Source organism: Corythoichthys intestinalis, chromosome 18 (assembly GCF_030265065.1).
Source record: "Corythoichthys intestinalis isolate RoL2023-P3 chromosome 18, ASM3026506v1, whole genome shotgun sequence".
NCBI classification, from domain to species: domain Eukaryota; kingdom Metazoa; phylum Chordata; class Actinopteri; order Syngnathiformes; family Syngnathidae; genus Corythoichthys; species Corythoichthys intestinalis.
In genome coordinates, this window is record NC_080412.1 from 27,684,067 (window position 1) to 27,745,014 (window position 60,948).

A 60,948-nucleotide genomic window follows, 5' to 3' on the forward strand; every position below is an offset into this window, starting at 1 on the left:
ACATTGGTAGTTGATTGTGTAAAAGTTTGATTTTTACCTCACTCATCAGCTTGGAAATGCTTACTGTTGACACACACATACTGTGAAAAACTATGTGTACGTTTCTTGAACTCAAAGTGTCCGACTGGAAGCAAAACCAATGCACCGTCTGGGAAAGAACAACACCAGACGTCATCACGGCAGCATTCTACTGCAAGTGTGCGAAAGGTGAGTCGGGTGAGTTTAACCTCTGACATGCATGAGGGTCACATGACCCCCCCCAGAGGCGGTGCACTGTGCTAGCTGAACATTATGAATTCAGTACACCTGACAAAATGCGGGATTCTCGCTAAGTAATTCCATCAAACCAAGCAAAATAAAAAAGAATTGTTCCCATTTAAATTAGTTTTTGGATTTAAAGAATAAACATGGAAATAATGTTTTCGTGACTATTTTTAAAAAACAAAATTATATTTGATGCTGATTTTTTTCTGGATTTTGAGCTAAACTCACTGTTTTGAAGCATATTGTGATCATTTTAAACACAAATGTACATTGGTGTTTCTCAAGGTTCAATATCAATCCCCTTTCAATTTTAAATCTACAGACACATGACTCAGCTTTCCTTTGAATATTTTGTATGCTTGACTTACATAGCACTGCCAAGTCAGTCTTTTGTCTTCCGTGTCACATAACCAACATTTCATGCAACTACAATACATATTTTGGGGGGAATTTTAATGCATGTGCTTTGTTCATGATTGCTAAACAATCCCCTTGTAGCCAAAAATGGGTTTTTGTGCTCAACTGATGAGGCTAAGATTCCACAACAGTTTAGGAGATGCAAAACCATTAAAAACAAAATATGGTAAATCTACAGTTCAATAAATATTGACTCAAAAGCAACATGTGTTTTTGGGCTAAATTGCATTTCGCCGAATCGGTTAGATGTAATTTAAATTACCTTCTTAAACTCTATCACTATCAAATGTGTCCCGTGTTTTGTGAGACAGATTAAAGTCTGGACTGCATGGACGGTGACCGGATTAGGCAACGGAATCCAAACTTTAACCTTCAACCCCAAGGCTCACTGATTAAAAGTCACATGCCTCCTTAAGCCAAAATCTGCTTCAAGAAAAAAAGTTGCTGAGAAGTATTCAGAACCAGTGGGCGAAGCAAGGAAAGGTAAATAGATTTACTTATTTGCACTTCATCTTTCGCAGGCTTTTTACTTTCCGATAAAACATTTACGAGTTTTTTCCGGGTTCAGGCTGTTTCTTGGTGTTGGTTTATGAGCTCAAGACTTTTTAATGTTAAAAATAACTCCTCTAGATTGAGTGTATAGCAGCTGCGTCTCCAGTAAAGTTAGTCTGCCGCCATTAAATCAAACTTAATTCGTGTCGTCAGCTCCACTTTGTTCCACGTCTGTGGAGACCAGACGCGACATGCGGCGCGGGTTACTCGGCAGAACTAATCGACGGTGTGGGTGGTCGCGACGTCACCGGCAGGAAGTAGCAGGACGCTAAATGAACAGCTAGGAAAGCTGCGGGACGCAACGTGCACCACTGAAGAGAATCATCGCAAGTCTTTGCTGTGCCTTTTTGTGATGTAACCTCGACCCCCCCCCGCCACAACGGTGGCCTTTACTGGCCGGACGAGGCCCAGTCAAGCGGTAAAGTCACAACGCTGTGCCCACTGAGTTCAGGATAAGTTCCATTCCTGCAGTGGCAGTCAGGAGTGAGTGGTTTCAGCCAATCAAATCTCCATCCCCGTGTGTTTTCCTGGTGTTCCATCAGACCCATCTAGTATGTGCTGGTCCCTAAGAGTCTCAGTCAATCGCTGGATCTACTTGTGTTCTTTAACTTGGATACTGTCAAACAAGGTGTATCTTCTGGTTTCTTAGGTTCTCAGCCAATTCGATCTCTGACTTGTGTTCTCCCAAGTCTTAACATCTTGGTTAGTGTTGGCGAAACTTAGGCGAAACCAGAAATTACAGACACCAAGCAAAGATCAATATTTTTGGGAGTGTAATGGACGAGTCCAAAACGACGCATTCAAAATGTTGTCTTGAACTTAGACAGGTCCCCAGTGTGCAACACTTCCCTATCTCTGTTAATCAAACTTAAGCATTGTCTTGCGTTGTCTGACTTGTGCCCAGTCAGTCCTGATCTGTCTTGTCCTGCTCCCTTAGGGTCTTGGCCAATGTTATCCAGACTCCTGGTCCATCAGTCCTGTCTTTTTGTTCCAGCACTCTAGTGTTCAATGTCCTGTATAATCGTCTTTCCATTTACAACGAGAGACCAAACAGGACGTTCTCGGAAGGCAAACTTAAGGCCCCGTTTTTCTCCCATCAAGTTCCTCATATGTGCCTTACATCGGTCACGTTGCATTTTCTCATTTTAAGGCAACAGAAAACACACTCAGACCGCCTCCGCTTGCCGAGAATGAGTTGAGACGACGAGGCTTTACGCTGAAACACGAGGCGGACATCCTGCCGCGAATAACGTGCTAATTAGATTTGGCCCACGGCGGTTGCCATAATCAAATCTATCCGGTGCGTCGCGGCTGAGGGGCGAAACACGATCTCCAGTCCAAAATATGCGCTCGGACGTTTTCTCCGATCTGTTTCCTCTCTTGGATTGTCACACTCAACCTTCTGCCTATTATGTGTGTGTGTGGATTTATCATAGCTTTAGGGCTAGTAGGAAGTAAGGAAAAGAAAAGCACATTCTTTATCTAGCGATAACACCTTTGCAACTATAGTGCAAGTCATCCTTCAAATTTTAGTTTGTAATTTTAATTTTGAGGAGTTGAAACTTATGCTTTTACCAGAGTTATGATTTTAGCCACCTCTGGTAAAGGAACCAGGAGCACAACTGAGCGAAATATTCCAGCAGTCCTAACCTCCAGCTGACAGGCTTTCGATCCACCTGTTCTCCGTCCTCAGAGTTGCTTCCCGATCCAGATGTGGGAACTTGGGAATCGGGATGACTTCGTAAGAGGAAACAAGAGCTTTTTGTCTTTGAACAATCCTATGAGCCAGTCTTAATAACAGTCCGGATGGAATTTTGTTGCGGCGGAACGTGGCAGCCGTACAAACCTCGCCGTGCCTCAAATATGCCGGAAACAAAACAGATTGCATTTTGGTTGGCTCGTCCAGATTTTAGCATTAAACGCCTGGTTTTGGAATTCGTGCCTGGTGGGCCTTGAGAAAAAAAAAGTGCTTCCTTTGTGGTTTCACAATTGTAAACATTGTGGTCAAACTTACTGGTTCCTCTTTTTGCTTGAAGAGCAAAATACACAAACAGCATCCGGCCTTGTTCGATTTTATTATCTTTTATGCTTGTTTGTCACCATTTAGAGTTTTGCGATTTTTTTCTAAACTGGAACCAATATCTGCTCTCGTTATTTTATTTTATTAAACTACCAGTAAAATGTGCAAGCAAAATTTTTGAGTTTTGAATGAAAAACTTTAAGGAAATAACATTCATTATATATAGGTTTCACTTGGCCAAGTGTCCACAAAAGATACAAATTGTACTGTATATTATTTATACCGTATTTTCCAGACTATGCTACAAATCGCTCAGGAATACAGATCACATTTTTTGTTGAAAATTTATGTTGTCCGCCATTTGTCCTCCCTAATTTAGTATTTTAACATGATATAGACGTGAGGTGTAGGTTGATACGTCCGTCACTTGAGTGACCAAAATGAGGTGAAATTACAAATAATATTACTGTACATTTGACACTGATTTTGTTGTTAAAAGGAAATACTACAAGGTACAGTATGTACAGTGCCTTACAAAAGTATTCGGCCCCCTTGAACCTTGCAACCTTTCGCCACATTTCAGGCTTCAAACATAAAGATATAAAATTTTAATTTTTTGTCAAGAATCAACAACAAGTGGGAGACAATCGTGAAGTGGAACAAAATTGATTGGATAATTTAAACTTTTTTAACAAATAAAAAACTGAAAAGTGAGGCGTGCAATATTATTCGGCCCCCTTGTGTTAATACTTTGTAGCGCCACCTTTTGTTCCAATTACAGCTACAAGTCGCTTGGGGTATGTTTCTATCAGTTTTGCACATCGAGAGACTGACATTCTTGCCCATTCTTCCTTGCAAAACAGCTCGAGCTCAGTGAGGTTGGATGGAGAGTGTTTGTGAACAGCAGTCTTCAGCTCTTTCCACAGATTCTCGATTGGATTCAGGTCTGGACTTTGACTTGGCCATTCTAACACCTGGATACGTTTATTTTTTAACCATTCCATTGTAGATTTGGCTTTATGTTTTGGATCATTGTCCTGTTGGAAGATAAATCTCCGTCCCAGTCTCAGGTCTTGTGCAGATACCAACAGGTTTTCTTCCAGAATGTTCCTGTATTTGGCTGCATCCATCTTCCCGTCAATTTTAACCATCTTCCCTGTCCCTGCTGAAGAAAAGCAGGCCCAAACCATGATGCTGCCACCACCATGTTTGACAGTGTGGATGGTGTGTTCAGGGTGATGAGCTGTGTTGCTTTTACGCCAAACATATCGTTTTGCATTGTGGCCAAAAAGTTCAATTTTGGTTTCATCTGACCAGAGCACCTTCTTCCAAATGTTTGGTGTGTCTCCCAGGTGGCTTGTGGCAAACTTTAAACGAGACTTTTTATGGATATCTTTGAGAAATGGCTTTCTTCTTGCCACTCTTCCATAAAGGCCAGATTTGTGCAGTGTACGACTGATTGTTGTCCTATGGACAGACTCTCCCACCTCAGCTGTAGATCTCTGCAGTTCATCCAGAGTGATCATGGGCCTCTTGGCTGCATCTCTGATCAGTTTTCTCCTTGTTTGAGAAGAAAGTTTGGAAGGACGGCCGGGTCTTGGTAGATTTGCAGTGGTCTGATGCTCCTTCCATTTCAATATGATGGCTTGCACAGTGCTCCTTGAGATGTTTAAAGCTTGGGAAATCTTTTTGTATCCAAATCCGGCTTTAAACTTCTCCACAACAGTATCTCGGACCTGCCTGGTGTGTTCCTTGGTTTTCATAATGCTCTCTGCACTTTAAACAGAACCCTGAGACTATCACAGAGCAGGTGCATTTATACGGAGACTTGATTACACACAGATGGATTCTATTTATCATCATCGGTCATTTAGGACAACATTGGATCATTCAGAGATCCTCACTGAACTTCTGGAGTGAGTTTGCTGCACTGAAAGTAAAGGGGCCGAATAATATTGCACGCCCCACTTTTCAGTTTTTTATTTGTTAAAAAAGTTTAAATTATCCAATAAATGTTGTTCCACTTCACGATTGTGTCCCACTTGTTGTTGATTCTCGACAAAAAAATTAAATTTCATATCTTTATGTTTAAAGCCTGAAATGTGGCGAAAGGTTGCAAGATTCAAGGGGGCCAAATACTTTTGCAAGGCACTGTACATATAAACAAAAATAGTATGTCATTCTTTTTTATTGCAGATATTGATCACAATAAAACATCTGGACAACATGATTCAATTTCTTGTTTTATTTAAAACGATTGGTGCATGTGCAAAACAGGTCAATAAATCACATTTTTTTAAATTATGAGAAAAATAGCATATGAGAATGTAATATCAGACAGCAGAGTTCCGGAGTGTCTTCAGAGAGCCTTGCCGAACTTTCATCTGACATTACGGAGACCCTTGGCGGCATCCAGACGGACTTTCTCCTGCTGTTCTCAGTAATTCCAGTTCCAATAGGGTATCTTAAAGTTGCTGCAGTTAAAAAGCTCGGAGCTGGATCTCGGGATCTAGCTGACTGTCCGCCGGCCGCAAGGCAAGCCACCATCTGTCCCAGCCTCTTGGCCGCCCCCGGGTAGAATGCACAGTCTCAATTTATGTCCATCAACGTACCGTAAGTGTTGTGAGGCTCACGTCTTCCCCTGCCTAACAGCGTTTTCCACCTGTAAACGAACGGACAAAAAACTTTTAACATTTGCATTTATGCGTTGACATAATCGTGCCATCTACACGTACTGATTAGCAACAGGCTACCAGCCACAGCACTAATGTTAAAGATCATCATAATTACAATCATCATTGTAATGACAATATCACAGGCAAAAAGTCGTTTCATGTGCAAGATTTTCGTTTCAGTATTTTTTGAGCACCGGACACATGAAAATGCAGGGATAGGAAGAACATACCTTCCATTACACAGCGGCAACATGGCAACAAAAACACATGGTCTTTGAGGTGGCACCAGCTTGGATCCACATCTGCCTTCATGAACATGTTGTCCTCTCCTGTCGTGATGATGGCAGATGGATGCAGTATTTGCGCATTGTCTTTTTTAAGATATTTGATGAGTAATTTTACTCCAGCTCCAGTGTTGTTTTGGATGGAAAAATTGTAAAACGGAAGTTGCGAGCAGAAATGCGGAAGTAAAACGAAAGTACCTCGGAAAATTTTCAATAAGTCGCACTTGCGTATAGGTCGCAGGTCCAGGAAAAGTATGAAAAAGGCCCAACTTCGATTCCGGAAAATACAGTCTTCATTAATTTCTAGGCCGGCCAGTAACAGAGAGCAGTCGGTGGCACAACGGCCGTCATTGGCGATACCGTCGGCACCGGCGAATCGCGAAGGGAGTAAGGGAGGGTTAGGGTAGGGTGGGTTCAGGGGTCAGCGGGAGGAACAGATTATGCAGTTAAAGCACTGGCGGAGGAAGTGGATTTTTAATGCTGACAAGGTTCCTGTGGAGACTGTTATGCTAATCTGCTCGTGCTAAGCGCTGCAGAACGTCCGCCGTGGAAGGGAGGAAATGCACCATGAAAACATGCAGCTCCGGCCAAGAGAAGGAGGCAGGAAGGGGAGGAAAGGGGGTGGGCAGGAAGCAAACACGGCGTGGTGTTTTGAGGGTCTTTTTTTTTGCCCTGCGCTGACAATGTTATCTCATTATTCTGGTTCACTATTACCAGAGTACAACAATTGTAAACACGACAATCACAACACATATGTACAGGTACCAAGAAATGACAACAGAGTAAGAGAGGATGAGTGACCAATATGCGTTTGCCACATATTAGTTTTAATATTTAAGATGTCCCCTAATAGATGAATCAGCTTGTCTCAAACGTAATATAAGAACTCTGATCTGACACTTATTTGGTAGACAGATCATCCACTAACATCTGCCAGTAACATTTCTTTAATGCTAAATTTAAACAACCCTATTAGTGGCCCGACGCGATCTCCACCAGCCACTTTTTTTTTTTTTTTTTTTTTTTTTACAGCTGGATGAAGCGCATCAATGGGGAAGCAGACAATACGCGCAGCATCCAGGCCCCAATCGCCAACACAGGATTTCCTGGCTTACGCCACCCCAAAAAAAAAAAAAAAGGGAAAAAAAGGAAAAAAAGAAGAGGGAAAGTTACGAGCCTTCCGGCTACGCGCTGAATGCGTGAATGGGTGACTCACGGGGGGGAAAAAGGGATGTTGGATAATCTGGCGCTTCATATCAGTTTGTAAGGACAGCTGGTGGAAAGGGGGGTGTTGGATTTATCAGTTTTTTTTTACTACATGACTCAAACATGAATAAGGCTGCATATGTATTTGTAAAAATATTTTATAGGGTAATAATATTTCTAAAAACATTTTTCCACTGGAAAACAATTTAAGACGGCCATGTGTATGCCGAGGCAACAGGTGGCGCTGCAGTGTAAAAGTGCAAAAGCACTCAAAAATGTAAATATCTGGAAAAGTAAAAAGAGCCAAAAAATAGTGAAATCTGTTATTTTCATTTTTTGTGTTCGAGCCCAAGCTCCCATGTAATACAAAACATTGATGCCACCTTGCTACAGAACTTTGTTGAAGTGATGCAAAGGAGCTTCATTTGGTTAGGCCATAGCCTTGTCCTTAAAGTGGGGAGCACACATAAACTCTGATGATTTACAACAAAAAAATACCCCATGTTTACAACAAAAAACACCCCAGAAACTAAGTGGAAAAAAGTTTTTGGGGAAAAAGGTATATTTTGTACCTTTTGTCAGGATATGTCATATTTTGTCAGGAAATCTGGGTATCCTGTCTCAACGTGTAGCTAAACGATCCTCCATGTGGCTCCAGTTGGTAAAACTAGACCTAAAAAAGGAACAAAGTCAAGAGTAGATTGGGACGTCTGGCGTCTCTCTGCGAAAGTGCAAAAGGTTAGAATATCAATGAGGCGCGCCTGAGAGCAGAACGACTCACCTGTCGTTCCGACTGCAGCTTTGGTGGGGCTTTGTCGGAGAAAGTATCTCTCCTTCCTGGAGAATTCATCACAATCATGACAATTTAGCCTCACTAAATCGCAAAACAGACTTGATAAATCTCAACAGACTTGATAAATCTCAAGTGTTGACAGAGAGACGCATGTCTACGGGGTATGACTGTCACAAAGTTGTTGCTCTTTCACCTTGAAGGTCAACATAATAACTATACATTAAAACACCCCTCAAAAAAGAAGCCAGCCCAAAGTTGTACATTAAGAAATGAACCTACAGCCTGCTGAAACACTTCGTTTTCATTCTTCCTCTTTAGTCAAATTTACAGTGCCAAATAAATGTTGACACCAATTGAACCCCCAGTTCAAATGGCCATCAATGGCAGCTAATGAGTTAAGCTACAGTCATGTGAACAAATTAGGACACCTCATTAAATATTCTGTTCTTTATTCAGAAGTGTTGGAAAAGAAAGTGATTTAATTGTAGGTAAACAACAAAAATTAACATTGTTTTACTCATTAAACCAAATATATCAACAAAAAGGGCGTTCTATATTTTTTTTTTTTTTTTTTTTTTTTTTTAAAACCTGTCCCGTTCAGCTGTTTGACACAGAGAATGGAAGTCTAAGTGCCCGGATTCTGAACAGTTTTAATGTTTCACATTGAGAGTCTGACATACTCCCATTGTGATCATTCAAAATACCTTTTTATTATGACAAAGCAGCGAACAGGAAGGGATTATGGGGGGACAGAAGAAAAGAAATACAAGAGAAGAAGGAAAAGAAACACATACACAAACAACAACTAGAAATACATTGAACATCTAAACTAGTTACTAACATGCTGGTGCTATCGTCAGCGAGATGTATTTCCGGTTTACACCATGTAGGGGCCTATTGGCCAGTGAAAGAGGAGAATGGGGGTGGGGGTGTCTATAAGCTAGGTGATTGAAAGGGGTAGAGTGTACACAAATCAGTTCTGTGATCTAGAACCCAGTAATCGTGTGAATCTCTTATGAGTGTAAGCCCGTTGGCGACCAACCCTACGCCGCCGCATCGCCAATCCCGGCACCGGGACCCCCAACCAGAGCATGCCCTACCACATCCAGCAGCACGCAGGCCCCACCGGGTGCGCGACAGCCACGCAGACGGGCGGAAAAGCCGCGCGGGCGCCAACCCAGGGCCACGGCCCCCACCCAGCCAGCCCGGGGAGGGAGGGCGGGCGGGGGGGGGTGGTGGGTGATGTGTCATGCGCAGCCCATCCCTCCTCCCGCAGCCCAGCAAAGGAGCCATCGTCCCCCCCCCCGGGACCCAGGGTGGTCCCCCGGGCCACCCGCGCACCCATCAACCGGCCTTCAGGGATGGCGGGAGGGGACGCATCACCAACCCCACGCCTACACCCACCCCCACCCGCCCACCCGGGCCACGAGCCACAGCCGCAGCCCCCCAACCGGCACGACACGCCACGGGACCCCCAGCGGCCCACCAAGCCCCAGGCAAGGCAGGGTCCCCCGCTGGTGCAGGCGACACCCCGCCGATACACCGGCGCCCAGCCAGCGACCCGTGACGGAGCGCAGGGCGGATGCCCAGCCAGAGAAGAGAGGGGAAGGCAGAGGCAGGAGAACGCCTAGGAACTGCCACGGGGCGATGCAAGATCGGAGACCCGACCCCCCAACCTACTCCCGCGGCCGGCAGCCGAGGCAGAGGGGAGGCCACACCCCAGGAGCCACGCCATATAGAAAAAGTGTGGGACCCACCTACCACCCTATTACTGTGGCTGCCAGGTTCCCGACTGGCAGCCATCACCCAGCACCGTGATGGGGGTGTGAGGGGAGGGTAGTGCAATGTATGCATTAAAATAGGAGAGCTTGGCTTGGGGCAGTGGGACTGCAGCATGGAGCTTCTGCCCAGCCACCCGTCCCACCGCCCTTTGCCAGAGCCCTCCTGTGGAGTATGATGTGTGGTGCATTTAAAAAAGGTGCAGAGATGGCGGGGCCTGTGGTGAGGAAGCAGCCGTGAGGTGCCCCCACCCCCAACAGGTCCCAACCATCCCACAACCTTGGTGTGTGGTGCATTAAAAACAGGGGGGAGCCGGGCCGGGACTGTAAAGCCCCGTCCCAACTCTCCCCGGAGAAATGTATGAGCATGTAAGTGCCAGGGTGAAAAATATTTACAGTGCCGAAGTGAGAAGTGCGTGAGTCCACCAGAACCACCGGCCGCAGGGCGGAAGAGGCGTCAGGGCCCCGATCAATCTCCGCCCCAGACCACCCACGGCGCCTCCGCGACCGCCCCCCCCCCCCCACCCACCCACCGAGCACCCACCCCGCACCCCGAGCAGGCGCCACACCAAGCGCCGGCGACCAGGGGAGGTCCACCCCACCGGCAAGGGACAGCAAGCCTCACCCAAGGCCCCACGGGCCCCAAGAGGCCCCGCCAACGACCCTGCCGGCCGGGGGGCAGCAGCGGCTGCCGCGGCCCAGGGAGGCGGACAGGGCCGGAAGCAGACCAAGGGGACGGAAGCGCGCCCCCCACAACCCACCCCCGGGCCATGAGGGGCGCGCGGCATGACACCAGAGGGCACCTCCCCGGCACCCGGTACAGGGAGACGCGGCTCCGGCCGGGCGGACCTGGGAGGGAACCATGGCTGCCGCATGCACCCCCCGGCCCCCACCCCAACTCCACCCCACCCCACCCCACCCCGGCCGGCCGGGGAAGGGCCGCGGCCCCGGACCGGCACCCGCGCGGCCCCCCCACCCGCCCACGACACCAGCGCGCGCCCGACGGGACCCCCGCACAGCCAGACAAGCCCCGGCCGAAAATCCCGGGGGCCAAGACCGGCAACGGGACGGCCCAGGGCAGGACGCCAACAAACTCCACCTGTAAAGCTGACAGAAGAAGAGGTTTATCAAACACCATTAGATGTATGCCAAGGACCGGTGAAGTGTATTATTTACGCATAGTTCCTTAATTGTTCCAAGTCTGATAATATATAGGGTGTTCCAAAAAAAAAGTTGCATATGTTCCCCAGCAGCTGGAAACCAAATTGTCTATGAGTATCCTTGTAAAATAAGCCCATTGACCGACTAAACTGTGAAGGAAGAAAATGTATTTATTACATGCTGTTGGGAGTGTATAAAACAGTTCGGATTTAAACATGTCCTGTTTCCAGCTGCAGAAGGATGCATACAACTTCCCTGGACACCCCGCATACATCAATTTATGTGTACATTTTTATTATTTTTGTGGCATTCCTTCGCAGGTGAGAGAGAATCCTTATTCTATGTTCATCATTCTTGCGACCGTTTCCCACTGTTGTTCGTATTTGTCCATTTTATTTGTCTGTTTGGCAGATATTTTCTCTAATGTTATATATTCAATGATTAGATTTAGCCATTGGTTAATGCTAATGTTTTGTTTGTTTTTCCAATTCAACAATATTGTTTTTTTGGCTATCGTTAGACTTGCTAGTAGTGGACGGGTTTGATGGATAGAGATATTCACTGTATTCAGATCGCCAAGCAGACAAAGAGTTGGAGACAATGGAATCCTGCAGTTCAATAGGAAAGAGAGTTTCTTCGTTACCTGTGCCCAGAAATCTTGTATTGGTTTACATTGCCAAAGAGCATGAAAGTATGTATCTGAAGTATCTTCGTTGCAGTTTTTACATTTTGAACTGTATAAGCTGAAGGTTCTTATTCTTTGTCATTATAAATGTATTTTTACAGATGTTGGACCAATAGTTATTACCTAATGTTACCGAAAGTTCGTTATTCCATTTTTCGATTGGTAGGCAAGTAGAGTTGTTACATGAGAGGGCTTTATATACTTTTGAAAGTATTTTTTTTTGTTGAGGATGTATATTTATTATTTTATTTACGAAAGGTGGTGGGTCTAACGTATCCGTTAGTGATGGAAATTTGCTTCTGATGGCTGCCCTGATTTTATTGTATTGCTGGAAATTGACCCCTTTGATCTGGAAATCTTGCATTATTTTTTCATATGACATGAATGTATTATCTTTAAACAAATGCTGTAACTGGTTTATTCCCGTATCATCCCATGCGCTGAAATAAATAGGAATTTTATTAACTCCAAAGTCTGGGTTGTGCCAGATTGGTGAGAATTTACACGGGGCTTGTTGTGATTGCGTAATTTCCATACCTCTCCACCAGGCTTTCAAGGTACATGCTATCATTGGGTTTTTGAAGCAGCTATGGTGCTTAATACTAGAGCTAATAAAGGGGAGGTTTGCCAATTGTATTTGGTTGCAGTCTGTTTGCTCTAATTCTAGCCATGACTGTTGTTCAGTGTTAAGATATAACCACCTAATAAGATATTGTATTTGATTTGCTATATAATAGTGTTGGAAATTAGGGGCCTCTAGACCCCCCTCTGGTTTATTTCTTTGCAATTTGGCAAGGCTAATTCTGTTTTTCTTGTTTTTACACAAACAAACAAAACAAACAAACAAAAAGGCATTCTAACTGAGGAAAAGTTAGGACACCCTACCACCTAATAGCTAGTGTTACCCCCTTGGCAGAAATAACTTCAGTGAGACACTTTTCGCAGCCATCAACTATTCTTTGACATTGGTCTGAAGAAAGTTTGCCCCACTCCTCAACGCAGACTACTTTCAGCTGTGAGATGTTTGAGGGGTTTGTTGCATGTACTGCCCTTTTCAAGTCACCCCACAGCATCTCAATGTGATTAAGATCTTGGCTTTGACTCGGCCATTCCAGGACTCTCCATTTCCTCCTTTTCAGCCAGTCCTTGGTGGATTTACTGGTATGTTTTGGGTCATTGTCATGTTGCAGGATCCAGTTTTGCATCAGCTTAAATTTTTTTCACAGATGATCTCAAATGTTCCTCAAGAACCCTCTAATAAACGATAGAATTGATGGTGGATTCTATCATGGGGAGCTGGCCAGGTCCTACTTCAGCAAAGCATCCCCAAACCATTACACTTCCACCTACATGCGTCACAGTTGGTATGAGGCTCTTTTCCTGGAATGCTGTATTGGGTTTACGCCAAACATGCTCTCTGTTCTCGTGTCCAAATAATTCCATTTTAGATTAATCTGTCCAAAGAACAGTATTCCAGAAGGCCTGGTCTTTGTTTACATTCACTTTGGCAACCTTCAGTCTGGCCTTCATGTTCTTCTTGGAGAGCAAATGTTTCCTCCTTGCACACCTCCCATGAAGGTTTAACTTGTGAAGTCTCTTTTTGATTGTAGAGGTATGCACAGTAGCAAGAGCCTGCTGTAGGTCCAGTGATGACATTTTAAGGTTTTTGGAGACTTCTTTTAGCATCTCGCGGTCTGCTCTCGGGGTGAACTTGCTTGGACGGCCAGACCTGGACATGTTGGCAGTTGTTCTGAATGTCTTCCACTTGTAGACTATTTTCTGGACAGTGGAATGGCTTATTTTATATTCTTTTGAGATCTTTTGAAATCCCTTAGCAGACTCATGAGCATCTACAATCTTCTTTCTGAAGGCCTCAGACAGCTCTGATCTCACCATGGTGTTCTCTCTCACTTCAACAGTCAGGGGTACACAAAACTAAACGTGAGATTTAAATAAGGCAAGCTTTCTTCGAAACACTGGGTAATGATGTTCCAATCATGTGCACCTGATGTGAGACCCCTGTGTGTGATTCTAGCCATTTTAGGTGGGATTGAATGTGGTGTCATAATTGATTCCTCAAAAGAAATTGCATTTATTTAAAATTACATTTTACAGTTATAAGTTATTTTTTTAAAAATCTGAGTTTTGATTGTTTAATTGTTCTATTACTTGAATCTCTCAAGATTGTTAAAATTGATATTAAATATCCATATGACCAAATATAAAACACACAGGCTTCCATAGGGTGTCCTAAATGACTGTAGTTGCCCAGGTAACCCCATAAAATAATACTTGAAAATACTTTTGAAAAATGTATTAGAAAAGTTGAAAAACAAAAAGTCAGTGGTTCACGTACTCCAAAACTGGGGGGTCAAATGTCATGATCGTACTCTTGGTTATTGCATTTCCCCTGCACCAACAATAGGTGTCACTATTTTAAGTCATCTCAAATCAGAGGCATAGAAACTGGATGGATGATTTGTGTTTTTGGTCCAGGACAGAACATACCTCTGTCAAGGAGAAAAAAGTAACAGTTTATGCAAAGCACTCACTTGCGCAACATTCCAAATTCCGTTTCATCATCACCTCCAGCCAACGCGACGGATGCACCGAGACCGGCGGGGAGGGTCCGGGCCTGCTGGCGAGTCCGGCCGGGACCGGAAACCCCAAGAGGAAGCCTTTAGTTGATCCAGCTGTTTTCTCCCCCTTGCGCTTTCCTCTTTTTCACCCACGTATCGAGTGTCCGAAGGGGGGCAACTGGGGGCCAACAGGTGTCTGACAAGTTCGGCTGACTGCTGCTCGGTCATGTACGCGCACACATGCACTACAAAAACTCAAAGCACAAATGACACACAGCAACCGTACAGTCATATACACACAAGCACACACACACACAGTCAGCAGTTATCCATCTGTGACAAGAATTCCTGGTAATCCATGAGAATTTTCACATGTCATGGATGGACCAATGTGTATGCAATGCATGTGTGTACACTTCTACTGGTCTTGTAATCTGATCAGTCAGCCACCTGCAACGCGAATGGCGGCCATCTTGACCATCCCATGCTTGTGTCTCGGCCAGTTAAACGGCAATTATCTGCATTACGGGCTCCAAAGTCTTTTGTTGCAGTCTTCATCTGTTGGCTGACAGCTTAAGTCAGCTACTAGAACAAAATGGAACATTGGACTTTAAGGTTGAATTTTTTACATTTGGTCGATCAATAATATTTAATTCACAATAACATCATGTGCCATTTGACTAGAATGGTAAAATGTATTATTTTCATGTTACGCTGTCATTTGCCAAATTGCCACCAGGTGTCTTATTGTTTTGGCAAATTACCATACAGTAAACTTTTTATGCTTCTATGACAGATTAGGACTAGGGCTGTCAAACGATTAAAATTTTTAATCGAGTTAATTACAGCTTAAAAATTAATTAATTGTAATTAATCGCAATTCAAACCATCTCTAAAATATGCCATATTTTTCCATAAATTATTGGAATGGAAAGATAAGACAAAAGACGGATATATACATTCAACATACGGTACATAAGTACTGTATTTGTTTATTATAACAATAAATCAATAAGATGGCATTAACATTATGTATATATGTATATATTTAACATTCTGTTAAAGCGATCCATGGATAGAAAGACTTGTAGTTCTTAAAAGATAAATGTTAGTACAAGTTATAGAAATTTTATATTAAAACCCCTCTTAATGTTTTCGTTTTATTAAAATTTGTAAAAATTTTCAATCAAAAAATAAACTACTCGCCATTGTTGATGTCAATAATTACTCCGTGCTCACTCATGGTGTAACACATAAAATCAGTTGGACCCAAGCGCCAGCAGAGGGAGCCAAACACCAAAAAACAAGTAACAAGCGAACATTAAACTGCTGTCATTTCAATCTGTTTGAGCGGGGCATTTAATTGCGTCAAATATTTTAATGTGATTAATTTAAAGAATTAATTACCGCCCATTAACGCGATAATTTTGACAGCCCTAATTAGGACATTAAAAATAAAACATAATACCTTTATTATTTACCAGAGGTCCCTGATTGTTTTGACAATTTACTATCACTATTAACCCTTTAGAAAGCACTCATTGGCTGTCATTGATGGTACTAGATATGAAATGGAAGTCCAGCGCTGTCAATGGCACTCAAACATGAGCATTCACAGCGAGTCCTCTTAGTTTAAATAGACATTAAATGGGCAGCTATGATCGTCAACGGGAGCCAATGAGTTAATACAGGGGTTGGACAAAATAATGGATAAACCTAACATTTTGGCATCATAATCATTGAACATAATTGTTAAAGAATGGCATGAGGAACATTCTAATGAAGTTGAGCATCTCGTATGCTCAATCCCCGGACCTCAACATTATTGAGCATTTATGGTCAGTTTTAGAGATTCAATTAAGACGTGGATTTCCACCGCCATCATCTCTAAAAGATTTAGAGGGTATTCGAATTGAAGAATGGCTTAAAATTCCTTTGAAAACAATTCACAAGTTGCGTTAATCAATTCTTATGAGAATTGAGGCTGTAATTGCCGCAAAATGTGGACCTACATCATATCAAATTAGTTTTTGTAGATTTTTAAAGGTGTTTCCATTATTTTGTCCAACCCGCGGAAAACACAGACAAGACTGAAAAAGCAGTTTCTGCTCTTGCACTCCTCTTTAAAAGAAACTGCGGTATTTTAAGCCAAAATAACTATATGCTGCCATAGCAGATTCATGGCTCATTAAGCCCCCAAACTATTTTTAATTTGTCCGTTTTACTCTGAAAACCCCCGTTTACAGACGTTGTGCAACCGCTTTTGTTTCAACCCAGCCATAAAACGAAGGTAATTAATTATATTTATAATTCAAAATGTCTGTGGTTTTTGGCTTAGAATCATTGATATCTCATATTTCGTTTAAAAAAAAAAAACGACTTTAAAAAATTATCCACTCGCATATTTTAATGTTTTAAACAAATAACGTCACAATGGAAAAAAAATGGCGTCTGTAAAAAAGTCAGATATCAACCTCATAACTATCGCTTAATTGTATTTTTTTTGTTACCTGTCGCATTTTCTCCGATATGTTAGATGATAAATAATCGATCCAAACAAAGAAAAATTGAAAAATAACGTTTAAAAGGGTAAATATATGAAAAAGAAAATCTCGACCACTCCTTGATATCTGCGATTTCTGCGTCGCGACCCTTGTTATATTACCATGTTTCATCCATAAAACCCCCCAGCTGCGGTTATTCATATCTGTGTCTTGACACTCCATGGAACATGCTACATAGAGTTTTTAGATCAAAACAAGGTAAGTACGCGATAATATCTCGTTAAAGTCATGGCGTCTGTAATTCTGCTCTCACGTGCTCTCACCTCCTGATAGGGTTTTGCTATTTAAAAACCTTTTTTTTTTTTTTTTTTTTTTAAAAATGCCCTCCTGTTCAAAATGTTTCTTCTCCCAGAAAATTGAGGTTTTAAGCTTTCCAATGATGTATCACACGTGCATTTTGGACCATTTTGAAAGTTGGCCAATTTGGGGGTCTCAGAGCGGAACTTCAAGTCACCTGAGTGTTTTCCGCCATGTATATATATATATATATATATATATATATATATATATATATGTATGTATGAAAACAGCTTCAATGAAAAGATAACATTGCAATTATTGTTTAGCTAAAATGTTTATTCATTTTATATTCTTATTAAAAACAATATGAGAAATTAAAAAAAAAAAATTTTCTCATTAATGCCATTTCATTATTAATCAACTTCATAGTGCTATTGGGGGCTATAACCAGAGTGTGTTTCTGGTTTTTATATTGTTTACTTTTGTCATTATTAAAAATATTTCAAATTATTTTTATGCGAAAAAAAAAAAAAAAAGAATAACATTTGGACGTGTGGACCTCACATTCTGGCCACAATGTAATTATTTGATATATTACACGTGTGGCCAACATGAACCCAAATAAGAACCCTAATAAGGTTTGAGGCTTACACCTTTTAAAATTCATATTCATGTTACACCGACATTTACCACTAGGTGTCTTATAGATTTGGGAAATCATTCATACCCTTTTAAGGCTTCTATGATAAATTGGGTCATTAAAATGTCAAATAACTTCAAGCTACATTTTCCTTACTTTCCAAAAAGTTGCCTGATTGTTTTGACATTTTACTATTAGTCTACTTCGTTGCGGTTGAACAATTTAAGATTTTTTAAAATTTATTTTAACACTTTGTCGTCTGCCACTAAGGTTTCTTAGTGTTTTGGCATTTTACATTTTTGTGCTGAATAGAAAATATCGCTTAGCTGGTTGGCAACAATTTCTGTGGAGGTGCAAGTGCGCCACTGTGTGGTTGTAATGGTGACAGGCTGTCGTTTTACACTAGGTGAATCACTAAAACAAAACATGTTAAAGTGGCTTGAGAAGCTTCAATTAGACGGAGATACCGAAATACTTGATCACCATATTTACAGTTCATTCGAATAACCCCCCCCCCCCCCAATAAATATAGGTGTATTCAGTTTTCTGTTAAAAAAAAAAAAAAGGTCCCTCATTATTATTTTTTGGGGGAAGGGGTGTTAGATCATGGGATGTCATCTTGATTTTTGTACTTTGAAGACTTTACAATGACAATTTTCATTACTCAATTGTTATATATTACTCATATGACTGTTTTAGCTAATAAAATATATTGATATTTTAAGTTTTGCCTAATGAAAATCCAGTTGCATAAAAATAAATATAATTAGCCTTTGTAAAGCTAAACAATTTGAGCATCAGTTCCTTAAATTGAACAAGTGAAATGTCTTCACGACAGTCTTGTTTTATTGAAAAACCATAAGGGAACGAAGCAAAGTCATCACACTGGGAAGGCTGTATTTTGTGTGAGATACACAACTTGTAACGTTGCTAGAAAGCAAAACGACCAAAACTTCACTACCAATGATGATGACAAGCTGTACAGCAGAGAAAAGCACTTTTCCCCCCCTACAAAGCAAACATTCAGTAATAAAATATTCAGCCAGTAACAGTAAGACTTGATACTCACTGATATCTCTTATCTATTTTGACATCACTCCAAGATGCTGTGAAATGCAGGACTCGTTATCAACCGACATTTACTGCAAAAGCGGAATAAAAACAAGTTAACTGTACAAGATATTAGAGTAGAAGAGCTGCTTGAGACTACTTTCCTGCTCAGTGATAAAGTTATGTCCAGTGTTTGATTGCAATTGACAACAGAGTGCACCAGAACCTTTCCCATGTTTTTTTTTTTGTTTTAACAATTTTAAATGCCACCTTTTCCACTGCTTGAAACTTTACATCTGTTAAATCAACAGTGAGTTAAGCGGAGTACAAATGTACTGATATCTTGGTTAAAAAAATCTGGTTAATTCAAATACATATCTATTTTTTTTCCCAATCTCAATAGACGTGTGGAACGCGATCTACTTCAAGAGAATACAATAGAGCGTTGTTCGTGCCCTCTTTGGTTGTGGAGGATGAGTATTTAATGGGGTATGGAATTGACGCATAGACCCAAACTGTAGTCAAACTGGTGTCATGTATTGGAAACTGGCCCTAAAGATTCTTATAAAAACTTTTCAAAGAAAAAAAATAAAACACTAATTTAATAATCTGGGGATATTCGCACTTCAGTACAATTCAATAGCTTTTTATAAGATAGCTTTCCTCACAACTATATATCCAACTGATTCTGAGGTGTGTTGTTGCAACAATAGCAGGTTTTGGACAAGGCTAAAAAAAAAAAAAATACAAAAAAAACCAAACAAAAACAAAAAAAAGCAACTCTTCAAAAACATCAAATCTAAATGGGGGGGGGGGGGGGGGGGGGGATAAAATTGAATTGAATATCTTTCCTGATAAGTAGGTGATGTATTAGTAACAAAATGATGCCAAATAATTTGATAAAATGAAAATGATCATTCTGTAGAGGGGGGGGAAATCAAAGACACCCCAAAAATGAAAATGAAGAAATGATGCAGCAGACGGGTCCATTTTGCCGAAATGTCTTTCTGTAGTTTGTGTGATCCTGTCGTGCTTGTACGCATGCCTGACAATGTCGGGGTATGCTCCTAATGAGACGACGAATGGTGTCATGGAGGATCTCCTCCCAGATCTGAACCATGGTAACACTGCGCTCCTGGACAATCTGAGGCGCAACCTGGTGGCTGAGGATGATGATGCCCCGGAGGTGTTTAATGGGGTTTAGGTCAGGTGAACATGGGGCCAGTGAATGGTATTGATTCCTTCATCCTCCAGGAACTGCTTGCATACTCTAGCCATATAAGGTCAGGTTCCACTGCACTAGCGTAGGTACTGACAATGGGTCCAAGGATTTCATCCCAGCAGTCACGGTGCCATTATCTGACCTTCATGGGATATGCCTCCCCAGCTCATCACTGACCCACAACCAAACCGGTCATGCTGATTGATATTGCAGGCAGCCTAATGTTCTCCACGGCATCTCTGGACCCTTTTACATCTCTCGCATGTGCTCAGGTTGAACCAGCTCTAATGGGTGAAGAGCACAGGGCACCAGTGGCATAGTTGCCAATTCTGGTGGTCTACGGCAAATGCCAATCGAGCTCTATGGTGCTGGGCAGTAAGCAAACGGCCTACTAGAGGATGTCGGGCATTCAGGCCAACTTCATTGAGCCTGTTTCTGATTGTTTGGTCAGAAACATTCCCACCAGTGGCCTGCTGGAGGTCATTTTGTAGGACTCTGGCAATGCTCATCCTGTCCATATGGTAAATGGTGTTACACTTGTATAGCACTTACTTGCATAACTGAGCAGATACTCATCACGCTGAGGATTTAAGGACTTTCTACGGTCCTGTTCAGATCTCCTGGAATAAATACTTGCCTACTGGAATCTCCTCAACGCTCTTGAGACTGTGCTTGAAGACACAGCAAACCCCAGCAAGTATTGATGTGTCATCCTGGAGGAGTTGCACTACTTGTGCAACCTCTGAAGCGTCCAGGTACCGCACCATGTTATCAGTTCATGTTGATCCAAGCTAAATGAAAAACTACAGCAGTGGAAGGTAAGTCTGTGAATAAAATATGATCAAAAAAGAAGGGGGGGGGGGTAATCAGTGGCGACAACCTGGAAAACCATTCGTTTTAGGGGCCGTCTCATTATTGCCCCTCTGATGCACCTGTTGACTTCATTAAAAGCAGCTAAAACTGATTAACACCCCTCATGCTATTTAACTGACCAGATAAATATCACAGAGGTTTGACTTATAAGTTGCTATATTCTGATAAAAAAAAGTGTTCCTCTAATTTTTTGGAGCAACTTTATCCTATATGCCGATTTCCAGGCCCTTTGCTAAAGCTGTTGCGATTCTCCAAATAGAATGTTGCTCAAATATCGCGTTTTGCAAGAACGCTGCAACTTTGACAGACTTTTGTTGCTGGAACAGGAGAAATAGTTGAAAAATTGGACAATTCTTCACATTGGGTAGTTAGGAGGGTTACACTTCTACAGTAAGAAAAAGTCTTTTTTTTTTTTTTGTATGAGAATGGTGGGAGTGTTCTGGCGGGCCATGACTGAATCTGTTATAGTCCGGTGATAAACCCATTTTCATGGTTTTAATAATTGTAGGCAGTGATGTACTAGCTGTCCATGTTAAACTTGTCTTCCGAAGAAGGAAATATATCGCCTCCCATTCCGAAGAAGTTGTCGTCCGCCTCAAAACCTTCGGTCACAAACGTGTCGTCCGTCGGCGCAAAGTGCTCGCGCGCGTCCTTGCCTTCGACCATACCATTTCCCGACTCCTGGTTTTTGTTTCTGGCCGACTGCTTGTCTCCGTCAGTTTGTTTGTTTTCGGGACCGGATGGCTGCTGGTTATCAGATTGGCTCAGGCCAGATTTTTTCATTCTGTAACCAAGTTTTAAGGATTATCACACAGATGCAATGTTGACATGACTGACAAGCAGTAATAAAAAAAATTATTGCTATATGGAAAAAATGAAAAGCTGTGGTGTACATACTGGTTCTTATGTTTTGCACCGCTAATGTGAGACTGGTACTGATCCACAGAGTTGAGCTCAATGTTGCACAGTGTACACGGCAAGCCTTTTGCTGTGGATGCTGCGGAAAGGGGAAAAAGTTATTTTAATTATTGAAATACAAGTCACTACTTTTTTTTCTCGCCCTTTTAAACCCTGCAGCTTTAATAACAAAGCAGTTAATTTGGAGATTTTTACGGGCTAACTCACATCAAGCTTCCTTCTAATGACCCAGTTTTTCTTGTTTTGCTTTTTTCACTGCTGTGTGTGTGTGCGTGAGTTGGTTTACAGATTGAGTGAATTAGGTGCAAGTGTTGCCTGTTCAGCAGCTCCCGATTATCCCCATGTAATTGGCCAAGGTGTGGACTCCCTGGCCTATTTAACAAGCTCGCCACAAGCACTCGGTCTCCTCTCCAGCCATACCACTACCCAGAAACATCAGCGCTCACGCGTGTGGATCGCAAACTGTGGCAGCGGTTGCTGCGTTATGTCAAATTTGAGAAGACCGTTGTAAATATTGTTAAGAGAAGAGCAGTGACCGTAGGAACGAGAAGCCTTTTTTGTTGTATGCAGCTTTCTCCTGTTTATGGTTAATTGGAGTTAGGTTAGTGAAAGGTCGTTGGATTGTTTTGTTTGTTGTTTTGGCATATTTCTCCATCTGAAGCAAATCAAAAAACTGCGCTAGAAATATTTCGCTGGCCTTTCTGGGTTTCATTCAGTCGTTCATTTTGTTTAGGAGCCGGTGGGTTATTAATACGATCTTGCGGGTCAGTTTTTAGAGCTCGACCAATATGGGTTTTTCCAGACTTATAGATTATTAGTAGAGGGGACGATAGCCGATTTTTGGAGCTGATATTCATTTGCAGTAAAAGTGTAAAAATTGGCATAAGAAAATGGAATAATGCAAACACTGAATTTCATTGAAATGCCTTAAGCATGTTTATTAAACCCCATGTTGCTCCTGGTGTTGCATCACCTGTAGGTAGATGATATAGTGTGAAGCGCTTTTGAAGGCCTTAAAAAGGTAGAGAAGTGCAATACAAGTGAAACTCCATTTACCATTACCATTTAACCAGAGGACAGGCTGAATACTAGTGCAGGAGAGAGAGGCGTGGCTGGATCTGAGCTAAAATAACCCAGTTTTGAATTGATTTTTTTTCCATAACAGCCGGTTGGATTAAAAAAAAAAAAAAAAAAAAAGTCCAATATCGGTGCTAGCAGATATTTTATCTCCAGTTTTATTTCGTTCCCACTGCTGTGTAAACGTGTGTGCGCGCTGGTCTGCTGATTGAATGAATTAGGAGCAGGTGTTGCCTGATCAGCAGCTCCTGATTGGTGCCACGTGACTGGTCAAAGAGTGGACCCACTTTTCTATTTAAGCAGCTTGCCACCAGCACGTCTTCTCTCCAGCCATACCACCACCCAGAAATGTCAGCGCTCGTGTAGATCGTAACCTGTGGCAGCTATTACTGTAATTTGCTAAATTTTAGAAGACTTTGTGAACTCTTGTAGCACCTGTAAATAGAGCAGTGATATATGGGGGGGGGGGGGGGGAAGAGAGAAGCCTTTTCGTTTTGCACCCTATTTTTCGTTAATACAAGTGAGGTTAGCGAATTTATCCTTTATTCATTTTGGTTATGGAAGGTAGGGTTTCGTTACACCATTTTGGTATGCCAGCATATTTCTCAGTGCTGATTTTCGCGAGCCTTTCAGGAGATGGGTTGGAAGAGAGGAGCACCTATGCGCGTTATGTCCTGGTTCCCCTAGACCGGAATATAACTCCATGTAGGGGCTCGTCTGGGAGTCTGCCCTGGGACCTCCCACTTTAATAAGCAGTCATGCATGGTGACGTTGCCACTTTGGGTACATTCAGAGTCTACCTATTGGTGCAAGTGTTCCATGATCAACCACAAAGAGTTGGCGAGTATCAGCGCACACAGAGTGCTTTCGCCAATCCACTTTTAGCAAAGGCATTCCGAAAGTTTCATTTGAGAGCTGAATTATGTACAAGTACATCATTGTTGCCAAGGGTAACTAGAGTGGTATTCAAGATAAAAAAAACTAAGCTACAACAAAGCTGCTATGCTAGCATATTAGTAGCTATGTCAGTTAGCCATTTATGATTTTATGGCTAAAGGCTTTGACCAGTGCTTGCGGTTATTAAAGAACACAGGTTTCAAAAGAATGGACATCCACAATGTGACACGATGAAACTCCTAAGCCGGGGCTAACGCTGACAGCAGTCAGTCTTGAGTTCAAGCACAATTGAGATTAGAAAAGGACTTCGCTGCAAGCTATCAAGGTAAAGTGGAGGGGTTTTTTTCTCGTTTTGTGGTTTCAAACTGGCTGTCAATACAACAGTGGGTTTTGGGACACCGTGGCAGCCAACATATGAATGATGACCATGAATGAGGGGCGAATTGGCGTTTGTTCATTGTTAATAGATTTTTTATCTTTGTCTATGTAAAGGTCCTATGAAAATAAGGCCACTTGTGTATTTTCTAAATTATGAAATTTGGTTGCAGATGTCTGATGCACTCCGTAATGCGGAATAAAGAGGTGCGAATTCGACATTTTATAGAGTTGCTGCTGACCCGGTGTGGCAGGCTTGCCGTAGAGCTTCATTAGGTCCTGCTTGGCTAGGTGCTTCTTGTGCTTTTTGCCCAGGTAGTGCTGCTGGGCCATCTGCGCATTGTTGAAGGATGCTTGACAGATGGCGCAGAAGCGGTCCGGGTCACCACCTTCACTGCCATTGCCAGCTGTAATTGCTGCCGCCGCCACCTCCGCCGTTGCTGCTGCCGCCGCCTTCTTCTTGGATGACGCCGGTGTGGCCTGTTGGACTACTGTTTGAGTAGAATGGAGAAATTGTTATTTTAATTACGTGGCTATGAATTGGGGGGAAAAAATGAAAGCACATGATTCTGTGGACCAGCTTCAGGTTGCGTACAGGTCAATGGATCCACCGCTTTGAGTTTGAGGTTCTTGGCGTGAATCTTGCCCTGGTAGTGAGAGTTTGCCATAACTGCCGATGTGAAGCTCATCTTGCACGTGTCACAAATTTTCATCGGGTCCGATATACTGTTGTCTGTGTCATTCTGATGGAGGGACATGCGCAGAAACACAAGTCACACAAGTGAGCCTCTTTCACACACCAATGAGATATCACATACATTGTCAGAGGAAAGCGACTTGAACTTTTTCGACTCTGGCTCCTTCTCATTTTGGATTGACAAGTAACGTCGCACCTTGTTGCCGTGTTTCTTACTCTAAAAAAGAATACAATGGAAAGCCAAGTTACAACAATGCTGACAAGGAAATTCAAAAACATGACACCAACCTGATAGTGAGCCAACTTCTGTGACTCTGAGATGAGCACGGCATTGCAGACACTGCAAAGGTTATCGGTGAATAGGTTGCTGTGGTCCCTGATCATCTTGTTGACTGCGGCAAGAGGACAAAATGTAGAGACAATGTTAAAAATTGACAACGATGCATCACGTTTCTGCGTCAATGACGGCAACAGACGTCCAATCTAAAGGTGGCAGTAAATGTGTTAAAATGTACTTATAAAATAACAAGGTTCTTTGGCAGAGGACTTTAAATAAACACATAGCAACAACCAAAATAATACTTTTTGCATTCAAACGAAGAGGCAGAAATGCTAAAAATGTGTGCACCGTGCTGTCCAAGTTATAAATATTCGTTTTATATTCCAAAATCATGCTTGTGATGTTCACTGATGCTTCTAAATTGACATTGAACGTGAATCTTCAACGTCAGTGGTTGCAAGTTAATAAAGGCTAATTGCAGCATGCGTGTTAGCCAGTATGAGCTAACGAGTTCAACGTGGGGAAAGCTAAGCCGCACGGACGACTCGGCAGTAGCTGGGCAGTGGGACTGAACGTCAATATTCCTGTGTCTATGTATACCCCATCACCGTCGTTGAACGTGAAAAGCCGTCATTGTGCCAATAAAAAGACAACAGACGTAGACGAGCTCTCGTCGACCTTGGCGACGAATCGGCTGCTGTTAGCTTAGCCTAAATTAGCTTTCACTCTGCAACAAGCTATGAGTTCATTGGGATGGTGGCGAAACTAACGCTGGGGCACCTTTGTTCCTTGTTTTATCTTAAATAGAAAGCGCGTACCTTGCTCCAGCCCCGAAGGCAAGTATGGGAATTGTTCAGTCTCCATCGCGACCGCCATCATAATTTATATTCTTTCGCAGTTTTGCTCAAGTACGCATGCGCAGCCGCCACTTGGCAGCGCCAGGGAAGTTTGAAAAGAGGGCGGAGTTTGAAAAGAGAGCTCACTCTGTTTGGAATTTGACGTCGTTGGATCATCTTGCCAACCGGGACAACAAACGATCTTTGTGCCGCAACAAACGATCTTTGAGCCATGATCCTTTACGCATGCGGCAAAAAGCAGTTAAAGAATAAGCCTGCATGCGTCGCTGTGGTCACACTTGACTGCAATTAATGTGAAAAAAAAAACATTTTGGTCACAATATTGTACTATGAAAAGCCAATCATGAAATGAAATAATGCCCGTGTCACTTGCTATTCATGAAAAATATGCCGATTAATTACAAGAGCGGGCACAAACGTTCAGATTGCAGTTGAATTTGGGTCTTCATTATCGAGCTTTTACATTAGGCGTCATCATAAGTGTTCAAACTAGCCTTATTTTCATACTTCATAACAAGATGAACACGTTTGCATTGCAGAACAATAAAGTTTAAAAAGGATAGTTTTTTAAAAAACAAGCACAGATACAGTGGCAACATATTAAGTAGAAGTATCTAAGAAAAAAGTACTCAAGTACAAAAGTAGTTTCTTTAAAATAGACTTAAAAGTACTTTCTCCTGATGCAAAATTGTGATATATACATATATATATATATAATATATTGTAAACGTTCAGGGTCGAAGGAGAACAGGCAGGCAGAGGTTGCAAACATGCTGGGCACTTGTGGCCCAATTTATTTAACAGAAAAAGCAAAAAACTAAAAATAAACAAAGGAAAACAAACCAAAACTTCTGTCATCAGGAATCACGGCCACGCCGTGGACTGCCTCTACAGTCTCTCACTAGGAGTAACTTCCACAACTCCTCTCCTTCCCACTCCCTTTCGACCTCTCCCGTTTTATATAATGGGGAGAACACCTTGGTTGCAATTGCCTCATCAGCTGTTACCTGATGAAGCAATTGCCTACAGGTGGGGATGTCACCTCCTAGGGGTGTCGCTGTCCATGGTTGCCCAATCCCCGTGGCGAGTCCTGTGGCACTGGGATGCCACAATATATTATAAAACCGTGCAGAATAGAAAAAAAGTAATAACATTGACTTCACTGTAAACAGAAGCTTCACAAGCTTAAAAAAAAAAAAAAAAAAAAAACTCCCGAAACCTTATCTTAATGGCGGATTGCAAGCAACTATCAGGTGCATACCCCCACCTACAGTACAAGAGTATGCAGCACCCATTTGAAGGCACGCTGCTCTCGCTGTTATTTTTTTTTTTTATTAGTCAATATCTTGTTCACCTAATAGCAAACGCTAATACGAATCCATCACTGAAACAGCACAAATGAGCAGCAGTGGAACAGCAGAGGAGTCTGTCAGGGAGAGACAGGGATCTGTCAGGCAGCCCACAGTCAGAGCTGAGGAGGGTGCGCGTCCCGTGTCCCACTCCCATGTGGAGGGGGCAGACACAGGATGTTTAGTTATACTGTTTTGTTGCTTAGCAGGCAGGCATAGCACTCTCAGTTGTATTGCATTGTAGCCTACATGGGAAAATAGATGGAAATTGTTGTTTATATTGTGTCACATCACATTACGGTCTGTTCAATTTAACCGTCCATCTCAAATTAAATAATTTGAAAATGTACACTTTTATTGCTTGCAAAGTGTTAAAAGTACTGCATACTTTGTCGTGACAAGCCGGTGGGGTGGGGGGTGCCCTATAACGGTCTTTTGTCCCCAGGCCCCTGCAAGTCTGTTGACAGCCCTGAGTACAGTATAAGGAAACATACAAGCACAAATAACCTGAGCGCTTAAGTACACGGTCCAAATATCCCAAAAAGTGAAACCTTTATTGATATGACACATTTAACCACTCGCACATTCGTTTTACACTGATAATTTTCGATTAACCATCTCTAAATTTGTTTTACCAGTAGTCACAAATCAAATGCTATCATTTTGTCCACGTGAGTCAGTCAGTCTCTTTCTTTCTTTATTTTATTTTATTTTTTAATCGTTTTTTATTTTTCGTTGTTCCTTAACACGAACGGCGAGGAAAGAGTCTCTCTCCAGGAAGACTTCCGGACGGAAGAAACCCATATATGGCCCGTGGAAGTGGTGACGTTAAACAAGCGACTTCATTAGATGTAGGCCAAATCTGACACTTCCGATCATGGTGGTTGTAATGGCTTAAGCAGTCACAGACGCGCTTCTATTTGGAGTAATTATCTTTGCGTTCATAGTCACCACCGAAAAGCTCGGAAAATAAGTCGCCATGCACGAAAAACGGCTCCATACCCGGAAGTCCGCTAGGCAGCACAACAGGAAAGTCCCGACTCTGTCCAAATATGGGCTTCCGCCGCGCCTTATTTGGTAATGTACGTCATGACAAGAGTCTATATAAATCCTGCTTGACGGAGGAATCCTGTCTGAGTTTATGTTTGTTACCGCCTGAAGAAGTGAAAACACAAACCGCGTCATTCCCTCACAATCACCTTATCCGTCCACCCGGGGCTCTCCGTGGGATCCCGGACCAGACCCGCACCCGCGTTGGCTTCTTCCGAAAGTCCGAGCCCCACAAAGAAGCAAGCCGGGTCGTCCTGTACGGTCCCCGGGCAAGAGGGGAGCCGGAGTGCCAGTGCGCCGGAGCGACCGACCCCTAGAGAGATGGCCGCAACTAAAGCGGAGCTGTTGCTCTCGGCCCTGCAGATATCCGAACCCCTCGCCGGCTTTCCGCCTGTCGTGTCGCCGCTGGACGGCTACCCGAAGCTGGAGGAGCTGCAGATGCTTCTGCAGAACGCCGCCGAGGGTGGAGCTCTGCTGAGCGGTGAAACCGGAGACTACGGAGGTGGGTGGCATGTCCGGGAATGACTGACACGGGTTGTTTTGATGCTAAACGGGCCCACATTTTACCCACAATATAATAGAAAATACAATACAGTACACTGTATCGACTTCCAGGGACATTTTATGTTTACTGGTAAAGTATTTTTTTAATGATATAAAATATTTGGCTTGGTCAAAAAACGTTCATAAACATTCAGCTATAGGCAGCTATGCAATTCTACATGGGAAAAAAAATCGAGAAGTTGATGTTTTAAGTCATTTGCTCCATTGACTGGCGATATACGTCCAATCCATCTGGACTGGGAGGGTTTTCATTCACATGTGAAAATATTGCTTTGGTGCCATCTTGTGGTATCTATATACACTGTATGCAAATACATACTTCTAGTCCCTCCCTGTTCAGATGGATTGGACGTCTATTACCGTCAACGGAAGCCAATGAGTCAATTTGGACTGGTGTCCAGTGTTCTGATCTTCTCTGTTCTGTTTCAGACCTCCTGTCAGAACTGGCTGACCTGCAAAGCCTTCCCCCACTGACGCCCCGGATCCCCCCTCTGGCGTACAGCGGCCGCTTCACCTTCGAGCAGTCTTCGGCATCCGGAGGGGGCGGCAGCCTGTGGCCGGAGCCCCTCCTCAGCCTCTTGGGCGGTTTGGTCAGTGTGGCAGCTCCTTCTTCATCGTCAGTGACGTCCACCCCAAGCTTCAGCTGTGTCCCCGCTGACACGGGCCTCCCTGTGGCGCCGACCTTCACCTCTAACCTCGACACCCAGCCATCCTTCCTGTCGCAGGGTCCACCTCCAGCCTACCCTGCGTCCAAGTCTGTGCTCCCGGACTACGTCCTGCCTCAGTCGCAGGATGCCGAGCCACACCTAAACAGGGACAGAAATCCCCCGCACCCGCCGCTAACCCCCCTCTCCACCATCAAGGCCTTCTCCTCCTCGCACGTACCAAACCAGCCACTCGATACCCCCGCCTGCCAGCTCCCCAAGCTGTCCAGGAGAAAGTCACAAGGCAAAGGCTCCCAGGAGCGTCCTTACACGTGTCCGGCAGAGGGCTGCGACCGCCGCTTTTCGCGCTCGGACGAGCTGACCCGCCATGTGCGTGTGCACACGGGCCAAAAACCCTTCCAGTGTCGGATCTGCATGCGCAGCTTCAGCCGCAGCGACCACCTGACCACTCACATCCGTACCCACACGGGCGAGAAGCCCTTTGCCTGCAGCGAATGTGGTCGCAAATTTGCCCGTAGTGACGAACGCAAACGGCACACCAAGATCCACCAGCGGCACCGGGACCACAACGCTAACCGTGTCCCTCCGCCAGTCACCGCCACGCCTCCCGCCACTTCCTCGGCTTGCTCCTCCTCTTACTCCTCACCTGCTCACGGCTCCCCCTCGCCCACGCCTTCCATCTTTACCCCTTCCTCCTTCCCAAGTTTCCCCAACCTCAGCCGCTCTTCGTCCCCTCAGTCGGAGCGGCCTTTGCTAACATGAAGTCGGACCTCTGAGAGTTTCACTGAGGGCAAACATTACAAGTAAAACATTATAGCTGTGAGCAGTGAACAAGACCATGCACTTGCTTTTTACCAGAAAAAAAATGATCATCAAACAATTAACTCATGAGTTAATTATTTTGCGGCCATTTACAGAAATAGACATCCAATTCATTTTGACTGGGAGGGTTAGCTTCAATAATTTGTTGAGTTGAAAACTGCATTTTATGTTTACTGGGGTTATCTTTGTTGCGAGGGCTCAGCGTAGAAAACAGTTTGAGGGAGGAGCAAATATTTGTCTAGTTAATCTTTTTAACAATGGATGCCGTCGACAGGTAGGCTATAGACGTTAGGGGTGTGACAAAATATCGAAATGGTGATATATCGTGATACGTTGTATCCCATAAGGTTATCGATATGCTCCTGTCAACAATCGAGATATCGTTTAAAAAAGGTGTCAATTTTTTAGCTGCCATTGACGGTGCTAGACGCCCAATCCATTTACACTGGGAAGGTTCGTTCATTCCAAACCAGGGCATTCACAGTCATTCGGTCCGATTTTCGAGGCATTTACAGCTTACTTGCTGTTCATTTTAGGGTATTTACACGTCATTTCCTGTTGAGTTTGAGTCATTGCCTATTCATTTGGGTGATTCCCAGGTCACTGCCTGTTCTGTAACGCAAAATAAACAGGAAGTGACCCATAAAATACCCCAAAATCAACAGTAAGTAACTGAAAATCAACAGGTAAATGGCCCAAAATTACCTCATTGCCTGGCATTGGCTTCCTCTTACGGCCATAGACGGTCAATCCGTTTGAAGTGGGAGGGATGGCAGCGAATGAATGTTCATTCGCTGCCATCCCTCTCACTTCAAACGGATTGAACGTCTACTAGTGATAAACTCATTCTCATTCACAGCAGAAGCTTGTTTTTCTGTTTATTAGTTTTTTGTAGACTATCCTAGAATGATTTCCTGACCAATGTATCCATAATCGTTGTATCGCCATATCGTCAGATCATCGTTATCGTGAGCTTTGTATCGCAAATCGTATCGTACCGTGAGGTACCAAGAGGTTCCCACTCCTAATAGACGTATAGTCCAAAATTGATTGCACCTCTATCGCCGTTAACGGCAGGGAATTAGCTAGAAACTCTAAAAGCCTCATGAAACAATCTTTTTATGAACAGTTTTTGTTAATATATGTACAAATTCACTGTGGTGTGTATATATATGTGTATATATAGTCATATTTTTGTACAAATGTATATTTTATTTACCTATCATGAAGATTTGTATGTTCAACGCAGTCAAAACCAAATGTGATTAAAAAATGTTCATCACAATAATTGCATCACATGTTCTTCACTGAGGACAAAATATTACTGGTTGCGGATTCAAAACAATTGGGTCCGCATGGTGACATACAGCATAAAATAATCATAATGCATTTATGTAACTATGTGTGTGTGCGCGCGCGTGACAGAACTTTGGTCTTTCAGCCAGTAATAAAAAAACTAAACAAAAAAAAAACGCCATGCCCTTCAAACCAAATATAGAGTTTCCTCCTGCTGCAGCGGATGTCCTTATGCCCAAATATGGAGCTTCCTACTTGGCAGACGTTGAGACAGTCGCATTACGCCTGCGTATATAACACACCCAGTTTACGGCGGCTTCATTCTCTGAAGGGATTTTAATTCCTGCTAAATAAATTAAAAACGCCTCTGTGCAGCGTCACAAACCAGCCAGACAGGTTTGACAAGGCTACTGTTATAGAATACATAGTGTAAAAAGACCAAGAACCTCTCTGAGAATGAGTCACTTGAAGTATTTTTGCCATTCCATTGCGTGTATGCACACAGCACACACATAATGGAATGGCAATAATACTTCAAATGTGTATACACACACACACACACACACACACACACACATATATATATATATATATAGATAGATAGATAGATAGATAGATAGATAGATAGATAGATAGATAGATAGATAGATAGATAGATAGATAGATAGATAGATAGATAGATAGATAGATAGATAGATAGATAGATAGATAGATAGATAGATAGATAGATAGATAGATAGATAGATAGATAGATAGATATAGATATAGATATACACAGGCATAGGTGGAGTTTGACTTTTGGGGCAGGGGGGGCACAACATGTTGATGACCCCAAAACGCAGTGTCAGCAATCAAATTAACTTACAAGAATATTTAAAATAATAATTTGACACTGAGCGTTTTTTGTTTCCCATCATTCTTGAGGGGAATTCTAAATCAAGCTGCTTAGGCAATACTTTTCGCCAAGATCGTCATCCATTGAATTTGGTACGCCCGCTGGTGTCGTGCCAATGTAGTTACCTCAGTCAAAAATTGTATCCCCTGGGCGGAGCCATTTGGAGGTAGATTTGTGTCTTTATTATTCAATCAAAAGTTGCTTCAAAAAAAAAGTTGCTTCAATCAAAATATATATTTTCAACCCCCCCCAAAAAAAACAAATATATATATATATTCAATAAAAAAATGTGTTTAAATGCAAAAATAAATTTGAAACTCCAAACACACACACACAAAAATCCATGTGAAAGCTATGTTTCTTTGATTTTTTTTCCCACTTCCTTCACTTCAATCAAAAAAAAGAAAAATTACAATTATAGAAAAAAAATTTTGAATGCAAAAAAATATTTGCGATTGAAAAATTTGCATATGGACATTTAATTTTTCATTGAAAAAGTTTTCTTTGATTGAAGCAATCCTTTTTGTGTTTGCGCCATTTTATGATTAGGACATTTGTGTCTAAATCATTCAATCCCCAAAAAAGTTATAATATATTTTCAATTAAAGAAAAAAAACATTTTTAAATATATTTTTTTCTCTAATATATATATATATATATATATATACATATATATATATATATATATATATATATATAGTTTTTTTTTTTTTTTATATATGCAAAGCAAATGACTGTCTAAGGTGCTCGAAAAATAATTTCGACCCATTATAAAAATATGTTTTTTTTTTTCGTTCATTTCATTCATGTTTGTTGTAGTTTTATTGCTTTACAACTTTTATATATATATATATATATATATATATATATATATATATATATATATATATATATATATATATATATATATATATACACACACATATACATACACACACACACACACATATATATATATATATATAGGAAAGTCAATTACACGCAAAAACACTTTTCGGCCAACAGGGGGGGCCTGGCCCCTCCTTAAACTCCGCTTATGCACACAGGCATAATGGAATGGCAAAAATATTTCAAATGACTCATGAATCATTTTTAATCTATGACACAGCACTCATTTAACTCACTGGGTACCATTCATGGCGATCCTTTGCCCCCTGCCTTCCCAGTTAAAATGGATTGCACATCTAGCACTATCAACGGCACTGAAACAAGGCCATTCACAGCCAGTCCTCCAAGTTCAAATGAATTGGACGTCAATTTCTGGCAATGGCAGACAATGATTTTGTTGAATTCGTTTCGATGAATTCGTTCCCAGCGAGGATTGGACTCCGCCAAGGCTGCCCTTTGTCACCGATTCTGTTCATAATTTTTATGGACAGAATTTCTAGGCGCAGCCGAAGCATTGAGGGTGTCCGGTTTGGTGGCCTCAGCATTGCATCTCTGCTTTTTGCAGATGATGTGGTGCTGTTGGCTTCATCAAGCCATGACCTCCAACTCTCACTGGGGCGGTTTGCAGCTGAGTGTGAAGCGGTTGGGGTGAAGATCAGCACTTCCAAATCCGAGACCATGGTCCTCAGCCGGAAAAGGGTGGCATGCCCTCTCCGGGTCGGGGATGAGATCCTGCCCCAAGTGGAGGAGTTCAAGTATCTTGGGGTCTTGTTCACGAGTGAGGGTAGGAGGGAGCGGGAGATTGATAGGCGGATTGGTGCAGCGTCTGCAGTGATGCGGACTCTGCACCGGTCCGTTGTGGTGAAGAAGGAGCTGAGCCAAAAGGCGAAGCTCTCGATTTACCGGTCGATCTACGTTCCTACCCTCACCTATGGTCACGAGCTGTGGGTTGTGACCGAAAGAACAAGATCCCGGATACAAGCGGCCGAAATGAGTTTCCTCCGCAGGGTGTCCAGGCTCTCCCTTAGAGATCGGGTGAGAAGCTCGGTCATCCGGGAGGGGCTTGGTGTCGAGCCGCTACTCCTCCGCGTTGAGAGGAGCCATTTGAGGTGGCTCGGGCTTCTGGTTCGGATGCCTCCTGGACGCCTCCCTGGAGAGGTGTTCCGGGCATGTCCCACCGGTGGGAGGCCCTGGGGTCGATCCAGGACACGCTGGAGAGACTATGTCGCTCGGCTGGCCTGGGAACGCCTTGGAATCCCGCCGGAGGAGCTGGCTGAAGTCACTGGGGAGAGGGAAGTCTGGGCTTCCCTGCTAAAGCTGCTGCCCCCGCGACCCGACCCCGTAATAAGCGGAAGATAATGGATGGAAAAACTCCATCAACTACAGTGTATCACAAAAGTGAGTACACCCCAGGTATTTCTGCAGATATTTAAGAATATCTTTTCATGGGACAACACTGACAAAATGAAACTTTGACACAATGAAAAGTAGTACGTATGCAGATTGTATAATAGAGTTAATTTATTTTCCTCTCAAAATGACTCAAAATATAGCCATTAATATCTAAACCCCTGGCAACAAAATTGAGTACACCCCTTAGAAACTACATACATCCCTAGATGTCCAAATTGAGTACTGCTTGTCATTTTCCCTCCAAAATGTCATGGACTCGTTACAGGAGTGCTGTCAGCATTGCTGCAGAGATTGAAGAGGTTGGGGGTCAGCCTGTTAGTGCTCAGACCATGCGCCGCACTCTACATCAAATTGGTGTGCATGGCTGTCACCCCAGGAGGAAACCTCTTCTGAAGACGGTACACAAGAAACCATGTCCTATGGTCTGATGAGACGAGCGGGCTTTATTGGGTACCGTCTTTAGAAGAGACTTCCTCCTGGGGTGACAGCCATGCACACCAATTTGATGTAGAGTGCAGCTTATGATCTGAGCACTAACAGGCTAACACCCCCACCTCTTCAATTTCTGCAGCAATGCTGACAGCACTCCTGTAGCGGGCCACATGACATTTTGAAGGGAAAAGGACAAGCTGTACTCAATTTGGACATTTAGGGATGTACAGTACGTAGTTTCTAAGGGGTGTACTCACTTTTATTGCCAGCAGTTTAGATATTAATTGCTATATTTTGAGTTATTTTCAGGGGAAAATAAATGAATGAATGAATGAATGAAATGTTTATTGTCATCATCATCGGTATCATTGACAGATACAAAATGTGAAGATTTGCCCGAAGAAAGAAAAAAAAACGAAGAAAGACAAAGGCGGACGGGAGAAGCAAATTAACTATTATATAAGCTGCACATGGACTACTTCTCATTGTGTCAAAGTGTCATTTTGTCAGTGTTGTCCCATGAAAAGATATACCGGTACTTAAATATCTGCAGAAAAGCGAGGGGTGTACTCACTTTTGTGATACACTGTACTTCAAAGTGGGTATTTATTTTAAAAATAGTTTTAATATGTTTAACACATTACATTGACTCCGTTACATTTAATTGAGTAACTTTTAGAAAAAAAATTACTTCTAAGAGTAGTTTTACCAAGCCCTACTTTTTACTTTTACTTGAGTAGATTTGTGAAGAGGTAATACTCTTACCCCACTTCTTTGGGCTACACTAGTTGTTATATTTTTCCTTTTTAACGCCACATATTAGCGTCTGGCTCTACCAGTTTCACTAATGAGACATCACAACAATAATCACATGCGTTCGTTATACCAATCAGACTCAAGCTTGCCGTTCTATGATCACGACGGCCTGTTTAATCACGTACCATCTTTAAAGCACCGTAAAAAATTAAGTATTTGACATAAAACACTGGCATCAACATGACTCAAAAGCATGGATTTTAACCTCTCTCCCAGTTTTTATTTGGTACCGAGTGACCATGGAAAACCGGAGATATGATCTTTTTAATTTCATATTAGGAAATATGTTTTCTCAACTAGAGAGCACTTATGCTCTTTGAAAGAATTTTGCTTCATTTCTGTAGATATTTTTTCTCACCAGAATTCAATGTTTTTTTTAATCTTTTTTTTTTTTTTTTAAATTTCTTGGCTTAATGTGGTTATGAAATAGGTTATAGTACAGTATAATAACAACAGTTCATATAGAGGAAAAAAACTTGTAAAATATCAAACATAAAAAGCAGTTACTCATAACCTGACTCATTTCTTTCCATCAAATACTTTTTTTTCTTGTAATTAAGTACATTTTTTGGATGACCACTTTTACTTGAGCAATATTATTTTAAAGTACCACAAATCTTACTTGAGAAAGCTTTTTGACTACTCTACCAGCCTCTGTTAAGTTTATACATTCATTTATTTAAAAATAATTTTGAAATAATATAAAAAATTCATTAATTATTAATAATTATTATACATATACAGTATAATTATATTTGAGACCTGACCTGGCATGCTAGTTGATGTTGAAATAAAACATGAATGTAGAGAATAGGGACTCTTGATGGTGTGAGGAGCAGCTGTTTGAACACCATGGGAGGAGTTTGTGCTAATTTTAACTCCAACAATTTGACACATGTTGGAAATCAACACGCACTTCCAGCTTCCCTCCTGTATGTTGCACCTTGTGTGTTTTTATCATTGTCGGCACAGGAAGTGCAAAAACAACAAATGGTGAGTACGCACCCTCTCATTGACAAAAAGGGTATTCATAAATGCCTTTATCAAATGTTGACATTTTACACACTAAGGTTAAGAATGGACAGTCATGACGGACATAGCTGAAAGGTCAGATTTTAGTGTTTACAAGCTTGTGTGAGTGTACATGTACTATAAGCCAATGAAAAAGAAGCCTAGTAAATAATCCATTTCCAATCTTCCTGTTTGTAAACTATATAAGGTCATTATAGAATCTATAACTTAGACACACACCATGCTAATCACATGCGTTTGTGTGTCAGCACACCCACTGTGGTTCCTGCTACAGCACGCTCTGCCGAGCACAAGTGGAGGCGGGCGTATGTTGCGCCGTCGTGGCATGCCGCCTGCGTTGTGGAGCGCTCTTCCACTCGTGCAAAGAGGAGGGGCACCTGCTGCTTTGCCCCTGCGTCCGCGTGCCCTGCCTCAATTTCAACTACGGCTGCCCAGCCCAACTGCCGCGAGCCCAACTAGCTGCCCACTTGCGGGCGTGCCCGGCAAGTGCCGTGGTCTGCTGCGTGGAGTGGAACCGTTGGCCGGCTAATGATGCCCACTCGTACCCGAGCCCTGAATTGTACAGCAATTTAATGAGGGAATGCAAGGAGGGTCTGTGCAAGGACCTGGACCTGGCCATGGCCCTGAAGGACCAGATGCACTTGTTTCGCTCGTTGAAGATGAAGGAGCTTTTCCCGGAGCTGACACAGTTTGCTGGAGAAGAGGAGAACAAGAGGAGGGAAGAGGAGAAGAAGAAGCAGGAGGAGAAGAAGAAAGCCGCCTTGGAGAAGGAGTCCACTCCAAAGACCTGGGAGTCTTTTAGCCCTTTTCATTTCAATATTACTACTGAGAAGGATGATGAGGAAGAGGAAGAGGAGGAACTAACTCAGCAGGAGCGTGAGGCACTGGCCAGGAAGCCTTTAGAGGAGAGTCAAGGTCAGCTAGATCACTTCAGCGCCTGGGAGAGCATGTTCAGCATGGCCATGGGAGGATGCAGAGAAGCAGGGAAAGGAAATCAGCAGGACGCAGGCGAGGCCGGGAGGCCGGGTGGAGTCACGGAGGCGGCAGTCACCCACGAGGTTTCACCCTTGTCGCCCTCCAACGTCGAGAAGGATACCTTCAGGTACGACCACGTGGAACCTATGAAAATTGTGGCTGTGAGGACCTTCAAGGTTCCGAGCAGCTTCTCGGCCAAACAAGGTCGCATCCGTAACCCAGGTTTCTACAAGAGGGACAACAAGGCCGTGGACACAGCAGATCTGCCACGGCAAGACATGCCCGTCTGGGAGGAGGTTCAGGTCAGACAACCCTTGACACAATGATGCTGATGAAAATGATCACCATGTGAATGCGGGTCCTCAGGCGTCACTGCTGTGCTCTCTGGAGAAGGAGCAACGAGGTCACCTGATCGCCGAGAAGATCTGCACCGATGGCCTCCTACAGGATGAGGGCACGCAGACTTTCCAATTCCTCTCTGCGCCCTTTGCCAGCGCCGCATCCTTGGCGGACCTGACGGCCGGCAGGGAGGAGGAACTCCACCTTCAGCTGCAGCTGGAGAGCGTCAGCAACCGTCATCACAAGGCCAGCTCTGCCTTCACCGCTGTGTGTGGACACACCGTCCACAGGCGGGAATACGCCTCGCATTACAAGTTTGTAACGCATGCCTCATACAACATTTTCTTAACACAGGGTCAACCTGCACCCATCATAAAACTTTACGCAGCAGTTCCAACAAAGCACTGCGTTACTTCTTTGTTCCTGATTCAGGAACGTGCACAGTGACATCCAGACAAACGTCAACGGATGGTTCCAGCAACGATGTCCGCTAGCATACTTGGGCTGCACATTCAGCCAGACCAGGTTCACACCGTCCACCCATCAGGCTGCTGTGGTTTTCACGTAAGGTCATCGTAAACCTAAAATTAGATTATATCTGAAGAGGACAATAGATCCAATCCAGGATTTACTGAGTCTTTCCTTTAGCGAGGATCTGGGCTGCTTCCAGCTGCGTCCTGTCATCCCGGCCAGTGGAAGTCATGCTCCTTCCTGTGATGCTCTGAGCTCGCTTCCCTTCGAGCTCCTCTGTCACGTGGCGACGTTCCTGGACAGTTTATCGCTGTCCCAGCTGGCTCTGGTGTCTCACCTCATGAGGCAAGTTTGCTCCACGCTTCTGCCAACACATGGGATAGTCTCCCTGCGCTGGGAAAAGGTGGTCCGGCCTGGAGGCAGGATCCAATGGAGTGCACAGAACAAGGTCTGGTGTAATCAAAATCAAAACCGTTCAACTCAGCTGCAAAGTTGAGTGGGAATTTTTTGCGTGCAGGTGTGGCACTTTAGCAGTAGTTTCTCAGAAGTGGACAGGTGGAAATTCCGGGACATTCCATCCATGTCGGAGCACCTGCGGTTGTGTCCCTTCTACCAGCGAGAGAGCAGAAACGATCGTGTTTTGCTGCCGGACATCGAGTGCAAACGCCAATGTGAAATGCACTCAAACAATCCTCACTAATATACAGATTAACGGTGAAAATACGTGGATAAATATCTTTTAACACATCATTGTTTGATGATCAAGTAGGTTCACCAGCAACCTACCGAGCTGATCTGTTTTGCCTTCCTTGGATTTGTGGATCTAGGTGCAAAAATAACTTGTAGAAAAGACAACTTTGAGGTCAGAAGTGGTGTCATTCCTAGATCTGACTTCCGAGCTACATGTTGAAGTGCTTTGTCAACCTCCTAAAAAACTAATTCTAGTTCTACAGGTTATATTTCCGACAGCTACGGATGAATTGTTCAACAAATAAGTTTTTTCGATAAGTTACCTTTGCACCAAATATAAGCTCCATATGAACGTACCCTGTGAGATGTTAGACTTGTTCTAATTGTGAGCCTTTCATGTTGAAATGAGTTAAGTACAAGGCAAGTTTGTCTTTCAAAGTAAAATTTCATTCAGGAATGAAAAGCAATTACAAGCAAGACAATTGTCTCGTTATTTCATCTTCTGGTATCTGACATGCAACAACAATAGCAGTTTGTTTCAATAATCCAAAGAATAATACGTCCTCCACCACAGAAATTCCATCATTGTACAATTTATTGGTTATGCTTTCATCTAACGTTTTTTCAGGTTTTGTTATTTTTGAGGTCTCCATTTTCATGCTAAACTACATTCAAGTCAACTCAAAAGACTTTTAGAGTACATCGTTGCTTAAAAGAGGCAAGGGGGTGCGGTTGGGGCCAGGGCTAGTCGCCGGCCAAGCGTCTCTCTGGGCAGCGTAGCGGCGCCTCCTGTTGGCCCGGTATTCCTCGAGCCTTTCTTGCTCTGCCCAAGGGTCTTCCAAGACCCCCTCCCACCTCAGGCACTCTCTAACCTGCATGTCCAACTCCGCCACCTCCGGCTCTTCAACAGGGCTTTCTGCTTTGGTGTGATTGGGCTGGGGCTCTCTTGGAGGTTCTTTGTTCTTCTTGCATGCTCCTCGCCGTTTGGACATTTGACCACGAGGCACCGTTGTCACCTGCACGACCTCGGGGGCCTTGACTACTGGGTTTGCTTCATCTAGGGTGAACGAGGGTTAGGGTTAACAAGGGTTGACTGATCATTACGTTGACATACCACACCTATAAAATTTCAATATCATGAAAAAAAGTATTATTTTTGTCATTTGGGTGTAAAAAAGTGAAATATTTTTAGCTTTTAATTGTAATTTGATTGATTATGGCTTACAAATAATGAAAACAGAATATGGAGTTTTTCAAACAATGGAACTATCCCATAAAACAGTTAAAATGAGTGTGTATGTCATTGCTATTGACGGCAATAGACGTCAATGGCAACAACAGCAAATATGTTAAAAAGCAACATTAGAGAGAACATAAAATTGTCTAAGAATCCAAAAGTTGAACATTTGTAGCATAGGCGGAGTTTTGACTTTTGGGGCGGGGGGGCCCAACATGTTGATGACCTCGAAACGCAGTGTCAGCAATAAAATTAACTTAGAAGAATATTTGTAAAATAAGTTAACAATAAGCATTTTTTGTTTTCCATCATTCTTGAGGGGAATTCTAAATCAGGCTGCTTAGGCAGTACTTTTCGCAAAGATCGTCATCCATTGAATATGGCACGCCAATGTAGTTACCCCAGTCAAAAATTGTATCCCCTGGGCCGAGCCATATCGAGGTAGATTTGTGTCTTTATTATTCAATCAAAAAAAGTTGCTTCAATGAAAAAAATGTTGCTTCAATCAAAATATATACATTTTTAACCAAAAAAGGTCGCTTCAATTAAAAAAAAAAAAAAAAGTGTTTGAATGCAAAAATAAATTTGAAACTCAAAAAAATGCATGTGAAAGCGATTTTTCTTTGATTTTTTCCCCCCTTTTTCTTTCTTTTTTTGATTGAAGCAACTTTTTCGATTGAAGTAATGTTGATTTGTGTTTGGCCACATTTCGGCTAGGACATTTTTGTCTTTACCATTCAATCAAAAAATAAGTTGCTTAAAAATATTTGTTTTTCAAAAAGAAAAATCACTTCAATCAAAAAAAGAAAAATTTCAATCATGGAAAAAGTTTTTGAATGCGAAAAAATATTTGAGATTGAAAAATTTGAATTTGAACACTTAATTTTTAATCCAAAAAGTTTTCTTTGGTTGAAGCAATCCTTTTTGTGTTTGGGCCATATTATGGGTAGGACATTTGTGTCTAAATCATTTAATCCTAAAAAAAGTTGCTTCAATTGAAAAAAAAAATGTAATCAAAGAAAAAAAATCATTTGAAATATAAAATTGCCCTCCCCTAATTTTATTTTATTTTTTTTTAAATTAGTTGCTAGTCACCTGATATGTTCGAAAAATAATTTTGACCCATTATAATTTTTTTTTTTTTTTTTTTTTGTTCATTTCATTCATTTTTGTTGCAGTTTTATTGCTTTACAACTTTTATATATGGGAAAGTCAATTACAAGCAATGACACTTTTCGGCCAGCGGGGGGTCCTGGCCCCTCTTAAAAATCCGCTTATGATTTACCTGGAAGTTGTGGAGGTGACTGTGGAGTATCAACTTTCTTCCTTTTCTTTCTTTTCTTCCTTTTTTTCTTCTTTTTGTCGTCCCAGCTGCTTGCATTCTTAAGTTTCTGGTTTTCCTCCTCAGACATGCTTGCAATCTAATGGGTCACACTTTTTCTTAGTCTCTTAACAATGACAAAGGAGTTGAAAGGTTTTTAAGCACTCCGTTGCCGAAAAGAGTGATGTTACTCTGGTTAATTCTTTTAAGTTGGGGGGGATCGGCCTCGAGTCTTGGGCTAAACAAAATTTGGCCATTTGCTCTCGCCGCTTGACGTTTCCATAGCAACGGCATGCAAGGGTCGGGGTGCCCGCCAATGATTTCTCATAAAAGCCTCGTTTTGAACTTTGAAACATAAAATTAAGATTAAAATCCCCGTGAATGGAACAAATTCAACCGAATTGTTTTTTTTATACTAATGTTAGGAAGGTTACGAATGTGGAATTTGAGCGAGTATTTAACTTCCGGTTTTACTTCCGGGAAGGGAAATCCCAAAGGAAGTACGACAGTCGTGCAGACATACCGAAAAAGTACAATAAAAGCGTCTTCAAAGCTTTATCATGACGTATTTCTACACGATTCTTCTGATAAGGAGGCACGCGCAACTAGTTCACACAAATAATAATTTGTAAATACATTTCTGATATATCACTGACGGTAATTTACAACAAAAAAAGGTAACCCTCCAAGTACCATAGCTGAAAACGTTTTGTTCCTGAAATTGTTATATCAATACTGTTTTTATTTATTTATTTTTTATTAATAATCATTATTGCATTGTATATGATTATTTATAATTATAAAAATTGCCCCAAGTAAAACTCTAAAGTTGTTTTTTTTTTTACTAATTTTATGGCGAATGAACAAACTCTCATTCGCCTAAAACAATTGGACGTCTAGCGTTGTCAATAGCAACCAATGAGTTAAATGAGTGCTTGCAAAGATTAAAAAAAAAAAAAAAAACACACACAATTCGTGCATGTAAGGGTTAAATTATTGGTACTATACCAATAAAATGTTTAAATTGTAAGTAAATTACGAAAAAAAGAACACATTATTTGACAAGAATGTAGCCAAAATATTGCAGAAAAAAAAGTTAAATTACACACCAAGGAAGGAACATTTTAACAAAAATGATTCCCTACATATTTATACGTTTAACACACGTGTGCGTTTCCTCCATGTGTTCACGTGACTATCCGCCTCGTCATCACCCCTATCTATGATCGATATCTCTTCAATCACTTCATTGCTATATTTGAAGGCGTGCTCGGGAGGAGGCGCGGCCAGAGTGAGTCAGCTGACTAGCACCGACAACTTGTGTTACGTTATAACGCAGGCATCTAATCGGTGTGTGAAGCCGGCGTGGATCACTTCCTTACATGAACGCGACCGAGCCGGAAGAAGAATAAAACCAAGAAGGACGAGAAGGTTCCACCGAGGGTTCGGACTTCGGCTCGTAACGTCTGCGTCTAGTTGTGACGTGAGTGTGTCACGGTTGTCGTGCGGTGGATTGATTTCATTTTTCTTAACACTGGTGGCGAGACTTTGGGTGGACACTATGTCTCGGAACCATAGTTACCTTCCCGAGGGGCGCTTTGGTCGGGTCCGAAATAGGCCTGCTCGTTCTGATGTGACAGCGTAATGTCACTTGTCTACAACTTTTATGTCGATTGACAATGCACTAAAGATTTTCAGAACATTAATTCATCGTCTGACTTTGAATGGGCTAGACGTCCAATCCATTCTGACTGTGAGCCCCTCCCAGTCAAAATGGGTCGAACGTCTTTTTGCGTCAATAGCGCTAAACAGTGGCGCCACCAGAGGGGTGGCCAGGGGTCGCCACGGCCACCCCTATAAATTCGTTGGCCACCCCACTGGCCACCCCGCTTGCCAGTATATCGTTAGATTGTTGTAGCATCAGTTATGCATTGCATCCCAAATGAATGCATTTATTTTATTTAGTTAAATGTAGGGCTGTCAAATTTATCGCGTTAACGGGCGGTAATTCATTTTTTAAAATTAATCATGTGAAAATATTTATCGCAATTAACGCATTCGCAGTACGACTCATTCACGCATTGCTGCAAACAGCCTACAATGACGCCGTTTTACTTCTATACAGAGATAAGAGGCAGTGTCAAGTGAGTGGAGTAGATAAAAGCATTCATTGGGGCCGTGCTTTTAATTGGCAAAAGCTTTGTCATCTCTCCCACAGCAACTATAAATATTGTGGGAAGCAAGGTGGGGAAGAATGACAGGAGTTGATCTTTTTCTTAACACCCTGTATTGTATCCAACACAGAGAATATATAGCATTTGCAGCCACCACACACAGTCATGGTTGCACCACTTCCCATCATGCATTTGGGCAGGACAGTTAAGTCGCTACAGTATCATTTACTGAAACTCAACAAATACACTAGATGGCAATATTTAGTCACAATATACAAACTCACATTTATCCTTTAAGAATTACAAGTCTTTCTATCCGTGGATCCTTTTCACAGAAAGAATCTTAATAATGTTAATGCCATCTTGTGGGTTTATTGCTATAATAAACAAATACAGTACTTATGTACCGTATGTTGAATGTATATATCCGCCTTGTGTCTTATCTTTCCATTCCAACAATAATTTACAGAAATATATGGCATATTTTAGAGATGGTTTGAATTGTGATTAATTACGATGAATTCATTTTAAAGTTGTGATTAACTCGATTAAAAATTTTAATCGTTTGACAGCCCTAGTTAAATGTACACCTTATGCCTTATATATACATAACACAATAAAACAGAATTGTTGTGGAACTCAAAATGTTGACTGGACAGTTACGGACTATGCACATTAAATCATTAGTAACATCAAATATTACACAATACACCAAAGTATATCAGTAGCCGTGTCCTTAAGTCTTTCTGATAGTTTTCCCCTGACCTTTTTACTGCATTATATAATGAAAACCTGAAATTATGGCTTTAGTTTTGGCCACCCCAAGATTTTAAGTGGCCCCATCTGGCCACCCCTATGAAAAATTTCTGGAAGCGCCACTGGCACTAAAATATCATTCACTGACCGATCTCACAGTTCAAGGGTTTAGACGTCTACTGCAGTCAATGGCAGGCAATGAGTTAACCCTTTCATGCACAAATTATGACTTTTTGAAATATCATCAATCACTGCCAGATCTCTCAGTTGAAATGGGTTAGACGCAAGGGCGGAGGTTTGGTCTCAACACTGGTAGGGACGATATAACAGCATACCCTGCATGTTTTATTTTTTGCTCAAAAAGGCTACATTTCTCACCAATATGAACCTGATTAATTGATATAGTAAATCTGAGGTGCCCATTATGTTGATCACGATCGACTAGTCGATCGCCACGCTAGTGTGGGTAGCTCGAGGCATCCCCCTCACCCCATTTTTTTTTTTTTTTTTTTTTTTAATGTACACAGTTAATTATGCATGTTGTGTGTATGTTGTGTTGTGTGAGCAACATATGATGTTATGCATCACGTTTTACTAGTTCTGTAGTTTGCAGCAGAGTTCACTACAGTGGTGTTACCAGGATTCCAGGTGTGGGTGGGCATTAGGCTTACCTGGGGGGTCAAAAAAAAAAAAGCTCTACAATGCTCAAGTAGGTCGAAATCCAGCGTAGGGCTACTGCACCTTAAAACATGTTTTGTTTTCTCCTTGAGATAACTTGTTGTGATTTGGTCTAAACAAATAAAAGTTGATTTGATTTATTTGAATATAGTGAAAACTTTGATAAAATGTAAAAAAAAAAAAAAAAATCCGAATATGCGTAAATGTGTGTAGCGCCCCCTAGGAACAAAACCAACATTTCATTTCATTTTTTTCTTTAAGGTGAAAGAGGAGGTAACAACGCAAAGGTTAACTTAGAACATCAGTACTACATGAATGGGATACCATACACGGTGCCCAGATTGCCATTAGAACTACATCCAGTTTTCTTTGGGTGGGCAGAGGGTGTCCGTGGGTGGGCACTGCCCACCCCTGTCCCCCCGGTAACGCCCCTGGTTCACTACATTTTTCACAGTTTAATTAACGTTAGCAGTAAAAAACACAAACAGAAGGACTTCTCTCTAAGCAGCTTCCTATTTGAGTTTTGCAGGTTAGGAAGTTCACACAGTGTAATGTTATACTAACTATGATGTAGGTCGGACTTTCAGAAGGAAAAATTAGTGGGGTCTTTTTAGATTACTTCAGTGGAATCCGCTGGTTGAAAAAAATTCTTCTAATATCCTTCCTCTTCAAAGGAAGTGGAATGTTGTCGACTTGTATTTGTGTTGGGGCTGTGAACGCGTGAGCGTGCGTGTTTGTCGGGCGTGGGTCAAGTCATCAGACAATCAAACATGCGTTTGAGGGGGGGGAAATGGAACGGTGTTCTGACGAATGGGTATCCCGGTCGAATGGATATCCAAAGCGCTACTGAGCGTGTGCACAACAACCACGCCCCTCCATTTTATAGTGCCTTTTGACAAATAACCTCTGTAAGCAATTACGTATATGCACGAAAGACTACAATAGAATATTGATGATATTGTGAGATAATAGCGTTGGGACGTTAACATTGTCTGATAAGCAGTAAACGTGGTTCGCCCAGGTTTTAATAGTGTTTCTTGTTCAAGATAGAATACTGACATTATAGCGGAAGTATCTAAATATGTAATATAATAATATATCTATAATATATCGAAATAGACGTGTCAAAACGTAAAGTAGATTTGTTCAACAGTAAGCTGCTATCAACAACGGGGAGATTACTTCGACGAAGGAGTGCTAATTGACAGAACACCGCCACATTCAGTAAGTGAAAAGGGTAAATGTTAAGTTTGAACTAGGGCTGTCAAAATTATCGCGTTAACGGGCAGTAATTAATTTTTTAAATTAATCAGGTTAAAATATTTGACGCATTTAACACACATGCCCCGCACAGTGTAATGTCCACTTGTTACTTGTGTTTTTTGGTGTTTTGTCGCCCTCTGCTGGCGCTTGGGTCCGACTGATTTTATGGGTTTCAGCACCATGAGTGAGCATTGTGTAATTATTGACAACAATGGCGAGCTACTAGTTTATTTTTTGATTGAAAATTTTACAAATTTTATTAAAACGAAAACATTAAGAGGGGTTTTAATATAAAATTTCTATAACTTGTACTAACATTTATTTTTTAAGAACTACAAGTCTTTCTATCCATGGATCGCTTTAGGAGAATGTTAATAATGTTAATGCCATCTTGTTGATTTATTGTTATAATAAATACAGTACTTATGTACCGTATGTTGAATGTATATATCCGTCTTGTGTTTTATCTTTCCATTCTAACAATAATTTACAGAAAAATATGGCATATTTTTAGATGGTTTGAATTGCGATTAATTACAGTTAATTAATTCTTAAGCTGTAATTACCTCGATTAAAAATTTTAATCGTTTGACAGCCCTAATTAGAACACATCCATAACTGAACAGTATGGACATGCAGAGTTTTTTTTTTAGGTAACCTATTGTGGTTCCTCAGTTTTATTATTATTATTATAGTTATTCTTTGTTCCGCAGCCCCCTAAAGCCGTGTAAAGACAAATTCCAAATACACTATGTAGCGCCCCCTAGCAGTCATTCTTTGTCTTGCCGACGCTTTGAGCCCTACTTTGACACCCTCAAAATGCTTCAAAACTTGCCAAACTCAACAGCCAGGTGAACACTAGTGAAAACTTTGATAAAATGTAAAAAAAAAAAAAAAAAAAAAAAATCAAAAGATGCGTAAATGTGTGTAACGCCTCCTAGGAACAAAACCAACATTTTTTTTTTTTAAAGGTGAAAGAGGAGGTAACAACGCAAAGGTTAAAACTTATAGAACACATCAGTACTACATGAATGGGATACTATACGCGGTGCCCAGACTGCCGTTAGTGCTCCATCCAGTTTTCTTTGGGTGGGCAGAGCGTTTCCGTGGGTGGGCACTGCCCCGCATGCTCAGCCCCCCCCCCCCCCCCCCCCCCCGGTAACGCCCCTGGTTTACTACCATTTTCACAGTTTAATTAACGTTAGCAGTAGAAAACGCAAACAGAAGGATTTCTCTCTAAGCAGCTTCCTACTCGAGTTTTGCAGGTTAGGAAGTTCACACGGAGTAATGTTACCCTAACTATGATGCAGGTCGGACTTTCAGAAGCAAAATTTGTGGTGCGTTTCTCACCTCCACAACATTGGGGTCTTTTTAGATTACTTACAGTGGATGCTGCTGGTCAAAAAAAATCTAATATGTTGTATATATGTTGTAATATGTATGTAATAATGTTGTCGACTTGTATTTCTGTTAGGGCAGTGAACGTGAGCGTGCGTGTTTGTCGGGGGTGGGTGAAGTCATCAGCCAATCAAACATGCGTTTGAGGGGGGAAAAATGGACCGGTGCTCTGACGAATGGGTATCCCGGTCGAATTGATATCCTAAGCGCTACTGAGCATGTGCACAACAACCACGCCCCTCCTTTTGACCAATAAACTCTGTAAGCAATTACGTATACGCACGAAAGACTACAATAGAATATTGACGATATTGAGAGATAATAGCGTTAGGACGTTAACAATGTCTGATAAGCAGTAAACATGTGGGTCGCCCAGGTTTTAATAGTGTTTCTTGTTCAAGATAGAATACTGACATTATAACGGGAGTATCTAAATATGTAATATGATAATATATCTATGATGTACTGTATCTAAATAGACATGTCAAAACGTAGATTTGTTCAACATTAAGCTGCTATCAACAACGGGGAGATTACTTTGATGAACGAGTGCTAATCGACAGAACACTGGCACATTCAGCAAGTGAAAAGGGTAAATGTCAGTTTGAACATAATGAAAATAATTCACTTAATATTGGTTGGGTCAGTTCTATCCTTACAACATATGGGAAGACAACCGATATGACCTATTTAACTAAACTCGTTATATCATGCATATAAGGTTGCTTAAAAGTTGGTGGGGACAATTAGGGCATCCTGAAAAGTTGGTCATGTTATGTCCCTATCATCCCTATGCAAACCTACGCCCTTGGTTAGACGTCTACTGCTGTCAAAAGCAGGTAATGAGTTAACCCTTTTATGCACAAATTATTACTTTTTTTACCCTTACAGGACACGCATTTAACTCATTAGCTGCAATGACGGCGCTAGACGTCCAATCCATTTTGATTGTGAGGGGCGAATGGATTAAAACGTCTAACGCTGTCAATGGCACTGAAATATGAACATTCACATCGCCGCCAATGGCTTGCAATGAGTTAAATAGTGCTGTAGCCTATTTAGATGTACATTTAGGTTTATTAGTCCTCTTTGGAAAATTTATCTTTTCCTACAGTGAGGAGCAAAAGTTATTTGCAACCCTTGTGATTTTGCAAGTTCACCCACTTAGAAGGTCTGAAATTAGATGCATTTCCACTTATAGAGACATATTGTAATTTATAAAAGCAATCACTGTATGTGATTTATTTGTAATTTACTGGGGTTTATAATTATTTGTACCCCTGAGAAAACCAGTGCTAATATTTAGTGCATTAGCCTTTGTTTGCAATTACAGAGGTCAGCCGCTTTCTGTAGTTCTTCACCAGGTTTTCACATATGAAAACAGGGATTTTGGCCCATTCCGCCACACAAATCTTCTCAAGATCTGTCAGGTTTCGGGCCTGTCGTTGAGAAACATGAAGCTCCATACAAAGATTTTCTATTGGATTGAGGTCTGGAGACTGGCTAGGCCACTCCAGAACCTTGATATGCTTTTTACGCAACCACTCCTTGGTCAGCTTGGCTGTGTGCTTCAGATCATTGTCATGTTGGAAGATCCAGCCACAACTGATCTTCATGTCTCTGACTGAGGGAAGGAGGTTGTGGTTCAAAATCTGACGATACATTTCACCATTCATCATCTGCTTTATACAGTACAGTCGTCCTGTCCCCTTTGCCGAAAAGCAGCCCCAAAGCATGAGGTTTCCACCCCGATACTTCACAGTGGGGATGATGTTCTTGGGATTGTACTCATCCTTCTTGTTCCTCCACACACATAGTAAAGTTTGCACCAAAAATTTCTACTTTGGTCTCATCTGACCACACGACTTTCTCCCATGACCCCTCTGCATCATTCAGATGGTCCCTGGCAAACTTCAAACAGGCCTTCAATGTACTGGCTTCAACAGGGGAACCTTTTGAACAATGCATGATTTTAAACCATTGCACCATATTGTTCTACTGACAGTGGCCTTTGAAACTGTGCATCCATCTCTCTTCAGGTCATTGACGAGCTCCTGCCGTGTGGTTGTAGGCTGAGCCCTCTCTTTTCTCATCATGAATGATGCCCCACGAGGAGAGATTTTACATGGAGCCCCAGTCAGATGTAGAATATCAGTCATGTTTAGCCGTTTCCATTTCTAACATTTACTGCAACTTTTGATTTGTTTTCACCAAGCTGCTTTCCAACTGTCCCATAGTCTTTTCCAGCTTTGTGGAGCTACACATTTTTTTCTCCGGTGTCTTTTGAAAGCTGTCGGGTCTTGCCCATGGTAGCAGTTGGATTATGACTGACTATGAGGTGCACAGGTAACAATAATGAGCTCAAACAGGTGGTGGGTGGGTGTTTACACATGGGGTAAAGGTGGACTTTTTTACAGCAGGGCTGAGAACAAGATGGATTTTTCCATGGGGCCTTTTTTTTTTGCCAGGTGGCAAAATGGATTTTGCCATGTGGTATTTTTTCTTTGCCATGTGGCATTTTTTTTTTTGAATGTTGCAAAATGCATTTTGGGTTGTGGCATTTTTGGGGGCGCATTGACATTCAACTGGCACCCAAGTAAGGCTACGCCATTGACGGCTATGTAGGTCCAAATTTTCCATTCATTTTAAATGGCAGAAAAACATGTTGAATGTTAATGCGCTCTAATGTAAAGTGTGGTCAGAAATCACAGCCAAATATGTTTTTCTGCCATGTATGAAGAATGTAAAATTTGGACGTGCATAGGCGTCAATGGCATATCCTGACTTGGGTGTCAGTTGAATGTCAATGTGCTCTAATGTAAAGTGTATGGTCAAAAATCACAGCCACACATGTTTTTCTCCCATTTAAAATGAAAGGAAAGTTTGGACGTGCATAGCCTTCAATGGCATGGACGTGTATGGCCTGCAAAACTGTCATATACCCCTCAGAAAATGCAATTATCCCCCCCCCCTCCCAAATAATGCTACAAACCAAAATGCATTTTGCCATATAACCCAAAAAATGACACATGTCAAAATCCATTTAGCCACATGTCAAAATCCATTTTGACACATGGCAAAAAAAATGCCGCATGGCAAAATCCATTTTGCCACATGGCAAATACCACTTTGGGTTCTCGCTCTCGCTTCATTTTTAAGGAAGACAACTCTTTGAGTGTCATAATTACTGCTGATTCTCAGGGGTACATATACTTATGAACCCCAGTAGATTTCAAATGAATTATTTTAAAAAGTCATACAATGTGAGGTTTTTTTGTTTTTTGTTGTTGTTGTTTTTTTAGATTATGTCTCGATGGGTGGGAAGGCATATGGTTTAAATTTCAGACCTCTAGCTATTTTCTAAGTGGGTGAACTTGCAAAATCATAAGGGGTGCAAATACTTCTGCTCCTCACTGTATGTGAAAATGAATGCCGTATGTCTATAGTGCCTTGAATAGTTTCACCCTTTTAAATTCCTGGCGTTGACTTTTCTCATGCAGGATCACCTCAAAGAAGTAAGTTGGACAAATCAACCCAGCTGACGCTCAGAGCGGTTCTTCACTGGCGTGCTTTACGTTTATGACGCTTGCTAAAGCTGCCAGCTGAAGAACTCTTCTGCTCAGCTCTGCCAACAAACATGGAGAAAAGTATACTCGCATACAAGTAAGAACACAAAGAAGATTTCAAATGATCTCACTGCCTGCCAATGGAAGTGATGGACGTCAAGACCATTTGAAGCTCGCATGGCTGACATTGAGTTGTCATATTTCATGAGTTATCATATTTCAATTTCTCTACCATTGACGGCGACAAGCGTTCAATCAGATTTGACTGGCTGCCTGGCAGCGCCAGCCCAGTCAAAATGGATTGGACCTGGATTAGACGTCTGTCGCTGTCAATGGCAGCCAATTAGTTAACGAGGATTCATTCAAACGGTTGATGCACTCTCTCATTATTACCACTTGATGGCGCTGGCAACCTGCTGACTACTTCCAAAGTATAATAACACACGATGATTATGAATTATACCGTAATGGAGACATATATGTATGATGTTTTTAATGTATGTAGAGACAGTTGAAATAAACCTGACAAAAAAAACAATACAAAAAAAAAAAAACATTGTGCGTCTTTCCTGCTTGCTGCTATTAGGAACATTAGGGCCAAGTCAATAATTGATGCGCGCATTTATACCCACTATTATATTTCACTTTCATAAGCACGTGACTTCAGTACAAGCGTGACGTCACACCGATTCATTAACTCTGTAAATTGAGTAAATATCAACTTGTTGGCTGCCACTGACGACGATATACTATATTTCCAATCCAATTAGGATGTGATCATTTGCAATCCAAATGGGTTGGGCGTCAATCGCCGTCAATGGCAATGAGTTAAAACTCACATATTATGTTTGCTTGGGTTTTCTTGCCGTCAGTGGCACTCAGTGGGTTAAGATGCAGCATACATGCTCCCTATTTCCGAGTTCCTTGGCGGAGGTTAGGGTCCATTAAGCGCGGTACTGGTTCGACTGAGCTCTGCACTTTTGAGCTGTTGGCAACGTGCACGCGCATCTGAGTCAGCCTTGCTCTGCGTAAATGGAAAGCTTTTACGCGCCACTCTGCGTGCACGCGCGCGCTAAGTGTTGTCTGTGGGTGTGGGTTGGCTCGGACCTGGATGAGAGCATCAGAACCTCGCTGATGGAGAACCTGTGAGCTTGCCTCCGGAGAAGCAGCAGGACTTTGAGCAGACTCCCACGAGCAGTTTTTGTTACTTTGGGAGGTGAACATGGCCGTCAACACGGATAGCGCGGTGCTGGTCCAAAGGGACCCGTCAAGCAACGGAGACTTCTACGACACCGAGAAGTTGTTGAGCGCAGGCGGCGCGCACCCTCCGGGCGGCCCCGGCGCAGTCGGCCCTGCGGTCAGACGGCCGTCCGACTCGCTGGACGTCCGGGCCAGCGTCCGCTCGCTGGACGCCGAGCAGAACGGTCACCGTTCGCCGCTCAAGTCCGGCTCGGTGGGCCAGCTGGCGGCCGCGCCCAGGTCATCGTCTCGCCTCAGTCTGGCGTCCAGCGTGCCGCCCGGTCCGGTGCCGCCCAGCTACCTGTGGCTGGCCGTCCTGTCGTGCCTCTGCCCCGGCGTGCCGCTCAACGTTTGCGCGCTGTGGTACGCCAGCGTGGTAAGTACAACTCCCCATATTTTTTTGCGGATTTGGCATGTCCCTTCTCTCATCATTTAAAAAAAATTAATGAGGCAAATGTACATATTTTTTTTAGTCCCCCCCCATTTTTCAGCACCTTTTACAAGGTATGACAGCAATCAGACGTTCATTTATGAGTAGAATATACAATAATCTATAACTGCAAAATTATTCGTCGTCATTCACACCGTACTAAAGACATTTTAACTGAATGCTTTTGGATACAATATAAAACAATACTGGGTCATTCTTGAGTGGCTTATTCAGAGTGCATTTGCTGCTCATGGGCGTTGAACATCCACCCAACAAAAGAAAGTAAATGCTCTGCTGCAAATACACTTCCAAAATATAAGTAATTAGGTATACGTGCCACAAGATGGCAGCAAAATACTACTTAGAATGAAATTCTTCAATTTACTTCAACCTACTTAATACTTATTCTTTGGAAAACCGCACAATATTTGCTGATTTAACAAAGCTTGCTTTCAAAAGCTGATCAATTTAATACATTATGCAACACAAACAGTTCCAGGGCAAATTTGGACATTTTTGACAATTTTTTAACTGAAAAGTTCCAGACATTTGAATGAACAATATGGCATATCTAAAAGATGATATTGACCGATGTTTTTACACATCAATCAATTTGATTGGATTGTTTCTTAACCAATTGACATCATTACACCCTACTTCCTTGATATTAGGAAGCCACCAGGTAAACAATAAAAACTGAAAATAACTCTGGGTGTTTATTTATTTATTTATTTATTTATTTATTTTACACAAAATTTTAGATTTTTTTTCAGTGGAATAATTGTCAATTAATTGTTGCACCTCAACTGCTAAGAACAAAACTGGTACAATGGACTCACAGATAATAAGTATTTAGTACATTGGGAGTAATTTATATTTAGATTAACTTTAGAAAATATCGAAAATTGTAAAACAATGAAAAAATAGTTTTAAAATGTGTAAATTGATTTGAAAATTATTGGGGAAAAAGTAATGTCCAAAAAATATACCAAATACATAGTGGAGGTGAAAGACGTCCATTCCACTTGAACTGGGAGAGGTTCGCAGCCTCTCTCACTTCATTTAGATTGAACGTCTATTACCGTAAATGGCACTGAAAGAGCTGATTATCTAGGTTAAGAATTTGTTTTAGTATGTCTGTTTGTTTCGTTGTCTGTATATTTGTGGTCAAGATAACACAAGAAAAAACTAAAGGGATTATTATCAAACTTGACCTTTGACCTCTAGCCTCTCCTCTTGCCGTCAGTCCCGCTCGGTGCTGAACAACGGGGACGTGGAGGCGGCACGCAAGTATGGCCGTGTGTCTTTGCTGCTCAGCTGTTTGGCCATGCTGCTGGGCGTGGCTGTCATCGTCTTCATCGTCTTCACCATCGGTAAGGAGCTCGGTCATTGGGTCAGATGCACATATTATCTATATTTGTATATAAATGGACTTTTGTGTGTGTGTGTTCGTTCCCTGTGGACTCCGAAACGGCTGGGCTGAGTTTGACGAAATTTTACACAGTTGTACTTGATCTGTATAAGAGTGTTCTTCAATTGTTTTGATCTCTTTAGGCCTCCGTTTAGTGTGGAAGATTTATTTAAAACTCTAAAAATTTGCATAGAAAATGAAGCCTGATTGTAGAGGCGACATCGCCGTCTTTCGGGCAAAAGACGCGTCTGTTGCGATTGCAATGTGGCAGTGGGCTTTCAAACCTCACAGTTTCATATACAAATTTAAATGTGTTGTGGTGATACGTTGTGGCTCTGAGTACTCCACAAGATGCAGGATTTTAAAAAAAATTACATTTTTCCGGAATATTACAAAGGGATTCATTTCGGCTGGATATTCGTACTGTAGCGACTTTTATTTATTATGTGTTACGCCCGCAGTGGTGCATGGGAAGTTGTGGCAACCATGACAGAGGGTGGTGGTTGCCGTTGTTATGTTCTGGTGTTTTCTGTTCAATAGAGCTGCTGTCTCTTGGGGTCTTGCATTTTATGGGGCACAAAAGCAGCAAGTGTGAAACATAAAAACTGTCTCTCATTCTTCTCCATGTCGCTCACCACAATACTGCACACAGTGATGGAAAAGCAATTTCGCATGAGCCTCTTTATGGTGTCCTTTTACCACATTACAGCTGCATCTCTAAGAAAAGTATGTTTTATCTGCTATTCGGTTGTATTGCGTTCACATTACGCAACGCGAGCAACGCCGCACTAATCTACAATATCTTTAGAGCTACATGGAAATCTACAAATTTATATCATCAAGCTCTTTTAATTAGAGGTGTAAAGTATTTTGATAGAGGAAATAGGAAAAAAAATGTTTCATATGATGCATTTTTGGGGGTAAGTTATGTTCTTGAACGTCATAGGTGTCTAAAATGGTGAGGAGGACTGTATATGAACAAGGTTTTCTTGTCAAATTTTAAAAAATAAACAAAAATTATCGTATTTTAATTAAATGCAGGCGGCACGGTGAGCCTTGGCAGGGTGGTTAGCATGTCTGCCTCACAGTTCTGAGATTAAGGGTTCAATCCCAAACTCTGTCCTTCCTTATGTGGAGTTTGCATGTTCTCCCCATGCCTGCGTGGGTTTTCTCCAGACTAACTAGTAAATAAAAGTCATTAGTTAATGTATTGATTTGATTCCTTTAATTTAGTTTGGTTGTATGTATAATTTTAAATGATTTCTTTCGAGATCTATTTAAAAAAAAAAAAAATTTAAGTGTTTAATTATTTCGACATTTATGTCCATAATCATTCATTCATTCATTTTCCATGCCGCTATTTCCTCACGAGGGTCGCGGTTCAATAATCATTTCCATTTTTATTAATTTCAATTTGTTTATTTTATTTACATTACAATACTGATGTTGAAATAGATACATACAATTTCAAACATACTGTACATTCATAAATATTGACATATATAACATTTTGATTAAATATTTTGAAATTTGTATATACTAGTAGTTATGTTGTAGATATCCGTGACTTATTTACAGACATCATTTTTTTCATTGTGACGTAATTTGTTCAAAAGTTAAAAATATGTGAGTGAATAATTTAATCATTAATCGTTTAATCTAATAAAAAGTATTTTTTTTGTCAAACGAAATATTAGACATCAATTAAGGATTCTAAGCTAAAAATGACAGACATTTATAATTACTTACCTTCTTTTTATGGCTGGGTTGAAACAAAAGTGGTTGCGTGACTTCTGTAAACGGTAGTTTCCAGGGTGAAACGGACAAAATAAAAATAGTTCGGGGGCTTAATGCCCCATGAATCTGCTGTGGCAGCATATAGACATATTGTTCGATCAGACACAACAGTTATTTTGTCTTAAGGTATAGCAGTTTCTTTTAAAAAGGAATGCAAGAGCAGAAACTGCTTTTTCAGTCTTGTCTGTGTTTTCTGCCATTTACTGGTCCTTCTAAAAAATTAGCATATTGGGAAAAAGTTCATTATTTTCTGTAATATACTGATAAACATTAGACTTCCATATATTTTAGATTCATTACACACAACTGAAGTAGTTCAAGCCTTTTACTGTTTTGATATTAATGATTTGGGCAAAAAAGTCCAGAAAAACTGAAAAACCAAAAATCCCTATCTCAAAAAATCGGCTTATCATGAAAAGGTACTCTAAAGAAGCTACTAACCTAATCATCTGAATCAACGAATTAACTCAAAACCCCTGCGAAAGAATCCTGAGTCTTTTAAAAATTCCCAGCCTGGTTCATTACTCAAAACCGCAATCAGGGGCAGGACTGCCTACTGTCCAGAAGGACATCATCGTCAAGTAAGAGGCTAAGACACAGAAAGAAATTTCTGAGCGAATAGGCTGTTCCCAGAGTGCTGTATCAAGGCACCTCAGTGGGAAGGGAAAAAGTATGGCAGGAAACACTGCACAACCAGAAGAGGTGACCGCACCCTGAGAAAGATTGAGGAGAAGGGCCGGTTCCAGACCTTGGGGGACCTGCAGAAACGGTGGACTGAGTCTGGAGTAGAAACATTCAGAGCCACCATGCACAGGTGTGTGCTGGAAATGGGCTACAGGTGCCGCATTCCTCAGGTATCCTGGCATCCTGGTAACACCACTGGTTTAGATCGATTATTTAGTATCTAACATATTGGGAATTGGGCATAAGCCCCAATTTTAACCCATGAAGTGGCTCACAAGAAAGTGGACTTTTAGTAGCAGCTATGTTATGTTCTTTGCTTTGACCTTGCTTCAGAGAAGAAGCTGATAACTGGACCCTTATCTAATTCAAATACAAATCAGAAAGAAGACAAAACAATATAAAAATGAATATATACAGTGGGGAGAACAAGTATTTGATACACTGCCGATTTTGCCGGTTTTCCCACTTGCAAGCCATGTAGAGGTCTGTAATTTGTATCATAAGTTCTCTTCAACTGTGAGGGACGGAATCTAATACAAAAGTCCAGAAAATCACAATGTATAACTTTTAAATAATAAATTTATATTTAACTGCATGAAATAAGTATTTGATACATTACCAACTCGTAAATATTTCGACTCTTAGTTCTTTTTTAAGAACCCCTCCTGTTCTCCACTCATTACTGGAAGTAACTGCACCTGTTTGAACTTGTTACCTGTATAAAACACACCTGTTAACATGCTCAAACAAACAAACTCCAACCTCTCCACAATGGCCAAGACCAAAGAGCTGTGTAAGGGCATCAGGGATAAAATAATCGACCTGCACAAGGCTGGGATGGGCTACAGGAAAATAAGCAAGCAGTTTGGTGAGAAGGTAACAACTGTTGGAGCGATTATTAGAAAATGGAAGAAGTTTAAGTTGATGGTCAATCTGCCTCGTTCTGGGGTTCCATGCAAGATCTCACCTCGTGGGGCATCACTGATCATGAGGAAGGTGAGGGATCAGCCCAGAACTACACGGCAGGATCTGGTCAATGACCTGAAGACAGCTGGAACCACAGTCTCGAAGAAAACCATCGGAAACACATTACGCCGTCATGGATTAAAATCCTACAGCGCACACAAGGTCCCGCTCCTGAAGCCAATGCATGTCCAGACACGTCTGAAGTTTGCCACTGACCATCTGGATGATCCAGAGGAGCAGTGGGAGAAGGTCATGTGGTCGGATGAGACCAAAATTGAACTTTTTGGTCTAAACTCGGCTCGTCGTGTTTGGAGTAAAAATAAGGATGAGTATAACCCCAAGAACACCATCCCAACCGTGAAACATGGAGGAGGAAACATCATTTTTTGGGGCTGCTTCTCTGCCAAGAGTACAGGACGACTGCACCGTATTGAGGGGAGGATGGATGGGGCTATGTATCACCAGATCTTGGCTGAAAACCTCCTTCCTTCAGTGAGAGCCCTGAAGATGGGTCGTGGCTGGGTCTTCCAGCATGACAACGACCCAAAGCACACAGCCAAGGCAACTAAAGAGTGGCTCCGTAAGAAGCATCTTAAGGTCCTAGAGTGGCCTAGCCAGTCACCAGATCTGAACCCGATAGAAAATCTATGGAGGGAGCTGAAAGTCCGTGTTGCCCGGCAGCAGCCCCGAAAGCTGAAGGCTCTGGAGAAGATCTGCATGGAGGAGTGGGCCAAAATCCCTGCTGCAGTGTATGCAAACCTTGTCAAGGACTACAGGAAACGTTTGGTATCTGTAATAGCAAACAAAGGTTTCTGTCAAATATTAAGTTCGATTTTTGTGATGTATCAAATACTTATTTCATGCAATTAAATGCAAATTTATTATTTAAAAATCATACAACGTGATTTTCTGTTTTTTTGTATTAGATCCCGTCCCTCACAGTTGAAGAGAGCTTATGATACAAATTACAGACCTCTACATATTTTGCAAGTGGGAAAACCAGCAAAATCGGCAGTGTATCGAATACTTGTTCTCCCCACTGTATAGTCAAATGAACAAATATATGGGAGCACATATCCAGAAAATTGGACTCGAGTCGCGAATATGATGACTCGCAACTCAACTCGATCTTGAAGAAAAAAAACCAGACTAAGACTTGACTCTTGAGCTGGGAGGGTCCGAGACTCAACTCGACTTGTGAGGCAAAAACTCTAGACTCTACTTGACTTGACTCGTGAGAAAATGACTCGAGACTCGACAAGCTGACTCGAAAAACTTGGGTCGTAGCTTGGTTCCCATCAGCCAGTAATCTGCTTGGTCGCCTTGGCTCGCTACGCCCTCACGAACATCATTGCAATCAAAAATCAATTAAATTCCCTGCAGACCATACTGCAAAGTTTGTTTGTTTGTTTGTTTTACAATGACTTACACTGACAGTAAGGTTTCCCTCAAAGATAAACCTGAGTGCTTTGTCGGTAGTTTGAGGAATGATGGTGAAAGCCTTGACTAACCTGTGACTTGAGTCGACAACCTGATGACTTGACACGAGTCGTCTTTACAAAATTCTGACTCGACTCGACATGACCTTGAGACACGACTTGACTAAACATAACCTTGACTCAACTTGAATTGTCCACAACAAATAAGACTCTGGACACACTAGTGACTCGGATCATTAGTGACCTGTGCAATTGTTTGCAAATATCTGACTGATTAAGAAAGCGGTGGTCTTCACCTAACACCCGATTTGTTTATGTGCAGAACTCCAGCACAAACCCTAACCTCAGCAGGAGCAGCATCACCACCTCCTTTGGACTCTGTCCGAAATTTTGCACAAGGAAGGAGAAAGAGGAGGAAAAGCACAAATCAAGAAGAACTGATGTGACTGAAGACGAGTGATGACATCGATGGGGTTCTGACCTGAAACAACCCGCAAGGTCAGAATTACAGGAGGGAGGGGCTTAAAACACACACACCTGTCACAACAATACACACGCAAGGCTCTCTAATCTGGTGACCGAAAGACTGCTGGATTCACACGGAAGAACAATTCCTGCGATTTTTTTTCCCTGAATTGGAGCTTTTTCCCCACAAATGACTCTTGAGCGGGTGCGCTCTGCGTGTCCACTGTGTTGACGTGTACTTTGTATGTTTCTACTGTATGACTGACACGGTGTGTGCCATACGTTTGTTTGCATGTGTCAAATAAACTGCAATGAGCATGTGC

The 60,948-nt window shown here is 41.9% G+C and overlaps 5 protein-coding genes across 6 annotated transcripts; 3 read left to right on the forward strand and 2 right to left on the reverse strand.

Annotated features, from left to right (window-relative positions):
- Window positions 1-18,694: 18,694 nt before the first annotated feature.
- On the reverse strand, window positions 18,695-27,050 carry znf346 (zinc finger protein 346). Of its 2 annotated transcripts, none has more exons than XM_057820016.1 (7): window positions 26,948-27,050; window positions 25,256-25,359; window positions 25,089-25,184; window positions 24,866-25,013; window positions 24,513-24,761; window positions 21,901-22,000; window positions 18,695-21,787 (listed from the first exon to the last, which is right to left on the reverse strand). In XM_057820016.1, the coding sequence occupies exons 2-7, from the start codon at window positions 25,349-25,351 to the stop codon at window positions 21,523-21,525; spliced, it is 954 nt and encodes a 317-aa protein (XP_057675999.1). In that variant the 5' UTR covers window positions 25,352-25,359; window positions 26,948-27,050; the 3' UTR covers window positions 18,695-21,522. The 2 variants fall into 2 exon arrangements, with proteins under 2 accessions (XP_057675999.1, XP_057675998.1); XM_057820015.1 differs by lacking the exon at window positions 26,948-27,050 and adding an exon at window positions 26,066-26,223.
- Window positions 27,051-28,560: 1,510 nt separating this feature from the next.
- On the forward strand, window positions 28,561-31,863 carry LOC130906523 (early growth response protein 1-like). Its single transcript, XM_057820959.1, has 2 exons — window positions 28,561-29,005; window positions 29,497-31,863. The coding sequence occupies exons 1-2, from the start codon at window positions 28,825-28,827 to the stop codon at window positions 30,492-30,494; spliced, it is 1,179 nt and encodes a 392-aa protein (XP_057676942.1). The 5' UTR covers window positions 28,561-28,824; the 3' UTR covers window positions 30,495-31,863.
- A 5,342-nt stretch (window positions 31,864-37,205) lies between these two features.
- On the forward strand, window positions 37,206-40,183 carry LOC130906721 (F-box only protein 40-like). Its single transcript, XM_057821286.1, has 6 exons — window positions 37,206-37,287; window positions 37,575-38,603; window positions 38,668-38,954; window positions 39,073-39,204; window positions 39,289-39,559; window positions 39,629-40,183. Exons 1-6 carry the CDS (start codon window positions 37,285-37,287, stop codon window positions 39,809-39,811), a joined length of 1,905 nt encoding a protein of 634 aa, XP_057677269.1. The 5' UTR covers window positions 37,206-37,284; the 3' UTR covers window positions 39,812-40,183.
- Window positions 40,184-40,293: 110 nt separating this feature from the next.
- On the reverse strand, window positions 40,294-42,907 carry liat1 (ligand of ATE1). Its single transcript, XM_057821287.1, has 2 exons — window positions 42,324-42,907; window positions 40,294-40,858 (listed from the first exon to the last, which is right to left on the reverse strand). The coding sequence occupies exons 1-2, from the start codon at window positions 42,448-42,450 to the stop codon at window positions 40,494-40,496; spliced, it is 492 nt and encodes a 163-aa protein (XP_057677270.1). The 5' UTR covers window positions 42,451-42,907; the 3' UTR covers window positions 40,294-40,493.
- A 10,509-nt stretch (window positions 42,908-53,416) lies between these two features.
- Window positions 53,417-60,620, forward strand: LOC130906873 (trafficking regulator of GLUT4 1-like). The gene is made up of 3 exons (XM_057821549.1): window positions 53,417-53,809; window positions 55,110-55,256; window positions 60,483-60,620. Exons 1-3 carry the CDS (start codon window positions 53,417-53,419, stop codon window positions 60,618-60,620), a joined length of 678 nt encoding a protein of 225 aa, XP_057677532.1.
- Window positions 60,621-60,948: the final 328 nt, after the last annotated feature.

Excerpts from the sequence above, each read along its gene's own strand:
- LOC130906523 (XM_057820959.1), top strand. The coding sequence starts at position 28,825 with ATGGCCGCAACTAAAGCGGAGCTGTTGCTCTCGGCCCTGCAGATATCC. Across the intron at positions 29,006-29,496 it reads TGAAACCGGAGACTACGGAG|ACCTCCTGTCAGAACTGGCT; the intron begins GTGGGTGGCATG and ends GTTCTGTTTCAG.
- LOC130906721 (XM_057821286.1), top strand. Across the intron at positions 38,955-39,072 it reads GAATACGCCTCGCATTACAA|GAACGTGCACAGTGACATCC; the intron begins GTTTGTAACGCA and ends TTCCTGATTCAG. Across the intron at positions 39,205-39,288 it reads CAGGCTGCTGTGGTTTTCAC|CGAGGATCTGGGCTGCTTCC; the intron begins GTAAGGTCATCG and ends TCTTTCCTTTAG.
- liat1 (XM_057821287.1), bottom strand. The coding sequence starts at position 42,450 with ATGTCTGAGGAGGAAAACCAGAAACTTAAGAATGCAAGCAGCTGGGAC. Across the intron at positions 40,859-42,323 it reads GTCACCTCCACAACTTCCAG|ATGAAGCAAACCCAGTAGTC; the intron begins GTAAATCATAAG and ends CGTTCACCCTAG.
- LOC130906873 (XM_057821549.1), top strand. The coding sequence starts at position 53,417 with ATGGCCGTCAACACGGATAGCGCGGTGCTGGTCCAAAGGGACCCGTCA. Across the intron at positions 53,810-55,109 it reads CGCTGTGGTACGCCAGCGTG|TCCCGCTCGGTGCTGAACAA; the intron begins GTAAGTACAACT and ends TCTTGCCGTCAG. Across the intron at positions 55,257-60,482 it reads GTAAGGAGCTCGGTCATTGG|AACTCCAGCACAAACCCTAA; the intron begins GTCAGATGCACA and ends GTTTATGTGCAG.
- znf346 (XM_057820015.1), bottom strand. The coding sequence starts at position 26,126 with ATGATGGCGGTCGCGATGGAGACTGAACAATTCCCATACTTGCCTTCG. Across the intron at positions 24,762-24,865 it reads AGCGGTGGATCCATTGACCT|TAGTCCAACAGGCCACACCG; the intron begins GTACGCAACCTG and ends CTACTCAAACAG. Across the intron at positions 22,001-24,512 it reads CGGCAAGCCTGCCACACCGG|CATCCACAGCAAAAGGCTTG; the intron begins GTCAGCAGCAAC and ends CCCTTTCCGCAG.